This window comes from Eretmochelys imbricata, chromosome 20, assembly GCF_965152235.1.
Source record: "Eretmochelys imbricata isolate rEreImb1 chromosome 20, rEreImb1.hap1, whole genome shotgun sequence".
NCBI lineage: Eukaryota > Metazoa > Chordata > Testudines > Cheloniidae > Eretmochelys > Eretmochelys imbricata.
This window is the reverse complement of record NC_135591.1, coordinates 13781494-13852890: the sequence shown is the minus strand read 5'-3', so window position 1 is coordinate 13852890 and position 71397 is coordinate 13781494. Positions and strand designations below refer to the sequence as shown.

Genomic DNA, 71397 nt, shown 5'->3' with positions numbered 1-71397 from the left:
CGACCCCTGGGGCACACCATTTGATACCAGCTGCCAACTAGACATGGAGCCATTGATCACTACCCGTTGAGCCGGACGATCTAGCCAGCTTTCTATCCACCTTATAGTCCATTCATCCAGCCCATTCTTCTTTAACTTGCAGGCAAGCATACTGTGGGAGATCATATCAAAAGCTTTGCTAAAGTCAAGGAATGACACGTCCACTGCTTTCCCCTTTATCAAGGGTCATGGTAGATTCTCCATCACTGACAATTTTTATAGACTGGACGTTTTTTTCTAAAAGATCTGCTCCAGGAATTCTTTTGGCAAAGTTCTCTGGCTGGTATTAGACAGCAGGTCAGACTAGATGATCACGGTGATTCCTTCTTGCCTTGGAATCTCACCTTCTGTCTTTTATTTTTTAAAATCCACTTTTCTTTAATGGGGCTTCAATAACAGCAGTGGCTACAGCTGCTGGAAATGTTTGGAACAAAGGTTTTCTCATTGAAAAATGGCCTTTTTAAAAAGTGAGACAAAGTGGGTGAGATAATCTCTTTGATTGGACCCACTTCTGTTGGTGAGAGAGACAAGCTTTTGAGCTACACAGCACTTGTCTATCTTACCAACAGAAGTTTTTCCAGTAAAAGAGATCACCTCACCGACCTTATCTCACTAATATCCTGGGACCCTCAGGATACTTTTCTAAAAGGCGATATTTTTCACCCCAAAATTGTTGCTGTTGAATTGTTGTGTTTTTTTTATGAAAAATGGGCCTTTGGGATTTTTTTTTAACCATTGAAAAGGTCATCAGAATTTTTCACTGAATGAAAAATGGGAGTTTTGTTCAATGACAATTCCTCCCAACATTTCAGTAAGGGGTTTTTGATAAAAAAAAAAAAAAAAATTGGTGGTAGGGGGAAATTGTGAAATATTTTTACAAAGTGTCTCCTTTGAACACTTCAGAATGAAAGCAACCATACCATTTTTGGAAAGCTAGGTTTTCATTTTCCAGCCAGTTCTAGTGGGACCCCAGTTCTGAATTGTAATGTAGCAATCTGAGAGTAGAACCCAGCCCCACAGCTGTGCAAAATCCATGTGTGTATGTGCGCATGTGAGAAAGGTTGCTTTACAGTATCCAGACTTCACTCTGGGGACTGTGGCGTGACGGAAGCTTGCCTCACGTGTCTCCCTCTTGTATACTGATGTGCACCAGGACTCCTCCACTTTACCTGCTACTGTCTCTTCAGGAAACATGGAGAGGGCTCCATAGAGCCTCAGAGCAGCGCTTCAGGACAGAATGCATGCTGCCCGGTGGCTGTGCATCAAACACGTTAATGATGGGCCTGGGAAACTATGTTAGGAGTTAGATCAGAGCCCAGAGCACCAGCAGGTTTGGAGCAGGCTCCGATCCATCTGACAGCGATGGGCGTGAGCCACTGAGTTTGGTTCTGGATCCTCCCAGGGTGCTAGTATATGAAGGGCGCAGCATAGTTTAGTGGGTAGGTGTAGGGCTCAGGAGAGGTAAATTCTGATCCCAGCTCTATCACTGAAAAGTCATTTCCCCTCTCTGTGCTTCAGTTTCCATTCCTGCTCTCGCCTATTTAGAGCGTACGCTCTTCGGGGTACTCTCCTATTATGTGCTTGTACAATGCCTAACACAATGAGGCCCCCGTTTTGGCTGAGGGCTAGAGATGCCCAGGCACTCCACTGGTCCCCCTCTGAGCCACAGGGGATATGAGGATGTAACAGCCAGGGCCTGCAGAGCTTTGCTCCAGCTGCAGCAGCTCATGCATTCAGCCACGGACATCCGTGGGTCAGTCCCTGGGGTGCCAGCCAAGGGGCATGTTAACAAGAGCATGTAGCTTAGCTTTGCCTTGAGCGGAAACTTGGCCAAGAGTCTCTAAACTGAGCAACTAAATCAGTGGGTTAATTTTCAGAAATGCTGAGCGGGAACTGCTGGGGGCTCTGCCCTTCTGAAAGCCCAGCCACTCAGGTGCCCAACAGGGAACGAGTTGCCTAACTTTATGCAACCATTTCTGCAACCCCGATTCACACCTGAAGGCCAGAAGGGGCCCTTCAGTCACCTCTTGTGACCTACCGTGTGGCCAGAGCCCTAGGATTTCCCCCACTCCCCCCTGCATTAAAGATTGGGGAACTATGGCAGCAGCTGGCGCAGCAAGGGTGGGATTTGAACTCTGACTCTTCGACAACCTCCCCAGGGCGCTCAGTGCTAGAGCGGAAAGCTGCCCCAAGTGAGCGGCGGTACAGGGCTGCAGCTCAAGAGCAAAGATTTAAGGCTGGACTCCTCAAAGTCCCCACTGGGACACCTAAGACACCGCCATGCTTTCAGAAAGCCGGGGGTCTGAAGCTGCATTTCCTGGGGGCTTCCTGCCGAGGAGGGTGGGGTATAGCTCCCTCAGTGCGGGAGCCAATGTTCACCTGTGCGGCTACCATCACTGCTCACCTGTGCAGAAACCAGCACTCACCTGGGCTTTCCCTGTGCAGCCCCCATCACTGCTCATCTGCGCTTTGCCTCTGTGTGTGCCTGGCTCTCACCTGCCCTGCATCCTGGTTTTCATCTGGGCACCCATAAGCACTTTATCAGACACTTCGTCCTTTTCCAGGCAGTTCATAGATCAGCGGCTGTTGTTATTCATATGAGTTAAACAGAAATAACATGCTTGGCTCCTAACCACCCAGATCCAAGAGCTTACAATCTATGCACTGGGAGGTACTGATTTTATTCTCCTGCAAAGACCCCTGACCACCTTCCCACCCACCCCACCCCCCTGTCCCCAAATGGCCCGATTCTACCTTCACATCAAGATCTCTATTCTTTTCCTTCTGCAAATCCCACATACCCCTTTTCCTCTGAGGCCTTCCTGCCCCCACCACACTTTGAAACATCACTCGTCTCTAATGCACAGGGCTGTAATCCCCCTCCCGGGGAGAAAGCCCCCCATACACTAGCAAGGCTCTGGGTTCCCATCCCAGCCTGGTTCCCCATCTCTGCCTGGATCCAATGCTGCATGAGCCCTCAGCCCCCTGCAGCATCTTGAGCGGCACTCAGCTAAAGAGCATCCGGTGGTCCAGGCGCCATTATCTCGGGGATAACGATGCCAACAGCACGATCAGCGGCATTGCTGGCCCGGGGGCGGTGGGAGGAGGAAAGATCTTTACACCTCCAGGGTTAGATGCTGCACAGCAATTACACTGTGGAGCCTAGGCTGGGGGAGGGAGGGGCGTCTGGGCCGCAGCGCTGCCTCGAAACAGGTCTCAGGCAGCCCATCCATCACGGGGCGGGTGGCCGATGCTTAAAAAATAACGGGGCCGGGGGGGGGGGGAGGGAAAGAGAGCAGGGTGTCCAGATCACATGACCCTTCTGGGCCAACAGGAGGCGGGTAGGTATGGGGAAGAGCTGATAGGCTGCTGGCTGAGCGGTACTGGGAGGACGCTGGGATGACCTGGAGGTGACCTTGTTCTCCTTCCCCCCCCCAAACTAGATGCACAGCTGCAGGGCATTCTTCCCAGCTGCCCGTCTTTCCCCTTCCACCACTCACTCCATCAGCCTGCCCTGTTCTCTTCCACTCGCCATAGCTTCCTGTCCTGAGCTCATCCCAGGAACAGCTTAACTAGATCCTCTTCTCACACACTAAGGAGGCGTCCGCGCAGGCCAAGGGGTGTGCGGGGGGAGCGGGGTACGGTCCGGGCACTGATTCTGGCCAGTGGGCCCACTCCCTGCAAACTGTGGCTCCCCTGAGGTGGATCCATATTCAGCAGTCAGTGTAACTGGCAGACGGGCTGCACCGAGTTCCTGCTGGGTGGCGTGTCGAGGAGGGGAGGAATCCGGGAAGTCTGTCTGTCTGTCTGTCCATCCTCATACATCCCCTTTCTATCTCCGTACACACCCACCTATCAGTCTATCCATCCCCCCCAGACACACCTAGCTAGAGAAGTTTTTATCCCATTCGTATCCCCATCCAGGCATAGGGTCTATACATCTGTCACGGAGTGTGGGGGAGTCAGGGCCCTGCACCCCCCACGTCCTGTGATTCACCGTGACTCTCAGCCAGCCAGAAAAACAGAAGGTTTATTAGATGACAGGGAACACAGTCAAAACAGAGCTTATAGGTACAGAAAACAGGACCTCTCAGTCAGGTCCATCTTGGGGGGTAGGGAGCCCAGACCCCGGTTCTGGGCCTCCCTCCATTTCCCCAGCCAGCTCCAAACTGAAACTCCCTCCAGCCCCTCCTCTGGCCTTTGTCCCTTTCCCGGGCAAGGAGGCCACCTGATCTCTTTGTTCCCCAACACCTTCAATTGGCACCTTGCAGGGGTGGGGCCCAGGCCATCAGTTGCCAGGACACAGGGTGTCAGCCATTCTCTGTGCAGACAGCATCACACCTGCCCTCTAGGGCTCTGCAACAATCACACACCCTTACCCCACCACCTAGTTACTTAAGCAATGCCTAGGGGAAACTGAGGCACCCACACATTATTCAGAGGAAACATTAAGAACATTCCCACTTTGTCACAACATCCCTGGCGTAACTCCACTGAGGTCAAAGGATTTACATCAGAGATAAAACCAGCTCCGGTATTAGCAATGTCTGGATCCCGGAGCTCCATGCACGGGGAGCCCCGGAGCAAAGCAGGAGGCAGGGGGCTGACTCCGCCGCCATCCCTCTTTGCATGTGGATGGATTCAATGGTGCTGGCTTGGTTGCCTCCCTAACACCTGCCCCTTTTTTCTAAGGCAAGCACCGAGGAGCCGAGACGTGCAGCGTGGGGGAGATTCCGTATGCAAAGCGCTTCGGGAGCCTTTCCCCGGCGTAGTCATTTGCCACCTTCCAAAGGAACCACTTGATTTCTCTGCTTGCTCTTTACATGTGATTCTTGTAAAAAGAATGGTACAGAGGCAGGGCTTGTGTGCGTGCGCGTGTGTTTACGTGTGAGTGAGCCCGGGTGTGTGCACATGTGCCTGTGTGCACACTCGTCTGTGTGTGTGCGTGTGTGTGTGTTCATGTGAATCAAGGCGGTGACACCCCCTGAAAACACAGACCAGACCCAAACCTGGCCTGGACCTGTTCTGAGGCTGTGAAATACACAGGTGCTTTTTAATTTTAAATCTCCAGGGCTCAGTTCTGCTCCTTGCAGAACGCCCATTGACTGGCAAACGGCAAGCGTGGGCCCTCTCCTGTTCCCAGCTCAGGTCAGTAGCCACTGGAAAAAACTGGGTTTCAAAAGATTTCCAGATTGGCTCAGCGGACCGGAGAGGCTGGGACAAACGCAGCCAATTCCACCCCCTGCCCCACACCCTTTGTTCATGAGTCTCTGAGACTTTGTCTGGATCACCACTCAGTGGGTCTGAGGTCATCAGCCTCCTTATTCCCTGGAATCAAGATCCAGATTTCAGGGGAGAGGCGGTTAAGGTAGATATTGCGGTTTCTAAACAACTCAGGTGCTCCCCCGATTCTGTTTCAAGGAGAGCACCCTGTCAAGATGGCATAGAGACTGCAGACCCAATTCGCTTTGTCTCTGTCTATATACCTATCCCCTAGAAGCAGTCTGTTCACCTCTGGATAGAGCGGGAGGGGGGTATGAAGACAGCTTCATAACTCTTCATCATTCTTTCTCCCAAACCAGCATGCTGAGCTGCTGCAAGCAGGTATGCTCCACCCCAGAAGTAGCTGCAGCAGTGAGTGAAGTGGATCTGGTTCAGAGCCTCTGTTAAGTGCCTGGATAGGAAAGGTGCAATATCATATGTAGTCAGTTGTCTCCCATTTAGCGTATCATCCCTGAAGGACATTTTGGCTACTAACTGGTTTCACCACCTGTACAACTGTAATTCAACAGAGATGTCTGACAAAAATGTTGTTAATGTTCTCGGATGAGTAACTATATTTTATTTTTGTGACAGGTTTCGGGGGGTTTCTGTGATGGTGTTTATCACCTTCGCCTAGAGTTGGCTGAATTTTTTTTTCAAACGTTGATGACACCTTTCATCTCAAATTCATATCTTGATGCAAACACTACAATACATTTCCATTATTTTTTCCTCTGTGTTTTGACCCGCTTCAAAGCCAGCTTCAATTTCTTGAGTTCTGAAAAATGTCATGGAGATTTCCAAAAATTTTAAAACGTTCGCAAAATTTGTGACTCTTTTTGCCCCACCAACTCTACTTTTATCCAGAGGTCTACAAAAGTCTAATTAGGGCAAAACATTCAAGAGTAGCTTGTTGATTTGGGAAGGTGGGGGTGTCAGCTGTCAGGGACAAGTTGGGGCTGATTTTCATAAGTTCAGAGCACCCCACAATTCTGAAACTGTAAGGAAGCAAATTTAAAAGCAATAAAAAGAAATACGTTTTTTTCACACCGTGAAGTTTGTCCGTGGAATTCATCACCCTAGGTTAAGTATCAGAGGGGAAGCCGTGTTAGTCTGTATCCACAAAAACAACGAGGAGTCCGGTGGCACCTTAAAGACTAATAGATTTATTTGGGCCTAAGCTTTTGTGGGTAAAAAACCCAACTTCTTCAGATGATTACCCTAGGTAAGAGCAAGAGCTTAGCAGGATTCAAAAATAAAGACTGGACATTTATATGGCGATTGAAAATATCCAGAATTAAAATAATAAGGATTGTTTTTAAGTATAAATTCATTCGAGCAGGGCAAAATTTTGGGTTGAATAATTTATTAGCCAAAAAATGCAGTTTTGGGGTAACCAAAACGATTCACAAATTCGGGTCCAATTGGACAAATAGTTTTTTGACTGAATAAAAAATCAAAATGGTTCATTTCTACATTTTCAAAACTGTCGGTTTTCTTCCTGGGAAGAGGGAGGAAGGTTTGGAGCCGGTGCCCCCAGAGAAAGGAAGGGAACCAGGATGGTAGGAAGGAGCAGTGAGGGCGGAGAGAGTAAAGCCCAGAACTGCTGGATTGAGGGTCCCTGGAGTGGAACCAGGAGTAGAGGACAGGCCTGGGTTCCCCTACCAGCCACTGACGGGGCAGTGAATGGGAAGACGGCCTGGGTCACTGTGGGAGTGACAGAGAAGTGAAGGACTCTACCCTGGAAGGGGGAACGCTGAGTGACCTAGCCTGAGCACTGAGTCATGAAAAGGGCACTGCGGTTCCTGGAGAGAGTCGGAGTGACGGTGTGGAAACCGCAGAAGGGGGCGTCAGCCTTGAGAGCTAATCCCCAGAGTGACCAGGAGGAGGTGCCAGAGCAGCCATGAGTGTTGCACCCCATGACGCAATCCAAAACATTATTTTATTTTTTTTGCATTTCGGTTAGTAAAACTTATAAATTTCAGTTTCAGTTCAACCCAAAATGTTGGGGTTTTTTGTTTGTTTTTTTTCAGATTCTTTGGTTCAGCCACTGAATCAAAAACATCAATTATTCGCTCGGCTCTAAAATTAGCTAAAATTTCTAAACAAAGCATCATTTCGACCCACAAAAGGAAACTTTTCATTCTGAATATGTCAAAATGGGATGTTTCAACCATTTCAAAAGTTTGCCAAATCAGAAGATTCATCAAAACTGACCCTTTTCCACGAACCAGGGGCAGGTCAATAAATCACCCTCCCATAGGAACAGCAGGGGCAAACTACCTAGGTCATTTGAAAATCAATGGTGAGGGGTGCTATTCTGAGTAAGAAATGTAGTTCTACCCTTCCATGCAAGGCGTGACATTGCACATCCAGAGCATGCGAGTTCATGCTGTGTGGAGACTGCCATTTTGTTGAACAAAATGGCACCTTCCATACAGCATAACCTCACACATATGGTGCATGCGTACAAAGTGAGGCTGTGCAAAGGAAACCATTCTACAAAATGGCGTCCTCCCTGTGTGACCGGGGCAAGGTGAAATCGGCCCATGGGTACATCGGGTCAGGAAGTCATGTTCAGGGCTTTCAGGGGCATGCAAAGCCACTGTTGAAGATGTAGCGTCAAAAGTGTAGGAAGGGGATTGATTATATGATGGAGTGAGGGACTGGACTCAGTGACCCAGGAGCTCCTTTCCAGTCATACGTCCTGTGTTCCTATGGATTTGCATTTTCTGAGCAAAAAAGTTTAATCGGTTCATTCCTGACCAGCTCTGCTCAGCACCCAACAGCTCCCAAGAGGCCCCAATTTTAGGGTGCTGAGCTGCTTGAAAACCCAGCCTTGTGTTCCCCTGACTTGGATGGATACACAGCAGCACCCCTAAAAAACAAACCTCACACCCCAAAATTGAAGCCCCCAAAGGCAGAGGGTGCTTTGGGCTGCAAACTTCCAGATGCTTGGCTGGTGATTTTGCTGGGATAGTAAGAAAAATTGGGAACTGGATCTAAAAGGAGGATTTCTCCCTGAGTGTCTCCTTCCTCCAGAGGTTGGAACCTTTGGGATCTTTGAAATCCAGATGTGGCTGGGGATTCTGAAGCTCCAGTTGGCGCTCAGAGAGTATGAGGAAGATGGAGAGCAAGGAGCCAGCCTGGGACCCCTCCTTCTTCTCTTCTCCCCTCCCCCCCCCCAACCCTTTCCTCCTGGACATATACATCATCTGTATTGGCAGGTTTGACAAACGCACAGACACCATTGCCTACTGCCCTTTTAGCAGGGCTGGCTAGGGTTGTTGATGAGGTTAACATGTCAATAGGTGCAGCGTCCCCTGAATGCCACCTTGCAGAGCCGCAGCCAGCACGGTGACAACATAATTACTTTGAGACGCCGGCTTGCAAAATTTCTGAGGCTTTTCCACCACCCCTGCCCCATCTGGATGAGTGAGCCCTGACCAGGGTCCGTTCTGATATGGGGCTCGATTAACAAAGAACTAAAGAAGGTGTGACAAAGTTCCTGCTCTACCTTGGTGGGTCTTGCACTTATTGGCAGATTTGCTCGCCTTGGAGCTTCATGGCAACCCTCAGCTTGGCCCTTTTTCTGAAGTCACAGTCCAGGTCAACTCCTCCTGTGTCTGACCAGGAGTTGGGAGGATTTGAGGGGAACCCGGGCCCGCCCTGTACTCCGGGTTGCAGCCCAGGGCCCTGTGGCATGCAGCTGTCTAGAGTGCCTCCTGGAACAGCTCTGTGACAGCTACAACTCCCTGGACTACTTTCTCAACACCTTCTTTATCCTCACCATAGGACCTTTCTCCTGGTGTCTGATAATGCTTGTACACCTCAGTCCTCCAACAGCCCGCATTCTCACTCTCACCTCCTAGTGCCTCCTGCTCCCAGCTCCTCACACGCACACCACAAACTGAAGTGAGCTCCTTTTTAAAACCCAGGTGCCCTGATTAGCCTGTCCTAATTGATTCTAGCAGCTTCTTGATTGGCTGCAGGTGTTCTAATCAGCCTGTCTTAATTGTCTCCAAAAGGTTCCTGATTGTTCTGGAACCTTCCCTGTTACCTTACCCAGGGAAAAGGGATCTACTTAGCCTGGGGCTAATATATCTGCATTCTATTACTCTCCTATAGCCATCTAGCCCGACCCTGTCACAAAGGGTAACGTCATTAATGCCAATCAACATGGGCATTCAATCTATTTATGGAAAATAGTTCCTGTCAGACTACTTGATATACTTTTTATAAGATTGCAAGTTTGATTGACAAAGGTAATAGTGTTGACATCACTTACTTAGACCCCCTATAAGGGTTTGACTTGGTGCTGATTAAAAAACTAGAATGACATAAAATTAACATGGCACACCTTAAATGGATTAAAAACTGGCTAACTGATAGGTCTCCAGTAGGGAATCATCATCGAGCGGGTCTGTTTCCAGAGAGATCCTGGGACTGGTTCTTGGCCATACACTATTTAACATCTTTGTCAATGACCTGGAAGAAAATGTCAAATCATCACTGATAAAGTTTAAGGATGATACAAAATTTGGAGAAGTGCTAAATAATGAAGACAGGTCACTGATACAGAGTGATCTAGATTGCTTGGTAAACTGGTCACAAGCAAAGAATATGTGTTTTAATACGGCTAAATGTAAATGTATACATCTGGGAACAAAGAACATAGGCCATACTTACAGGATGGGGGACTCTATCCTGGGAAGCAGTGACTCCAAAAAAGATTTGGGGATCATGGTGGATATCACAGGTCCCGGTGCGACACTGTGGCCAAAAGACCTATTGCAATCCTGGGATACATAAAGAGGGGAATCTTGAGTAAGACTAGACCAAATACACCTCTGTATTTAGCACTGGTGCAACTGCTTCTGGAATATTCTGTTCAGTTCTGGTGCCCACGATTCAAGAAGGATGTTGGTAAATTGGAGAGGGTTCAGCGAAGAGCCACAAGAATGATTAACGGATTAGAAAACATGCCATATAGTGACAGACTCAGAGCTCAATCTGTGCATTTTAATAAAGAGAAGATTAAGGGGTGATTTGGTTACAGCCTATAAGTACCTACATGGGGAACAAATATTTAATAACAGGCTCTTTAGCCTAAGAGAAAAGTGGAAGCTCGACAAATTCAGACTGGAAATAAATTTTTAACGGTGAAAGTAATTAACCACTGGAACAACTTACCAATGGTCATGTTGGATTCTCCATCACTGACATTGTTAAAATCAAGATTGGATGTTTTTCTAAAAGATTTGCTCTAGGAATTCTTTGGGGGAAGTTCTATGGCCTGTGTCATACAGGAGATCAAACGAGGTGATCACAATGGTCCCTTGTGACCTTGGAATCTATGAATGAGACCTCCATCTGGGACTGAAGATATTTAAAACAGTCACTAGAGGTTGATTAGCCTGTTTACCAGCGGTCCACTTGCAGTCGTGCTGCCCATGGGGGGGTCTTGCATAGTCCCCAACTCTTTAGCTGAAGATGGAAGTAACATGTTTTTAAGGACTTCTTAAACTTAACGCAAATCCCCTGGGTTCCAGCCCAGTGCCTTAACTGCAAACCTGTCCTTCTTCCCTAACTAGCAAAGCTCCATTCCATGAACACAAGGCATCCGCTTTAGCTTGAGCAGCAAAAAAGCTACTTGCTGAATCAAGCAGAAATGACAGTGAAATAAACAAACATCTCAGCCCCCCCCAATTAATCAGAGGTGATGCATGGGGGTGGGGGGGAGCTTATGGGGTCATGTGCCCTCCCCCCATCCCAGATTTGCTGCTTGTCTTGTACTGAGCATGCTCTCCTGGACTGAGCATATTCAATAACAGTGCTGAAGCTGGCTGCCCTCACTCTGCCCCCTCCGCCCACTATTGGCAGGCACGGGCCGTCTCTCCCAACAATACAACCTGCTCCCTCAAAATGCCCATCCCAGCTGCACAGCTGCACTGCTGTGGGATTTGAGTCAGTGGGTCCCTGCGACCCATTACCATTTCAGGGATGCTGTTGACTTTGACACGGTGACTCACTCGACCTCAAGTGGTTCCTGAACATTTCAAGGGCCTGGGGAGCTTCCCACATCACAGTGATGGAGATGTTTGGGGGAGCAGGATGAGGGTCCTGGCAATATTAGTGCAGTCCCACTGACATCAGGGCATGTGCTATTTGACATCTGGGTGCCCCGTACCATGCTCTGTTCTAACAACCCCACAGAGCCTCTTCTAATGCTAGATTCAGAGATTCTAAGGCCTGAAGGTACCACTAGGGTCACCCAGTCTGACCTCATGCCTTTCATAGCCCAATGAACTTCCCTGAATTAATTCCTGTCAGAACTAAAGCAGATCTAGACCCCCTTCCCAGTGTAACCCACCGGTGAACGTGTGTGAGACGCAGCCCGCTGTTTGCCTACACTCCAGGAGACCTGAGTCTGTTATTGCTTTTAGCTAGCGAGCCCAGCTCTTTTGCTCCAGCTGGACCGGCTCATGCATTTAGCTCTGGTTCCAGCTTCTCCTTCAGCCAAAATGTGTTAGTTCCTGCTACAACGCCTCTGTGATGCTGGGAAATCAGGTGCCAGCTCATGCCAAGGTCCCCAGGGCTCAGTGGAACACTGACAAATACACAGCTGGAATCAGTGTGGCTCACCTGTGCATCGGTATTGTTATAACAGGTATCAGAATGATAAAAATATGCTCAGTGTTTAGACTGTATTGAATGCTTGTGAGGTGCTGCCTGCATTAATCTCACTTATAGCATCTGTAGCCCATATTGTAAGGTAATATTTAAGGGTTTGTGACTGTGTAAATCACCAGCCAGGGGAGAGACATTAATTAGAGCGAAGTGCTGAACTCCAACAGAAGGTGTTATGTCCTGGCCAACCAGAAAGGCCCATCAACACCAGACAAACAATTGTGGGTGATTAAAGAGGACAAAAGACCACGCCGAAAGATGAGTCATGCAAGTGAATTCCTCCCATCGTCTGAGTTTGCAGCTCAAAACGCAAGAGGGGAAGGGAATAAAAAGCCCTAACAAGAAGGAACTTTGGATCTCCTTGCTGCTTGAACTCTGGGAGGTGAGGTTTCTAGACATAAGCAAGGGATCCCCAGTGCTTAGTCTGGGTTATCCCTAAAGGACATATAAAGCTTTTTATAGAATATTATGCTAATTATAGATGCTTCTATTACCTTTTCAACCTTCAAATTGCAACTCATATGTTTACCTGCTTTAACCTTGTAAATAACTCTCTTGTTTCCTTCTCCTAATTAATACATCTTTAGATAGTTGATTATAGGATTGGCTTCAAGCGTTGTCTTTGGCGTGAGATCTAAAGTCCAGTTGACCTGAGGTAAGTGACTGGTTCTTTGGGTCTGGGAATAACCTGAATATTGCTCTGATACTTGGTGTAAGGGATCATCTTTCACAAAGGCAGGCTTGCCTGGGTGGCAAGATAGACCGGAGTGCTCCAGGTGACTGTGACTCCATGTGAAGGCAGCTATCAGTTTACACTTGATCTTGGTGAAATCTAAGTATAGAACTCACAGCCAATTTGGGGGGTTTGCCCTGCCTCCTAACTGTGGGCCCTGGGGTTGGCACTCATTCACAAATCACTCCAGACAGTTTGACAGTATCTGCTCAGCAACACAGGCTCCCATGAGCACATCAGACCCACCCTTGTCTCTCTCCACTGGCTCCTCAGACAGTAGCGTCAGGTTCAAAGTCTCGGGCCTTATCTTCAAGGCTCTCAATGGCCTGGGCCCAGCATATCGGCGAACGCTCCCAGATGGAGATCATGGTCTACAACTCTACTTCTCAGGTACCCTGGAACTTTCTAAAGGGAGCTTGTCTGTGCAGGAGACAGAATTTTCTCGAGGGCTGGTCCCCGACTGTGGTGTGAACTCCCCCCCGGGAACTAAGGACCAACCTCAGCTTCCATGCCACCTGCTTTCTCTGATATCAACACAGAGCGGTTATACCTAGAGAACAAAACCCTACCAAAACAAGCCTCTCCACCGCACACACAACGCTCCCCCTGGAGGAGAGAGAGATTGAATCACACGGGACAAACGACAGTCACATAGCTGAATGCATGACTGTAAGGGGCCCAGAGGCTATGGGGCTGGGAGCAGCACGAGACCCTGCCCTGAAGAGAAGAGACTAACATGGGCCTTCATTGCTGTGACCTTCACTAGTTTTTCTCTTATCGTGGGCACCTGGGCTCTGCCACTCGAGTGAACTTTGTGCCAGGTTGGCAGTTTTTGTGAGGACTTGGGCTGTCCCAGATTCAGGGGCTGCCCCCCGCAGGGGTCTTCTCTTTCAGTGGCAGGGAAGGGGCCACTGCTGAGGCAATGGGGAGAAAGGCCCCTATGCCAGCTTAGAGTCGCTCTGGAGGGGAGGCTAGATTCCCATTAAAGAGAGTGAAAGGAGCCAGGTTTTTGCTTTCAGGCAGGACCAGGGTCAGTGTCTGAACTAGCCCATTCCCACAGCTCCAGGCCTAGCAGGTGGGAGGGAGCGGCTGGGACGAGGGGGGTCTCACCTCAGCAAACTGCAGAAACCCAGCGGGCAGCTCCATGTCACTGGGCCTGCAGAGACAGACGGGTCTGAGTGAGGAGACACAGGGCGTGTGGCTGCCCCATAAACACCCACTGTGCGGTGAGGAGAAACTCAGGGGGTGCCATGACACAGAGAGAGCGAGAGAAACACACACGTACTGGCACACACTCAACCTAGCACCTTAACACACCCTCAGAAACTCAGACACTCCCTGTGACATAAACACACGCTCTGTCTCTCCCATCCCGTTCTCCCTCTCCCCAAGACTCCCTATCGTCTTCCCCCCCACAGCCGTCATCCCCCCCTCTGCTCCTGCAGGATTCCAAAAGTGGGACTGGATCATGCACAGCAAGCTCTTGAAGGGCCTTCCCCAGACCAAGGTGACCCCCATAGGCCTGGGCCAAGCATAGCAGCCAGGAGATCCAGATGGTAGCTTAAGACTGACCTCACCTTGCTAGGGATGCACTGAGCTAAACACCTCCCTCCTGGCCTCCTACCTGCTACTGGGCTTGATTGACAAAGTCCCTGCCCCTGCCCCAGCAGCTACAGTGCTCTCATCATGCGTTTCCTCTCTAGCCTGAGTGGGATCGACCCCTTAGGCCTCAAGGCTGATGCTTCCATTCTGGCCAACCCTAGGGAGTGCCAGGAGCTTGTGGAAATTGCAGCACAGTGAGCTGTCAGCACCTACGTATTTATCCAGACCTGATCGCTAGCCCTCCTGGGCATCAAGCTGAGTTCTAGAGCAGACTCTGGGGTGAGCTCTAAATAGTCTACCTTTGTAAGTGTTGTGTTAGTCTCACATGTGGGTTCTAGGCTATTCTACCATTTGGGTTCTAGATTTGTCTTTGGGGCAAGCTTTTTTATCAGTCTTGTGTTCTGGTTCTAGATCAGTGTAGTGTGTGGGCTCTGTCTCAGTGCCCTGTGTGGGTTCTAGATTAGCCTTGTGGGAGGTTCCAGGCTAGTTGCTGGTATGGATTCTATAATTTTTCCATGCAAGATCTAGCGTAATCTAGGCTTCTGGTTCTAGATCAGCCACAGTCACACAAACACACGTGTGTGTGTGTTCTAGAATGGCCCCTGGAGTGTGCCCTGGGTTAGTCTAGTGTGCACCCACACTCACACCCCTAATCTAGAACCCATGCAGTAAAACTAATCGAGAACCCTCACAAGATGATATAGGTCCCATGCACAGGAATGGCCTGGAATCTGCATGAGACTGTTCTAGGGTATGCACCAAGTAGTGATCCAGAACTCACATGTAAGACCTATCTAGAACTCATACATACACAGGACTAATCTGCCCAGCACACTGATGCAGAACATGACCAAGAGACTACTCTAGAACTTCTTAGAACATCAGCACTAGTTGCCTGTTCTGGGGGATTACTTGCTGGGAGGAGAATGTGGAGGGAGACTCGTTGGGAGAGAATCCTGATGAGAAAGAGTTGGAGCTCCCCACTTCTGTCCAGTCTCCTTCCCCCTCCCCCCAAATCCCCTCCCTTGTGGAGCATGCTGGTGTGTTATTTACAGAAGCAGGTGATAAATCCAGTGTGATTCTCTGAGCTTGCGGCTATAAATAACCACACACACCATTAAACCCAGCAATCACACTGAGCCATTTCTAAAGCAAGATGAAGTACAGCAGCCATGTGAAGAACAGAATTAGCTATCTCACCACCCCCCGTCCCCTGCATAGCCCCCCTGCATGGACCTGGTGAGCAGCAAGGAGACAGGGTTCTACCTCATCCATGTCCCCACTGCCACCTGGGCAGATGCACACGCAGCAGTGGGAGCACCTGGGAAGATGTGTCAACAAAGATGTAGACAAGGTTGATCCAGTGGATACAGTGTATTTGAACCTTCGGAAAGCCTTTGACAAGGTCCCTCACCAAAGGCTCTTAAGCAAAGTAGGCAGGCCTTGGATAAGGGGGAAAGTCCTCTCATGGATCAGTAACTGGTTAAAAGACAGGAAACAAAGGGTAGGAACAAATGGACAGTTTTCACAGTGGAGAGAGTTAAATAGCCAGGTCACCCCAGGCTCTGGGACCAGTGCTGTTCAACATTTTCATAAATGGTCTGGAAAATGGGGCAAACAGTGAGGTGGGGAAGTTTGCAGATGATGCAGAATGACTCCAGATAGTTAAGGCCAAAGCAGACTGCAAAGAGTTACAAAGGAATCTCACAGAACTGGGTGACAGGGCAACAAAATGGCCGACGAAATTCAATATGGATAAATGTAAAGTAAGGCACATGGGAAAACATAATCCCAACTATATATACACAATGATAGTGTCTATATCAGTTGTTACTACTCAAGAATGAGATCTTGGAGCGGATAATTCTCTGAAAACATCCACTCAATGTGCAGCAACAGTCAAAAAAGCAAACAGAATGCTAGGAACTCTGAGGAAAGGGCTAGATAATCAAACAGAAAATATCATAATGTCACTCTATAAATCTATGGTACGCCCTCACCTTGAATACTGCGTACAGTTCTGGTCACCCCATCCCAAAAGAGATATATTAGAATTGGAAAAAGTACAGAGAAATGCAACAAAAATGATGAGGGGTGTGGAACAGCTTCCATATGAGGAGAGATTAAAAAGACTGGAACTGTTCGTTTTAAATGAGGTGGGAAAAGTGACTAGGGACGTGTTATTTACCCTTTCACCTAACACAAGAACCAGGGGTCCCCCAGTGAAATTAATAGGCAGCAGGTTTAAAGCAAACAAAAGGAAGCGCTTCTTCACACAACACACCGTCAACGTGTAGAACTTGTTGCCAGAGGATGTTGTGAAGGCCAAAAGTATAATTGGGTTCTAAAAAGAACTAGATAAGTTCCTGGAGGACAGGTCCATCAATGGTTATTAGCTGAGATGGTCAGGGACGCAACCCTGTGCTCTGGGTGTCCCTAATCCTCTGACTGCCAGAAGCTGGGACAGGGCAACAGAGGATAGATCATTCGATAATTTACCTGTTCTGTTCATTCCCTTTGAAGCTCCTGGCATTAGCCACTGTTGGAAGGCAGCGTTCTGGGCTAGATGGACCATTGGTCTGAACCAGTATGACCATTCTTATGTTCTTATGTGTTCTGTGCTGAATGCTCCAGCGCCATTGGGACTGCTCAGAGCTCTGGTACGAAACTGCAGAAAAACCTGAGAGTCTCTGGATTAAGTTTAGAAGTGTGAGCAACAAGAGTGATGCAGTGGTGGGAGTCTGCTATAGACCACCGGACCAGGGGGATGAGGTGGATGAGGCTTTCTTCCGGCAACTAACGGAAGTTACTAGATCACAGGCCCTGGTTCTCATGGGAGACTTCAATCACCCTGATATCTGCTGGGAGAGCAATACAGCGGTGTACAGACAATCCAGGAAGTTTTTGGAAAATGTAGGGGACAATTTCCTGGTGCAAGTGCTGGAAGAACCAACTAGGGGCAGAGCTCTTCTTGACCTGCAGCTCACAAACCAGGAAGAATTAGTAGGGGAAGCAAAAGTGGATGGGAACCTGGGAGGCAGTGACCATGAGATGATCGAATTCAGGATCCTGACACAAGGAAGAAAGGTAAGCAGCAGAATACGGACCCTGGACCTCAGAAAAGCAGACTTTGACAACCTCAGGGAACTGATGGGCAGGATCCCATGGGAGAATAACATGAGGGTGAAAGGAGTCCAGGAGAGCTGGCTGTATTTTAAAGAATCCTTATTGAGGTTACAGAGACAAACCATCCCGATGTGTAGAAAGAATAGTAAATATGGCAGGCGACCAGCTTGGCTTAACAGTGAAATCCTTGCTGATCTTAAACACAAAAAAGAAACTTACAAGAAGTGGAAGCTTGGACAAATGACCAGAGAAGAGTATAAAAATATTGCTTGGGGATGCAGGAGTGAAATCAGGAAGGCCAAATCACACCTGGAGTTGCAGCTAGCAAGAGATGTTAAGAGTAACAAGAAGGGTTTCTTCGGGTATGTTAGCAACAAGAAGAAAGTCAAGGAAAGTGTGGGCCCCTTACTGAATGAGGGAGGCAACCTAGTGACAGAGGATGTGGAAAAATCTAATGTACTCAATGCTTTTTTTACCTCTGTCTTCATGAACAGGGTCAGCTCCCAGACTGCTGCACTGGGCAGCACAGCATGGGGAGGAGCTGACCAGCCCTCTGTGAAGAAAGAAGTGGTTCGGGACTATTTAGAAAAGCTGGACGAGCACAAGTCCATGGGCCCGGATGTGCTTCATCCGAGACTGCTAAAGGACTTGGCGGATGTGATTGCAGAGCCATTGGCCATTATCTTTGAAAACTCATGGTGATCTGGGGAGGTCCTGGATGACTGGAAAAAGGAGAATGTAGTGTCCATCTTTAAAAAAGGGAAGAAGGAGGATCCTGGGAACTACAGGCCAGTCAGCCTCACCTCAGTCCCTGGAAAAATCATGGAGCAGATCCTCAAGGAATCAATTCTGAAGCACTTAGAGGAGAGGAAAGTGATCAGGAACAGTCAGCATGGATTCACCAAGGGCAAGTCATGCCTGACTAATCTAATTGCCTTCTATGACGAGATAACTGGCTCTGTGGATGAGGGGTAAGCAGTGGACGTGTTGTTCCTTGACTTTAGCAAAGCTTTTGACACTGTCTCCCACAGTATTCTTGCCAGCAAGTTAAAGAAGTATGGGCTGGATGAATGGACTATAAGGTGGAGACTATATAAGACTATATAGTGTGGGGCCCAAAACTGGACACAGTACTCCAGATGAGGCCTCACCAATGTCGAATAGAGGGGGACGATCACGTCCCTCGATCTGCTCGCTATGCCCCTACTTATACATCCCAAAATGCCATTGGCCTTCTTGGCAACAAGGGCACACTGTTGACTCATATCCAGCTTCTCGTCCACTGTAACCCCTAGGTCCTTTTCTGCAGAACTGCTGCCGAGCCATTCGGTCCCTAGTCTGTGGCTGTGCATTGGATTCTTCCGTCCTAAGTGCAGGACTCTGCACTTGTCCTTGTTGAACCTCATCAGATTTCTTTTGGCCAAATCCTCCAATTTGTCTAGGTCCCTCTGTATCCTATCCCTGCCCTCCAGCGTATCTACCACTCCTCCCAGTTTAGTATCATCCGCAAATTTGCTGAGAGTGCAATCCACACCATCCTCCAGATCATTTATGAAGATATTGAACAAAACCGGTCCCAGGACCAACCCCTGGGGCACTCCACTTGACACCGGCTGCCAACTAGACATGGAGCCATTGATCACTACCCGTTGAGCCCGACAATCTAGCCAACTTTCTACCCACCTTATAGTGCATTCATCCAGCCCATACTTCTTTAACTTGCTGACAAGAATACTGTGGGAGACCGTGTCAAAAGCTTTGCTAAAGTCAAGAAACAATACATCCACTGCTTTCCCTTCATCCACAGAACCAGTAATCTCATCATAGAAGGCGATTAGAGATGCACTGTGCCCCTGCAACGTAAGGAAATGATTAAATGAGAGACACCCCAATAATCCCTGCCCAATGTGCCATTTCCAGCTGTGGCCATCCCTGAGGCTGCAGAGGAAGGAGATCTCCCCAGCAGTCAGGACTCCATGTTCCCTCTACTCTAACCACTAGATATCCCGTTCTCCTTCCCAAGCCGGGCATAGAAACAAGGAATCCAGAAACCCGGTTTCCTGCTCTAACCACTAGAGCCCATTCCCTCCCTGAGCTGGGAATAGAATCCAGGAGTCCTGACTCAGTCTGTTTCCATCCAGGCCAGGCGGCCCTGGTTCTGTCCTAGGACTGGTTGCACAGTGACTACTCCCCATAAGAGGGGTGAGCAGAGGGGTAGCAAAACAGCCAGAAGAGGTGCCGTGATTTAGGTGAGCCAAGTCCAAAGAAGGCTGCGAGGAACCTCAGGGGGACCTAAGCAAGTTAGGACTGGAAGGGACCTGCTGTGTCATCGAAACCAGTCAACCCCGTCTTAGAACCCCAATCAGAAATGTGGCAAGCTCCATCTCAGAATCAGTCTCCCCCCGCCCCAATGGCTAGAAACCTTCTCATTTCCAGCCTCAGTTTACTCCTGGTCTGTTTATCCCCATGTACCAACACTTTCCTTGGGCTGCAATAGCTCTTCTCCCTCCCCGGTGTTCATCCCCCCACCCCACCTGTATTAGAGAGAGCAGTGAGACCCCTCTCAGCCTGCCTTTGGCCAGGCGAAGCACGCCGAGCTCCGGAGCCAGGGGAATGGGGAAGATGCCAGCGGGTGGAGTTCAGAGCTGAGCCATGCAAAGAAGGAACCACGGAGCCCCTCACAGGGTTCTAAATTGGCTGCATGATCTCAGCAAGCGACTCAGGGGTCACCATGGGCAGCTCGGTGGATGCCTCTGCTCCATGCGCAGCTGAGATCTAGAAAGCAAAGGCAATGTTAGGAGGCACCAGGTCGGGGGTGGAGAATAACGGCAAAAGGCCGATAAAGCCTATGAATCAGTGCCGTGGCGTCATGGCCTCTTGTGGAAACTATGTGCAGCCCAGGTCACCCAGTCTCTAAAAAGGAGCTTGCAGAACTAGAGGGGTGGTCAGAGGAGGACGATGAGGATGATCAAAGGCCTCACGAAGCTCTCACGTGACAGGAGATTGACAAGCATGGGCTTGTGACCTTGGCAAGGACACAAGTAAGAGGGGCCAGGCCAACCGTCTGTAAAACCATGGGGCGTTCATGAAAAGAGAGATTAGGAGTTTGTGTTCTTCCCATCTCAGATTTAAAGGAGACATTCAGTGAAACTGAAAAGCGGCAACTTCAAAAAGCCATCTAAGGAAAATTATGTTTTCACGCCAGATGGAGTTAGCCTGTGGAACTCATAGCCACTTGAAGTTGCTGAGGCCAAGAGCTGAGCTGGGCATCAAAGAGGAATTGACTGTTTCTGTGGCTAACAAGAAGATCCCGAGTTGAAATTGTTAATGTTACAAAGAGCCTTGGAAGGGAGGTGCTTGGGGGAGATAAGCCAAATTCTAACTGCTAGAGCTCTGGGTGAGGCCTCATGAAGCCGATTATCCTCCTGTGAGGCCCTTACACTTTTCTCTGACACAGCTGGTACCAGTCACTGCCTGAGACAGGATACTAGATGGCTGGAGCAGAGGCAGAAGCAGACATTCAGAGAACTCACTACAGTTTTGACTGGATTTTGTCTGTCCTGTGCTGATGGGCTCCAATCCACTCCCTCACAGTCTCTTCACTTCAATTTCATCCCTCACCTGCCCGCCCCCTTCTCTTCCCCGGCCCCTGACACCCCCTTTCCCTTTCCTTTTCATTTAGCTGAGTCCCCACCCACCCCATCTAAACAAACCATGGAACTAACATGCCATTTGCTGCCATATTGTTCACCCTGCTGGTGTGTTCTATGCTTTCCCCCATCAAGGTGTGTCTGGTCTATTTCCATGGACCATGGACTGCTATGTTTGTGGAGCTCAGGTGTGATCCATTCTCTCTGTGAATCTGAGGCTATAATCCGGGCCTGAGTCTCAGGGGAAATTTCCAGCTCTCCTGGAGGGGTTGGCACCTGGAGAGTTAATGGGGAATGCGTAGCTAATGGGGGACCTGAGTTATGGTGATGAGTGATGGACAGGAGGCAGCGAGTGAACAGGCCTGAGATGGAAATCTCCTCTGATACCCCAGCTAATAGATGCAGTCGTAGCGCCGAGTGACTTAGCAGCACTAAAGAGGGCATCCTTCAAGCTACACGGCACGCTGGAGACATCACCTGCAGCGGCCCTGCCAGAGCCGTGCCTGGGACTTGCTCTCCCCCATGACTCACAGCCATCAATATCATCCCCGTGCTAATGGTGCGCTGCCATCCCCCCCCCGGCCAAGAGCCGCTGCAATGCGGCCACCTCTGGGCTGTGGGAGCAGCCGGCAAGGGGGCACAGAAGAACAGCCATGGGCAAGGGGAATCGAGCGGCTTTCTTTGAATCGTCAGTGATCCCAACACAGAGCAGAGGGCTCCACACACATGGCCCAGTGGTGTGGCAGGACAAAAGGTCCTTTGCTTTGGTTCAGTGGCCAGGACATTAGCTTTGGTCTTAAGAGACCTTGGTTCTATTTTCACTTCTGCTGGTGACCTTGGGCAAGTCACTGGCTCCATAGCCTCAGATTCCCCTCCCACCTTTGGCCTGCTCAGATTGCAGGCTCTCATAGGGCAGGGAGCGTGTTGCCAGTTCTAGAGCTAGACACCTCAGCCCCAAAAACTGTTCCTGCATTTCTTGCCTCTGTGTTCACCGGGGCCCATTGCTGTGACATTTGCATCGACTCCACAGGCTATTTCAGGGCCATCCTGGATGCTGGGGTGGCCCCACAAAAATCCTGATAGCAGAACTCTAATTATCTAGACAGCAGCACCCAAGGGCATCCAGCCCTATTGTCCAGAAGTGGCAGGGGGCTGTATTCACCCCATCCTCTGTTGGCTGGAATTGCTCATGTTATAGACTCCACACTGCCAGCACTGAAGAGGGATTCTCCTTTGGCTCAGGGACCTGGGCTTTTGTAGCAGGATGACCTGGGTTGGAGCCCACCATGAAGGCCCCAAATTCAGGAGGGTCGGAAGCTCCCTACATATAGGATGGGGAGTGAAGGGAGGTACAGAGAATCGGCAGGGGACAGCTGGCTCCAGGTGAGGAAGGAAGGTCCTGGAGTTCCTACCCTCTCCTGGACCCATTCCAGGCCCTCCAGGCCCCACTCTCACCTCTCCATCCCCCATCATGCAGGAGTTTACACAAAGGCAGAGCCCTCCAGGAGCACCAGATCGCCCTGTGCCCCTGGTTCCACTACCCCTGCCCAGGTTTGCTTCAATATACGAAGAGGAGACTGGGTCAGCCCTGCCCGTCCCAGAAGCCCTGGGCATCACTCCCCGCTATGCAAGGTCAACCAAGGAGCACCTGCTTATCCTGTTATCTGTAACCTCATCCCAGATCCGGGCCACTGTTGCGCCAGGTGCTGCAGAGCCAGAGCAAGAGACAGCCCCTGTCCCAAGGCACTCACAGTCTGAACAGACAAAGGAAGAGGGGAAACTGAGGCACAGAGTGGGAATGTGACTTTCCCAAGGTCACCCAGTGGCAGAGATGGGAAAAGGGCAGAGGTGTTTGATTCCCCAGTCCACTGGTCTATCTGCTAGACCTGCCTAGAACCGGTTTTGCCACAGACTTTGCACTAGCCAAGGCCTTGCCGCATGCGGGTCCCACAGTCCCAGCTCTCTGCACCCCTGATTTCTGGATCAGTGTTTATTTAATGCTTGGGACCCTCTGCAGGCCTTGGCTAGCAGGGGGGCTGGGTGTCCCTAGTCAGCATGCCTGGAAGGGAGGGGGACCCTGGAGCAGGCCCATCAATACCCCAGCCTGCTACCACGACGATTACTGTGCCATGGCAGCTCATTCCGTCGCCTGTCTGCGGCTGTGATGCAGGGCCGGCCACTTGAGAGGGGATTTATGGCAGCAAAGGGAGCAGGGAGTAAATCCCCGACCCGTCGAGGTAAATCACTGCGGGTGACGCACCGGAATGAGGCGGCTGACGGGGGATGGGAGGGGCTGGCGTGTTGGGACCAGGCCACTGAAGTGTTTTACATGCTCATCCATCAATCCACGAGGCGGTGGGGGGGGAGCACAAATCCACGGAGACGGGGGGAGCACTGGGAGTTGTGGGAAGAGGAATTGGGGGCACATAAAGGGGTCTCCTTGTCTGGCTGTTGGTGGGGATGCATGGGGTGGGGATCTGGATTGGTCCAAACGAGGAATGTCCATTTCACTGGAAAGTTCAACTTTCCACCATATGATTTCTGTCCGAAACAGAAAATATTTCGCAAATTTCCCGTGAAACAGACACTCCGGGAAAACCCCAGGGGGGGAATATTTCGAAATCCTGCTGACACTATTTTTTCCCCCCTCACTTCGAAGTTTCATACCCCAGCGGGAATGTGGGTCAAAACTGATACGATTTCGTGAGAAATTGTGGTTTTGTCAAAACAACCTTTGCTGGCGGAAAGTTGTTCCCCCGAAAATTTCCCAACCAGGTCTGGCGGGGGTAACATTAGGCCCGATCCTGCAGTCCAGCCCCGCCTGCACCCAATACTGCTCTGCATTGGGCCACCCTGGGAACTGAAGATTGCACAATCCCCTCCAACTCTGCTGAGGATTGGGCCGTGCGGGGAGAGCTATTATTATTCATTATTAATATATCCTAATAAAGGAATAATCAAGCAATTAAAGGCTGTGGAGTCATAAATAACAGCGATGGTAGAGAATAAATCACAATAAGGGAACAAACTTATACAATAATATCACCAAACATGCCTGAAAGAATCAAATCTAATTGCCCTCCCCCGAAAAACGACTGTTGTTATTACATTACTGTAGGAACTTGAGGATGCAACGGAGATCAGGGCCCCCATTCATAGATTCATAGACATTAAGGTCAGAAGGGACCATTATGATCATCTAGTCCGACCTCCTGCACAATGCAGGCCACAGAATCTCACCCACCCACTCCTGCAAAAAACCTCACTTGTGCCAGGCACTGCACAGATACAGAGCAAGAGGCAGTCCCTACTCTGCAGAGCTCAGAGTCTGAAGAGACACAGGGGGTGTGAGGGGAAACTGAGGCACCGAGAGCCGAAGCCATTTGAGCCGGAAAAAGAACTCAGGTTTCCTAGCCAGAGGGCCAGGCATTCTGCCTCACTAGGCTGCTTGCACTGCAATAAAAATATCCCCTGAATGTGTTTCTGCTCCTCGGAAAAAAACCCTTTAATTTAGTCTCTGACCAGCTGTAAATGTTGCTCCTGACCTGCCAGCGCTCCTCGCCCCCACAGCCCACTCCCCTAAATAGCTGGGCGGGCAGCACTTGTTCCTATGTCTCCACTACTGAGTCAATCCCATGTGGGACTCAGTGGAAGAAAACAGAGCCCTGTGCTGAACAGCCTGAGTCCCAGGGACCCCAGTGCTCTGTGCTGTGGCCAGAGTGAAACTGATCTGGCTGCACAGAGAAAGACAGGCCCCTTGCAAAGGAAAAGCTAGTCTAGTCCTGGGGCTTCTCTGCCCCAAAGGGTGATGGGAGGCAGGGGAAATAAATCAGCCCAGGGGGAAACTGAGATCTTGCCCTGTTCCCCCCACCCCAGCCAGTGCCTTTGGAGCAGAACCACGCTCACTGCCCCAGTGGAGTTTGTGCTAGCAGAGACTTAATTCAAGTGGTGTAAATCTGCCAACTGGGGCGTAAAATAACACAGCCCTGCAAGATGAGAGGCTACCGTTGGCGCTGCAGGGGGCTGAGCCATCCTCTCCCGCAGTGCCTGGTGGGGGTCTGAGTGGGACATTCCCCCTCTCCTATCTGCTCCCCAGCTCAAAGCTTCCAATAATGACCCTCCTCATCCTGGATTACCCAGTGGCTTGTTCCGTAAGGAACTGAGTAGTGTGGGTGCACTGCTGCTCTCTGCTGGATGGAATCGGCTCTGTTCAGCTATGTGCCCTAGGCCCTGTAGTGCAATGCGCTGATGGGGATTCACCCTTACCTTTGGGAGCAGGAGGATCTAGCTTCTCTCCTTACTGCTGAGAAGTTCTGAGTGGCTGCAAGTTTGTTATATTGTCACTAGGGCTCCAGGGCAATAGCTGGTCTAGTGTACTCTTCGGGGTGGAGTGTGGGGGGGTGGAGATGAGAGGAGCCGGGTCCTTTCAGAATCGGAGATAGGCAGGGAGATCATGGGAAAGCTGATGCCATCCCCACTCACACACACAGTCAAGAGCCACCCTTGCTGGGCTCAGCCTCATTGGCAACCTGTGCCTCGGTGTTAGGTGCAGTTTGGCTCCTGCCCATCCTCCAGCCTTGTAACTTTAGCCAGAGATCTTCTTTCAAAGCCCAGGCCCCTGAGCCAAGGGAGAATTTGTCCGGAGACCGGGTCATAGACGGTCATGCCTAATGGTTGGAGTCCAAATGCCAGAGCCCAAATGCCTGGTTCCAAGGCAGAGACTAGAACATGGCTGGCTGCAGGGCAGGGTCTAGGCTGGGGCAAGGCAGGAGCAGGGCTTGGAGCAGGGTGAGCCGAGAGAGAGAATCCCCAGGCATGTGCACTGAGCGGCCCCCGATCCCCTGCAGCTGCTGGGCGTCAGAGCAATCCCCCTGGCCTTAGCCTGTCAGGCGGTTGTGCTGCGGCCCAGGCACACCCACTGGCTGCCTGACGACTGGGCAGGTGCAGCTGCAGGCCCTTGTTCCTCACAGAACTCCCATCAGCACGCGGGCACTGCAGGGCCTATGGCACACAGCTGAGCAGCGCCACTTCCAGCCAGCAGAGGGCAGCGGCCCACCCGCCTTGGGGGATGTCTACACTGCAGCTGGGAGCGATGGCCCAGATAGGTAGACTTGTGCTAGCTCACGCGAGTGCACTAACAATAGCAGGGTGGTGCTGCAGCATGGGCGGTGGCCCAGGCTGGCCACCTGAGCTTGGCCCCGGGGGGTCCAGTGGGCTTGGAGTCGGGTGGCCAGTCCCAGCCGCAGTATCCACATCGATATACCTGCCCATGGCTGTGCAGAGGGACTCTAACACCAGGGGGGGAGCTGAACCTTTTGCATATGGCAAAGTCCAGTTCCATGATATTTACACTCCGAAGCATATCTCCATAAACACATGGAGTGCAACATCACAGCAGTGGTCTACCCCATGGCCAGAGCTGGGGCTGCCTCCTTCGTATACTTCAGATATAGGACATCCCAGTTTAATTCCCCCCTCTGCCTGCTGTAGAGGAGAGATTTGCACTTGGGTCTCCCACATTGCAGGAGACTTCCTGAACTATGGGATGCTCCACAGTAGAAATCTCTCTTCTTGCAGCTGTTCTGCTTTTTATAACTAATTGAAGAGCCAAGGAACCACAGACTTGAACTTGGGCCTCCCATAGCCCTAGCAAGTACCCAGACTACCAGGCTATAAAGGCTTTAATGACAAACCGTTGTCATCATGAACGACTAGCTATGAATGACAATGGACCATCCCATATAACCCCAGTAGCTAGGGCATGCTCCTGAGGAGTGTGTGGGGAGTGAAGTGGGTGTGGAAGGGGGTAAGTGGATGTGTTTTGAAGCCGCAATGGGGTGCTTAGAGTTTGCAATACAAGATTCAGCATATCAGATCTGGGTCCAATTTATCCAAATCCCACAATGTTGGATGGGATCATTTCTGGTCATCTGTCAAGTTTGGTGTATGACGTGTGTGCACAGACCGATAGATAGATTGGTGAGTATAGGGATAGAAAGCAGAAAGAACAAATGGACAATTTTAGAAAAGAATCCAGTATGCCAGCTTTTCCAAAGTAATTAGCAAAGCACCAGATGATCTTCAAAGTTACGTGCCCCTGCCACCCCCACCCCCCCAAAATAAAAACCAACAACAACGCTGGACTATAAAAGCTGTCACGTTCCCTCGCTGAGAAATTGCTGCCGGAATCGCTGAGGTGCACAAAACCCAGGGCTGGCAGAGGATTACACTTTGCTAGCTCACAATTTTCATCATCATTGGATGTTCACTGGATTGTTATGCATTTAAATGTTATTTAATTGGATTGCAGAGTAGCTGCAGGCCAGTGCGCGAGCCGTAAAGTTGATAGCCACTAACTGGTAATCGAAATTCCCAAATAGCAACGCATCCTGTCTGACTGGGGACATTTTTCTTCCCAGCAAGTGAATTTTTCTTTTCTTTAAGTCACAAGTTCTTTTTTTCCTTTTAATGCTGCCTCCCTTGGTCTTAAACTCACACCACACACTCAGACACGCAACACACATTCACACAGAGAAAAATACACAACTCTCAGATAGAATACACAACTTGCTGTCAGAGATGCACAACAGACATGCACTCAGAAAAATACACAACACACACAGAATACACAACATACGCTCAGAGATCCACACAACATTGCACAAGCACAGAAACACACAACACTCTCACAAACACACACACACACACACACACACACACAAAGGCACTCCCACCTGCAGTGTAACTCACACAGCTGCATACACAGACCCAGCAAACCATCCTCCCACTCCCCACTGTGTCTCACTGGACAGGGAGGCTGTTTGGACAGATGAAGCCATGGCCTACCAGGTGCTGGGATCCAGCCCCGAGCGACCCTTTCAAAACCTCAGACAGCTGCCCTCTTGCTCTGTCCCCGGGGCTTCCAGATAGGCTCACAGACACCAGCCAGACAACAGTGGGCAGGAGGGCTTTACAAACCCAGAGCCAGGGCAGAGCCTGTTCCCCACCCCAGGAGTTAGGGGGAGCATGAAGTGAGCCCCCAGGGGCTGGCAGGGTCACTGCAACAGGGGGGGATACAGCTGATCCCCGAAGATGCCCGGCATGTTTCAGGGGCTTGGTCTCCCAGGCCTGCCAGATGGGGTCACCCAGCTACCCTGTTCTGACACCAACCCAGGGGTAGAAGTCAACTTACACGCCCATCTACTGATCGACTCATGCCCACCAATTGCTTCTCCTTGGGCTGCCCCTGGAGGGACTCCCTCCTCTGGCTTTAGCAGAGTGTCAGAGTGTTCTCTGCTTCAGAACCCTGTTCTGGGCCGAAACAGCCCAGGTCTGTCCAACTTTCAAGTATGCTGCATGGAGCGTCCCTTTGCTCAGCAGAGTGGGCACTGATGGGATCAGACCTGCCTGGGGTGGGAGGTCTGCCTGCCACAGGGGGAGCAAGTTTGGTAGGTGTGGGGCTAGCTGCAAATGGAACTTGTCCCTCATGCCTGTGTGAGACGCAGAGAGGGACACACCCCAAGAGATGATCTGAAGTGCTTTGAAATCTGCCCAGATCTATAGGAGGAAGATGGATGGACCCTGGTAAGCCTCGACCTCCACCTGAGCTATTTACTGTTTCCAGGATCTGGTTTCTCTGTAATGCTTTTGTTCTGATTACAATCGTACTTTGATTTAGGAAGGCTGGTCGCTGGTTAACCCTGTCATTGCCCCTGAGAGAACAGGATGGCAGGTGCTTAAATGAAGTCAGACCCACTGAGAGGATCACAGCCTAAATTGCAGCCTAAATTCCTGGTTTAGAGAGAGAGTCAATGGACTCTGCCCTGAGAAAGGTGGTCACTAGAGACCTGACACCTAAGTGTGTGCCCTCAACGAGAGCATGAGGGGCTCAGAGGAGCAGTTACTCAGGATCTAGTGGGCATCTAGGCCAGCGGGTTGACATTTTCCCATTAAAACAAAATTTCAATGAAAAATAGCTTTTTTGGAAGAAGAAGAAAAAAAAAAAAGAAAAGAAAAAAGGGGGGGACAGTTTTATGGGAACATTTCATATTTGATGAAATTTTCTAAAAAACAGAAATAAAAAAACAGATTTTTTTTTACTGAGAACACTAATTTTTATCAAAAACCAAAATTTTACCAAAAATCAACACATTTTGACTGAAATCTGAAATGGTCTTACTGAAAATAGTGCACAAGAACCAAATATAGTTACCAAAAGCTGATTATTATTTTTTTAACCTAAAACAGTTCAGAATCCAAAAAATGTTTCAGGTTTCATTTTTTCGATGAAAAACTGAAAACTTTTCATGGGAATTTTCAACTCAAACAAAAATGTTTTGAAACCCCTCCATGACAATTAACGCTTTTTGCAACAGCTCTGGAGTCTAGGACGTCAGATCAGCAGCTTGTGATACAGTTACATAAATTCAAATATTAAAACTGATGGCACCAATCATTTGACTCAGACACCGTAATGTAGTGTATCTTCTAAACGGAATCCAAAAGGTTGGATTTGACTTGACCTATAAAGCCCGACATGATTTGGGCTTTAGTCTCTGAGAACTCCCCTCTCTCCCTAAGCCATACCGCTGCAAGTAAGATCAGCACAAATCCTTCAAGTTTCTCCTTCGATATAACAAGAGGGGGATACTGGGATGGACTTTGGAACTCTCCTCCACTTGATCCTGGATTTTTTAACCACACAGGCATTCTGTGTAGCCTGTCGTCTTCCTCTAGCTGGTGAGGAGAGGGGGCTGAGGCAGTATTTTTGGCCAGCCCTTTATATTTATCTATTTTAAGGAGCCCACAGCACAGGATAAATTTGAATCCATAAATAAATATAGATTTGGTGGCTTCAGTGGCTGGGAATTTCCTACCCTGAAAGGGGATTCTCATTGAATGACTCTGAATCCCTGTTTAAAAAAAGACACCTACAACAAGAGGGGGGCTAGATGAATTTTAAAAGACAATTCACCTAACCTAGTCAATTTCAATGGGCACTGATGCTGAGCGGTCCCAATTAGTTTGTGCTGAGAACTCCCATCAAAGGGTCAGCCCAGCTTCCCCCAACCTGGCCTCCCCTGCCTGTGCAGGGCTGGGAGTGTAGATCCTCACAGACAGTCCCAATTGTGAGCATTAATCACTTTACAACTCACAGTGCATGGAGCAAAATTACCTTCTGCAAGAAAACAATTTCCCCTGATAAACTGTAGCTTGCAATAAACAGGCCCTGCTATTACATTTCAGCGACCTGATGCAGGGATCTAATTATTCTCCAAAATTGGGAGGTGATGCTTAAAAACAATAATTTGTCTAGTCCATAAATTTGGAGGCTAAAATATTTCCACTCAGAGACAGGGAACGAGCACCCACTCCTCCACTCCAATAACAAGCCCAGCAGATGTGTGAACTAGTTGTAGGAGTGGTGGAACGGTGGCAAAGGGGACTGGCTGGTTCGCGGGGAGACTGGGAAGGCTGGGCTAGGGAGCTGTTCACCCCAGGAGCATCAGACCGGATCCAGCAAAGGTAATTGGTGGTGCAAAGGCATCGTACGGCTCTCGAGTGGCCTGAGTGAAATAAGTTGGGTGGGTCTCAGCCCAGTTCCTAGGGGCATCGGGGTCCCGCCACACAATCCACCCCCCGATCTCCCAGCAGTGAGGTGAGGAGTGGTGCCCTACGAGGTCTACATGTTGTGGGCAATTTGTACATGCGGCAGATATTAGTCATGTTACAGAAGCTCAGGGCCCATTGTGCTAGGGGCTGTACAAACTTAATGAGGCACAGTGCCTGCCCCAAATGATGATTTACACAGACACAGGGTGGGAGGGGAAAAAGATCCAGAGAGTGGATCAGAGTAACAGCCGTGTTAGTCTGTATTCACAAAAAGAAAAGGAGTACTTGTAGCACCTTAGAGACTAACCAATTTATTTGAGCATAAGCTTTCATGAGCTACAGCTCACTTCATCGGATGCATACTGTGGAAAGTACAGAAGATCTTTTTATATACACACAAAGCATGAAAAAATACCTCCTCCCACCACACTCTCCTGCTGCTAATAGCTTATCTAAAGTGATCGCTCTCCTTACTTCAGATGCAGTGATGCATCTGATGAAGTGAGCTGTAGCTCACGAAAGCTCATGCTCAAATAAATTGGTTAGTCTCTAAGGTGCCACAAGTCCTCCTTTTCTTTCTCCTTACAATGTGTATGATAATCAAGTTGGGCCATTTCCAGCACAAATCCAGGTTTTCTCACACCCCCCCCCCCCATACACACACACACAAACCCACTCTCCTGCTGGTAATAGCTTATCTAAAGTGACCACTCTCCTTACAATGTGTATGATAATCAAGGTGGGCCATTTCCAGCACAAATCCAGGGTTTAACAAGAACGCCTGAAGGGGTTGGGGGGTGGGGTAGGAAAAAACAAGGGGAAATAGGTTACCTTGCATAATGACTTAGCCACTCCCAGTCTCTATTCAAGCCTAAATTAATTGTATCAAATTTGCAAATGAATTCCAATTCAACAGTTTCTCACTGGAGTCTGGATTTGAAGTTTTTTTGTTGTAATATTACAACTTTCATGTCTGTAATCGCGTGACCAGAGAGATTGAAGTGTTCTCCGACTGGTTTATGAATATTATAATTCTTGACATCTGATCTGTGTCCATTTATTCTTTTACGTAGAGACTGTCCAGTTTGACCAATGTACATGGCAGAGGGGCATTGCTGGCACATGATGGCATATATCACATTGGTGGATGTGCAGGTGAACGAGCCTCTGATAGTGTGGCTGATGTTATTAGGCCCTGTGATGGTGTCCCCTGAATAGATATGTGGGCACAGTTGGCAACGGGCTTTGTTGCAAGGATAGGTTCCTGGGTTAGTGGTTCTGTTGTGTGGTATGTGGTTGCTGGTGAGTATTTGCTTCAGGTTGTGGGGCTGTCTGTAGGCAAGGACTGGCCTGTCTGCCAAGGTTTGTGAGAGTGTTGGGTCATCCTTCAGGATAGGTTGTAGATCCTTAATAATGCGTTGGAGGGGTTTTAGTTGGGGGCTGAAGGTGATGGCTAGTGGCGTTCTGTTATTTTCTTTGTTAGGCCTGTCCTGTAGTAGGAGACTTCTGGGAACTCTTCTGGCTCTATCAATCTGTTTCTTCACTTCCACAGGTAGGTATTGTAATTGTAAGAATGCTTGATAGAGATCTTGTAGGTGTTTGTCTCTGTCTGAGGGGTTGGAGCAAATGCGGTTGTATCGCAGAGCTTGGCTGTAGACGATGGATCGTGTAGTGTGGTCATGGTGAAAGCTGGAGGCATGTAGGTAGGAATAGCGGTCAGTAGGTTTCCGGTATAGGGTGGTGTTTATGTGACCATAGAGACTGGGAGTGGCTAAGTCATTATGCAAGGTAACCTATTTCCCCTTGTTTTTTCCTACACCACCCCCCCCCCCCCCCAGACGTTCTTGTTAAACCCTGGATTTGTGCTGGAAATGGCCCACCTTGATTATCATACACATTGTAAGGAGAGTGGTCACTTTAGATAAGCTATTACCAGCAGGAGAGTGGGGTTGGGGGGGGGGGGAGGTGAGAAAACCTGGATTTGTGCTGGAAATGGCCCAACTTGATTATCATATACATTGTAAGGAGAGTGATCACTTTAGATAAGCTATTAGCAGCAGAAGAGTGGGGTGGGAGGAGGTATTTTTTCATGCTTTGTGTATATAAAAAGATCTTCTACACTTTCCACAGCATTCATCCGATGAAGTGAGCTGTAGCTCACGAAAGCTTATGCTCAAATAAATTGCTTAGTCTCTAAAGTGCCACAAGTCCTCCTTTTCTTCCAGAGAGGGGAAGGAACTTGCCCTAGGTCACTCAACAGCCCAGGGGCAGGAATATCACCCAAGTTTCCTGAACACCAGTCTAGGGCCCCAGTCATTGGACCACACTGCTGAGGGAAAAGGAGCAAGAGATGGGCTAAGGAACTCCTCCAAACTCCTCTCATCTCCTTAAAGAGAGTCCCTGAGTCCGGATCAGGGTCCCAGCAGGCAGGGGATGCTCTGTATGCATATGGGAGGGAAGCAAGCATACACCATCACTGCCTGGACTGGTTTTACTGTGTGGCTAAAGGGACGGTGTCTCCAGGGCCGTCCCATGGGCCTCTTTCGCTGCCTTCTAATCACAGGAGAACTGCCGCCAGCTAACACAGGCCAGAAAGCGCTTCTCAGAGCTGCAGCAGCTCCCGGCTTTGGGAGGGGCGGGTTAGGAAGAGCCTCAGAGGCAGAGAAACAGGATGGTGAGTGAGTTTCCCTCCAGGACCCGAAGCGAGGGCACTGCTCAGGAAGCACCGCACCCGCTCCAATCGGCAGACAGACGCGCCGGCACTAACAATCCAATCCAAGCTGCTCCCATTAATGAGGATGTAAATTTCATGCGGCGGAGAGAGACGTTTTGTTCCTCCGGCTCTGGGGAAAGCATCGCGCCTTGGTGGCATAACCATTAATGTGAAGTCTGTCGCCTTGAGATGAACAGAAGGACGTGGAAGGGGGAAACAGCGTAGGCAATTCGTGGTGGCGAGAGCTAGAGAAATGGCAGCCAAGCCCCGAAGAAGCTGGCCTCCAGCCGCGATCTCTGCAAACAGAGTCACCATCTGGACAGGGGCAATCCCAGCTGAAATGATCCATGGAGCAGAGTTTGCAAAACTGACATAGCAAGGGTGCTGTAGGTCAAATTTTAGGGTGCCGGGCTTACCCCTGTTATTATTCACATGACAGCAGCCAACCAACCCTGCTCTCAGCCCTGTTGTGCCAGGCTGCAGTCAGAACATCAGACAAGGCCTGCTCTGAAGAGCTTACAGTCTCCATAGACAAGGCAGAAAGCAACTTGCCCAGGGTCACTCCCCAGATTAGCAAGAGAACCAAGATACGTTGATTCCCTTGTCCCAGGCTGGGCAGTTGGAATGGGAGGAAATGCTTTTCTCCTTTAGCAGACGACGCCCAGAGTCTCAAATGTCTTTAGGCACCTAACTACCGTTGATTTCAGTGGGAATTAGGCCCCTTAATACCTTTGATGATCTAGGCCTTAAAGCACTTACTAAACAATGCACCCCTTTTAGCTGCAAAAAAAAAAATTGCCCTTTGGGCCCCATTCCTTCATCTGGGACTCGGAACCTGCCTCCATTGGTCTGTTGTGCTCCTTGAACAGGCTTCTGCTGGATTTTAATTTCCAAGGCCCAAACCAAAACCTTATGTCAGACTGAGCCCAACCTTTGAGCAGCTGGTTCAAAATTCTGAATTTTGCAAAAGTTTGCCTGGCATTTGCAACCGGCTGAAGCAACCCCTGGAGCCGGGTGTCACCTCTGGAATGAGGGACACCTGAAAAGAATTTGTGTGTTTCTGCTGCAGGGTGCTAATGGCGGCCATCAAGTGGGTCTTTGTTCTCTAGACAGTCCCAGATCTGGTTAATGCCCATGAGTGTGCTAAACGCCCTTCATTCTGGCTAACTAGCAGAAGGGGCCATTTTTGCTGTTGCTTTGCTGACTAGGAGGCCTTTCCGGGACATTCGGGTGCCAATTTGATGGCATCTGTTGTGCTTATGCATGTAACAGGGGAGAGCGTGAGCAGGGAGGGAATTGCCGAACTGTGACAGTGGCACGGTGCAAACTGTTGGACATATCACGGATGATTGTCCAATCTGTGCTCATCCTGGAGGTGTCGCAGCCATTCACATGGCTACGCCCTCTGCTCTGGACTGGATAAGAGACTGAAAGATCCACCTGTAATTGCAACATTGCTTTTACTGTTTCACTATTGCCATAGGACAGAAGAAGACTGGCAAAAGCAGTTAAGCCCCATGTACACAGTGATAGCTAGAAACAATAGAAGCCACTGCCCTAGGCAAAGGGCTGCCTGGCGAGGCCTGATCAGAAGCTAAATGGTGTGGGCTGAGAGAGGTTTCCTGGTTGCAAATGCAGGGGCTGAGGGACAGTGTGGCCAGCTGTGTGGGAGAGAGGCAGGAAGCGGAGAAAGCCAACAGAAATGGAGAGACACCGTCATGAGCCTGGCCCTGACAGACAGCGGAAGGACAGAGCTCCTTGGAGCATAGGACCACCTGGAGATGCAGGCTTGGGGATTTCTGAGCAAGCCAACTGCCTGCTGCTGTTTGTTCCTGCTGCGTTTCAGGCCCAGGACTCTCTGCACATTCTTTGTAAATAGACAAAATTGCACCAGGAATAGACCTAACTCGTATAATCCATTTCTCCCCTTAATGGGAACAACTGGCAAGGCCCCGAATATTGGCTAAAGCACTCAGGCCCAGGGGGCAATGTGCACCTCCAAATGCAGAAAGCAAGAGACACTCTTGCTGCACCTGATCTTTGATCTAGGGATCTGCGAAGCCATTTGCCCCTCTCGAGTCTCCCCATCAGCACTCTGATGGCTTCCACCCCCTCTCCCCACCCGTCTAGTCCTTTCAGAGTCGCGTCTCAAGTTTCCGGTTAATGTCACATGAGATGAGAGGCTGAGATGGGGCAGGGGAGGAGGTAATGACTTCAAACAGTGGAGAGAGAAATCCGTGCAGACAAGAAGGGGAAGGGGAGTGCAGGGGCAGGGGGAATAGGACAGGACAGAGGCTGAGGCTTAAGCCTCTCTCCCTCTATCAGGAGCCGGCTCTGTTTTCTAGGGGCTTTTTGATCAACACTGACAATCCCCCCCACCCCCAACAGAGGCATTCCTCCCTAACCTCCTCCCCGATGCAGGGACCGTTACCACCAATCTCAGCGCTGGCAACAGACAAAATGCAAAGGAAGCAGCCAAGCTTAAGGAGTCATAATGTACCCGCTGGGTGATCCATCATCTGGCGTCACGACTAGCCTATTAAATGCCTCCTGTGAGGGTTGGGTGCTTCTGCCAGAGGGTGGGGGCGGGGGGGTCCTCTGGCTGCGTGTGTGTGTATGGATCATGCGTGCACATCTGCAGGACACAGTGTCAAGCATGAAAGCACCACAAGAATAATCCTCTGCATTTCATCTCAGTAATTCTCTGCATCCACCTCCAAGGGCTTTACAGCCACCCACCCCTCGAGGCCAGAGGTAGGGACTGGAGGAATAACCCCATTGTGCAGATGGGGCAGCTGTGGCAGAGACAGGGAAAGGCTCAGGACTGGCATTTAGAATATCAGGGTTGGAAGGGACCTCAGGAGGTCATCTAGTCCAACCCCCTGCTCCAAGCAGGACCAATCCCCAATTTTTGCCCCAGATCCCTAAATGGCCCTCTCAAGGAGAGAACTCACAACCCTGGGTTTCGCAGGCCAATGCTCAAACCACTGAGCTATCCCTCAAATAGTTGAGGCAGCTGACTGGCCCAGAAAGGCAGGATGGTCCAATGGTTAGGGCCCCACGTAGCGGAAAGACCTGGGTTCAAGTCTCTCCTACGATGCAAATTTGCCATAGAACTTTGAGTACGACTACACAGCAAAAAAAAAAAATCTCCAGTAGCGAGTCTCTGACTCAGGCTCCATTGATTGGAGCTCTATGGTGCCAAAAACAGCAGTGTAGATGCTCAGGCTCTGAGACCATCACCAGGATACAGAGCCTGCAGTCCAGCCCAAGCAGGATTGTCTCCATAGCTTTTTTTAGCACTGTAGCATGAGCCTGAGTCAGCTGACCCAGGCTCTAAGTCTCGCTGCCGAAGGGGCTGTTTTGCTGTGTAGACATATCCTTTGGGTATCCCTACACTGCACGCTAAGCCTGGCCTCTGATTGGCTGGAAATCAAGCCCCCTGCCCAGCCACACCCAAATCGGTCTGATTCAGCTCAGCAAGCACCTAGTAGTTAGGACCCTGCTGGGGAGGGGGTGGGAGTCAGAGTCACAAGCCTGGATCCCACAGATCCAGCTTTACAGTGTAGACATACCCTTAGGCCCAGAGCCTCATGGGTATTTAGCCATCTAACTTCACTGAAATGATTGAATCAATGGGCATTAGGCAGTTCACTATCTTTGAGATTCTAGGCCTCAGGTCCTCTCTGTAACTGGGGAAAGGGGCTGTGCTATGAGGCCGGAAAGATTGAGTTGCCCAGATGCTATGGTGATGGGGGACCATATAAGCACCATAGATAGGCTGAGTTTCAATGGGATCAGGGCTCCTAACGCCCACAGGCTCCTTTGGGAAATCTCTCCCCATGTGGCCTATTATTTGGGGGACCCCCGATTTCAGATACCCCAGGCCTGAGTCTCAGAGTGACCAAGCCCCCGCACCCGTTGTAGGTCCCAGTGATTTTGTTTGGGGCTGTGGGAGTCTCAACACCTCTGGAAATCAGGGTCCTTTGTGCAGTGGGCAGGACACCCCCAAAGTCAAAGAGACAAAGCTTCAGAGGCCAAATGTTGCCGTACATGGCTTTCAGAGATTTTTAAGGCTACATGGGCCCATTCTGCTCATGTAGGCTAGGGGTTCTCAGCCTGGGGGTTGGGGGCAGGTGTTAGGGGGTCCAAGTCCCTGTCATTATGGCTAGGTGTCTAGTGGTCCCAGAACTATTTTATGCTGGAAGATGATGGGGTCACACTCTGGAAAAAGCTGAGAAGCCCTGATCTAGCCTGAACTCCCACCGAACAGGCCAGAGACCTGATAGATTCGTAGTGTGTAAAGCCAGAAGGGACTGCTAGCTCATTCAGCCTGACCTGTATAACAGAGGACATTAAACCACCCCCTTACCCAATAGCTTGTGTCTGGCTAAAGCAGCTTTTCCAATATAGATCTGAACCCATCAAGAGACAGAGAAGCCACCACTTCCCTTTGTGCCCATGGCTGAGCTGTCTCACTGATAAACGTGTCTCATTTGACTTGGTCTGGCTTCAACTTCCAGCCGTTGGCGTTTGTTCGGCCGTTCGCTGCTAGTTCAAAGAACCCTTCAGTATCGGGTGGCTTCTCCCCGTGAAGGTCCTTCACGCTGTGATCAAGTGACTTTGCAATCTTCTTTTGACAAACCAACCAGATTGCGCTCCTGAAATCTCACCCAGCTGCAGGCCACCCGGCAAGTCAGTGGCTGAGCCTGGAACAGACCCCAGCCCTGCACTCTGACCGCTAGCCAATATTCCCCCGTGACTGTCTGCATATTTGAGCATGGGTATATGGGGGTGCTGTGCACATGCTACCTGTGTGTCGGGGTGTACGGCCCCGTACCACGTGTGTGATTAGACCACGGATCTGGTTACATGGGTTGTCATGAACTTGGAAGAGCACTGTGTGTACCCCCTCCACACAACCCAGGACCCCCTCCTCACCCCCATCCCCACCCCCAATCCTTGCCCCCTGCCACTTCCTGCACATGCCCCTATACTGTGCTACCCCATATGCACCGAGGGAGAGGGCAGCTCCGCGCTTCTGCACTGGAGCAGAGAGAATGAGTGGGAGGAGGGAGCCATCCTCTGCCACGGCCCAGACGGGGAACTGTTCGGCTCAGAGCGAGCAGCCAGGCCAGGGGATCCATCCTCAGGGCAATGGATCCGTGGTGCCAACCGCCCAACCCTGGGATCAATGGAGAGGACAGGCAAACAAGCTCGGCCTGCAGGATGGACCAGCTGCAATTGGTACCGGGGACAGAGGGGACTGGCTGGGTCATGAATGAGGAGGGATCAGGGAAAAGAGCACAGGACCTTTCTGTTCTAGGAAGCACTGGTTCTGATCTGGCCCCAGGGGGACAGGCTGGCTCATAGGGTGTTGGGGAAAGAAATTTGAAGCCACTGGTTTTGATCCGGCTCCAGGGGGAACTGGCTGGCTCAGGAGCCACAGAGTGAGGTATGGCTGTGGCCTTTCCCCTCTAGGGAGAGCGAGGGCTCACTACATGCCCCTTGGTGGGCAGAGCCTAGCCTGCCCTCCCTCCCCCACCCCCCCAGCCAGAAGCACCGGGGGCGGAAGTATAAGACAAAGGCCCTGCAGCTCAGCTGGGGTGGAATCCACGGAGGAGAAGGATGCTCCTGCTGTACTACCAGGCCCGGGAGGGGAGCCCTGCCCGGCGGTCCCCTAGCCACAGAAGTGGGAGACCTCGATGAGGAGTGGCCCGGACTGCCGGCCACAGTGCCCTGGAAGTGAGCGGCACCAAACCCCGGGGAGGCAGGAAGTGGCCCAGGGGCAACCACGAAGCAGCTGGCTCAGCAGTGTGGCTCAGTCGGCATGTTGCAGCTGGATCCGACACAGGGGCAACCAATCCTGCCTCTGCAAGGGCCCTGGGCTGAGATGTGGTGGAGTAGGGTGGGCCCACGTCCCCCGGCCACCCCAACCCGGGGCCGCCGACTCCCTACAAGTCACAGGGAAGCTCCCGCTCTGGAGAAGGAGCCTCCTGTACCAGCTCCCTCCTAGACTGTCGCTTTGCTGGTGGCCAGAGCCCCACGCCGGCTAAAGCCAGCCCCTGAGATTTGGGTTTAATTGCAGGTAGCCTGAGCCTCCATAAGCCCAGGCCCACACCAGCTCCATAGACTAGAATTGCCTTGCTGGCGGCCTGAGCCCCACCCAGCCCCGGTAGGTGTTTGATTGCTGGCAGTTTGAGCCTCCCCAAGCCCAGGCTAGAGCCTGACCATGACGGTCGGCGCTCAGCCCTATCGTGGGGCTGGGAACTAGAGGACCTGCAGGGCCTTGCTCCACCTCGGGGTGGAGATGGGGGCCCTAGACTGTTCTGCAGCTTCGTGCCTTGGCCGGACAAGCCCGACCGAGAGATGGCCTATGCCTTGGGACCTCCCGGCCTTCCCCCTCTAGGGACGCTTGCTCCAATCCAGTCCGGGGGGGACTGGCTGGCTGAGAGGGGGTTAGGAGAATGGGATATGGGGCCTTTATTCTACAGGTGGCACCAGTTCCAATCCAGGCCCAAGTCAGGGAATGGGATACTGGGCTTCTGTCTCGAGGGTGCTGCCGGCTCTGAGCTGGGCTCAGGTCACTGGGCTTAGACGACTGGAGGGAGCTGGGTATAGGAAATGGAGCCTTTTCCTTCTAGAGCCCGGCTTAAAAGCTAGCCCTAGTTCGAGGGACTTCTGGCTCAGGGGCATTAGGGAATAGGATACAAGGCCTTTCAGCTCCAGGGCAGCAGTACATGCCTGGCCTCAATTGGTGGGTCTCATGCAATGAGTTTGCTGGGTCTCAGTCCCCACACAGACAGATGACCACGTCCCACAACTCCCCAGCACAATGGGCTCATGGGGGAGGCTAGGAGGGACTGACCCCAGAGGCGCACTCCCCTTACACCTAGAGGAGTCTGAGGCTCAATGATGGATGAGGTGGGCGGGTGGTATCATGGTACTGCCCATGCTCTGCCTGCTGTGTGGGTGCCGGATCCACCGTCCACCAGTACCCCCATGCTCTGAAAGAGCCATGCATGTGGCCCCACTGCTGACCCACAAAAACTTTGGGCCTGCAGGGGGAGGGACTCTGGCAAACATGGGGTTAAATGAGCTTCTTTAGGGTTTTCTCCCCTTCAAACTATCCATACTATGCCCACAAATGCAAGGCACTGGCAGCGCGAGCTTGTGTCAGGCAGAGCCCCAGGTATCGCTGCATGGGCTTCCCTGGCACAGCCTCTGCCAGACAATTGTGCCCTATTACATGTTGCATTGGGAGCAAACATCTGCAGCGTGGAAGGACTGAGAGCCCAACGCAGAGAGGGGCAGTTACCCTGGCTCTCAGTGCCACTTCAGAGGCTGGCACTGGCTTCTGGGAGAGCCACACCTCTGCTCTTCAAGGGTAGCTTTGGACCCTTACTCCCCTAGTTGCCAAGGGATGAACTAGACCTGTCCACGTAACCCTGCTTCCCAGCCTGGATGATCGTACCCAACATATCCTGATCTTCCAGCGATGAGCTGCTGTCTCACTGGTTGATCTGGAAGTGTTAATGCCACAAACTACCCTCAACCTCCTCCACTTCAGGGAGAGTTTCCAGACTGCCAGAGCCCATCCAGCTCATCACACTGGTAGCCTGCCTCGGGCAGGCAGGGAAGATTTGCACCAAAGGTGACTCATGCTCCTGCTGTCAGGCAGGTTCATTTGTTTCCAGCCATCTCAATTCTGGCTGTATTTGTTTAGCTGATGAATAGGGTTGTTAGCGTTAAACAGACTCCCAGCTCCGCAGTTAAGTGGGTGGCATTGTAATAAAATATTGAGAACATTTGCTCTCGGCAGCTGCGTTCCTGCCTGGCTCCCATTTCAGAGAAGGCAGCCCCTCGACGGCAGATTATATGCAAACAACAAATGTGTGCATGTGCCTTTGAACCCAGCACCTGGAATGCCCGGACATAGCTGCCCCATCCAGGGAGCGGAGACAGAGGTGAGACAGCACAAAGAAAGGGGGATTGGGTCATCCTGCACAAATACCTCAGCATGTAATGCTCAGGTATTTCCATGCTTCCAGGTGCAAAGTTGTTCAAGGGCAGGGCTCTACACAAACTGGCACCAGTGTAGTTAAACCAGGGCAAAAGGTGAAGAGTACCATTTTGGTTTAAGACTGAGGTACTGTGGTTTAGTTTACAGCTATTAAGGCTGGCACCGAATTAAGGCTGGCATTGTCCCTGAGCCGGGTGATACAGCAGATGTGGGGAGCCTGCCGGTCAGTTTTCTGTTGGGGAAGAAATCAGTGACACGGAGACTGGGTATTTTCTCAGTGTAATTTGCTTAGCAATACGATGTGCACCAGTCTGGGAGCAGAGGTGGCCCTGAATGGCAGGCAGCCAATCCCCTCTGCACAGTTCCCAGGGAAAAGCTCCGCCCCAGCAATTGCATCTAGCTAGGGAGGGTTAGCCAATGTGCCTGCAACTTGCAACAGCAGCCCCTAAAGAACTGTGCATCACAGAACAACAAGGTGGCACGTCTTCCAAGACTGAACACAGCTCCCATATGAAGAAAAAAGAACTGGCAAGACTGCGCAACAGCGCCACCTGGTGACTCCTGCCATAACACTGGGTTAAACCAAAATAAGAATGTGTACACCACCTTCGGGGCGAGTTTCACATCACACCTTAAGTTAAACACATGTAACTCTGCCTGAAGAGAAATGCATGCCCCCGAGGCTCTAACTCAACCCACTTAGCAGATGCTCCAGTACAATTTGTCTTGTCTTGACTTGAGTTTTAGGTCTTAATTAGATGGAGTTAGCTCACAGGCTTGCCGCTCTCCCATCCCAACTTTACATCCTAGGCAAGGCCAGGCCGCAGCATATGCAAGTGCAGCGTAGGCGGGTGCCTGCATGAGTTTAACCTTCTAATGACAGCAAGGTCCAAATTGCTGCTCGGACATCAACAACCTCGCAGCACCAGTTCTACACCCACATCCCACATGTCCAACCTCCATGCACCCCCCTCATGTATTTCAATTACGATACAGTCTCTAATTACATGATCACATCGCTATTTTTTCCACAGGACCCCAGCCTCACCCCATGCACAGGTTGGATCACCCAAGGGGCCTGCAATCCACTTTCTGTCCGATCCCACATGCATAATCAGCCTGTGTTTGCAACATCACAGCCTGCTGGCAAGGGGCAGGGACAGAGATGGAGTGAGTGAGATTTGCCCCATTTTAGCAGGGGTGGTGGCTCACATAATTCCACGTATTCCTCATCTCTGGGTCATCGGGTCACCCCTCCAACAGTGCTTTGTCACTAGATTACACTGTAAGGATATAAAGCTAGCATAAGGCGAGCAGCCTCATTAGATGTGTAAAAGCAGCTGGCCAGTTTGGGGTCAGTTCCCAGCAGTGCAGGTATCCTTATCACAAACTCCCAGGCACTAAAAGGCCACACACTGAACTGAGCTATTCTTTATTAGTATGAAAGTCCCACCTACCGTCGCACCAGGCACGGCACAGACACAGAACGAGAGGTGGTCCCTGCTCCAAAGAACTCACAGCCTGAACAGACAAATGGCTGCAAGGGAAACTGAGGCACCGAACGGGGGAGGAACTTACCCAAGGTCACAACCAGGAATAGAACCAATGTGCCCTGAGGTCCAATCTGGTGCCCTACCCACAAGCCACATACAGAGGAAGGTAGCTTAACAGAGGAAGCTTCCTCTACCACTGCGGGGGGCTAGCGAGGGGGTGTCAGACTCCCAGAATGGGGCTTGGCTCTGTTCAGCAAGCCATGCCTGTCCCAAGTCCCCCACTCCCCTTTGAGCAAAAGCCCCAAGTTTGATTTGACACCCCAGGCAGCGTGGAGAAGCATCCGGCATCCCACAAGTTATGTGAATCCTTAAGCGGCTGCGCCAGCAGATCCCCGGCTGCGAATTAAGTTAGCAGGATAGTGCAGATTGCTTTTGTCCACTCCGCTTCGGGCCATCCATCACCGGGCCTTGACAGCACTTAAAGGTCCAGAGACAGAGGCGCAGCGGCACTTAGCACTGAGTTATTTGCAACATTACAGCTTGGAAAATGTTATTAAGTGGAGAGATGTTTACACTCCTGGATTGGAATAAACCTCCGATCTGCACCGCAGCCGGCTCATGTGCAGCTCGCAGCTAATCCTTCAAAGGCAACGGGTGGGGGAAGGCGTGGAGGGCACCTTTCTCCAGAAAATTATACTTTCCCTCTCCCCCCGGCATACACACAGGTCAAGGAAGTAGATGATACAAATTTCCCCAGTGGAGATCTTTCATGTATTGCACGCTGACTTGGGAGAAATGAGGGCGGGGAACCTGAGTGCAAGGAACCGTCTCTGCTTCCTTTAAAAGGAGACTTGGAATGGGAAATAAAACAGGCCTTTGCCCCTATAAAGGACTGAATGTGTTTCCCCCATACACACAGACACCCACCTCTGCTGGCTATCTCCAGATGTCCAGTGTGATCATTCCTTTTGATTTAGTTGGGGATTGGTCTTGCCTTGAGCAGGGGGGTGAACTAGATGACCTCCTGAGGTCCCTTCCAACCCTGATATTCTATGATTTTATGACTTGGAGAGGTGAATTGGGAGCTTTCTGAATAGCATCTTTAACATCTCATCTTAATTAATTAGCCTCTTACAGTTTGTATGGCAACTTCCACCTTCTTTGTATGTATATATATCTTCTTACTATATGTTCCATTCTATGCATTTGATGAAGTGGGCTGTAGCCCACGAAAGCTTATGCTTTAATAAATTTGTTAGTCTCTAAGGTGCCACAAGTCCTCCTGTTCTTTGTGCGGATACAGACTAACACGGCTGCTCCTCTGAAACCTGTCTTTAACAGACACATCTTTTCTCCCAAACACTCCTTGGGCATTTGAGCTAAATAAGTCTGGACAAAAGCAAACCAAAAAAATTAGAGGTGCATTAAAAAAAGCAAAACTGCTTCCCCTCCCAATCAATCAAGGTTTCACATGTGTGGCATGTCTGGAGTCACACAGCTCCCCAGCCTGCCACAGAGACTTCCGGGAGGAACAGGAGTACAGGCAAGAACTGACTTGTTAATGCACTAACAAGCAGGGAATAAGACTTATTTTAAAATAAAAGCCTGCGTCATCTACCAAAACAAGGGGGGAGGGGCACCACCCTATTTTCCCCCGCTTTCAGACCACTTCTAAGGGCGTCAAATCCACCTTTGCTGTTAGCACCCCAGCAAAGTCTACAAAAAGGGCCCCAGGACCGACCCCAAGTGGAGTGCCCCAGGGGTCGGTCCTGGGGCCGGTTTTGTTCAACATCTTCATTAATGATCTGGAGGATGGGGTGGATTGCATCCTCAGCAAGTTCGCAGATGACACTAAACTGAGGGGAGACGTAGATATGCTGGAGGGTAGGGAAGGGTCCAGAGTGACCTAGACAAACTGGAGGATTTGGCCAAAAGAAATCTGATGAGGTTCAACAAGGACAAGTGCAGAGTCCCGCACTTAGGACGGAAGAATCCCACGCTACAGACTAGGGACCGAGTGGCTAGGCAGCAGTTCTGCAGAAAAGGACCTGGGGGTTACAGTGGATGAGAAGCTGGATATGAGTCAGCAGTGTGCCCTTGTTGCCACGAAGGTTAATGGCATATTGGGCTGCATTAGTAGCAGCATTGCCAGCAGATCGAGGGGAGTGATTATTCCCCTCTATTCAGCACTGGTGAGGCCACATCTGGAGTCTTGCATCCAGTTTTTGGCCCCCCACTTTAGAAAGGATGTGGACAAATTGGAGGGAGTCTAGTGTAGGGCAACAAAAATGATTAGGGGGCTGGGGCACATGACTTACGAGGAGAGGCTGAGGGTGCTGGGGTTATTTAGTCTGCAGAAGAGAAGAATGAGGGGGGATTTGATAGCAGCCTTCAGCTACCTGAAGGGGGGTTCCAAAGAGGATGGAGCTCAGCTGTTCTCAGCGGTGGTAGGTGACAGAACAAGGAGCAATGGTCTTAAGTGGCAGTGGGGGAGGTCTAGGTTGGATATTAGGAAACACTATTTCACTAGGAGGGTGGTGAAGCACTGGAATAGGTTACCTAGGGAAGTGGTGGAATCTCCATCATAAGAGGTCGTCAGGGTACAGATGTGGGGATCCGTATGAAAGACCCCCTAAGCTTATTCTTACCAGCTTAGGTTAAAAACTTCCCCAAGATACAAACTTTGCCTTGTCCTTGAACCGTATGCTGCCACCACCAAGCATTTTAAACAAAGAACAGGGAAAGAGCCCACTTGGAGAAGTCTTCCCCCAAAATATCCCACAAGCCCTACACACCCCCTTTCCTGGGGAGGCTTGAGAATTATATCCTAACCAATTGGTTACAAAATCATCAAAGACCCAAAACCCTGGATCTTGGAACAATGGAAAAATCAAGATTCTTAAAAGAAGGGTTTTATTAAAAAAAAGAAAGGTAAAAATCAACTCTGTAAAATCAGGATGGAAAATACTTTACAGGATATTCAGATTCAAAACACAGAGGATCCCCCTCTGGGCAAAACATTAAAGTTACAGAAAACAGGAATAAACCTCCCTCTTAACACAGGGAAAATTCGCATAAAACAAAAGATAAACTAATCCGCCTTGCCTGGTTTAACTATACTGGTTGCAATATTGGAGACTTGGATTAGGATGGCTTGGAGAAGATGGATTTCTGTCTGGCCTCTCAGTACCAAGAGAGAACAACCAGGTAAACAAAGAGCACAAAACAAAAGCCTTCCCCCCCACAAGATTTGAAAGTATCTTGTCCCCTTATTGGTCCTTTGGGTCAGGTGCCAGCCAGGTTAGCTGAGCTTCTTAACCCTTTACAGGTAACAGGATGTTGCCTCTGGCCAGGAGGGATTTTATAGCACTGTATACAGAAAGGTGGTTACCCTTCCCTTTATATTTATGACAGAAGTTTTTAAGGCCCGGCTTGACAAACCCCTGCTGGGATGATTTAGTTGGAGTTGGTCCTGCTTTGAGAAGGGGGTTGGACTATATGACCTCCTGAGGGCTCTTCCAGCCCTAACCTTCTATGATGCTATGAAGTCAAGGGAAATTTTGCCACAGAAAAGGTTGAAAAAAGAACTTTTTAGGCTGCGTTTGGAATCTCCAATTCCTATTAAATTTGGGAAATTCAGCTCCATCTACAGTACTTATGTGGCCCCTCATTACCATAACATCTGAGCACCTCACAATCTTCAATGCATTTATCCTCACACACACCCCTTTAAAGCATAGCAGTGCTATTACTCCTATTGCACAGATGGGGAAACTGAGGCACAAAGAGGCTAAGTGACTAACTGAATGTCACACAGGGAGTCTGTGGCAGAGCACTGAACCTAGCTCTTCCATGTACCAGGCTAGCACCATAATCATTGAGATATCCTTCCATGAAAGAGTTTTTCTATCCTTTGTTTTGCCCATTTCTGCCTGAAGGATTAGCCCTGGAGGGAGTTGGCTGTTTTTGTTTTTTGCCAATTTCGCATTTTAGTGCGCTTCGCTTTTACCCTGATTTTTTTCTTTTTATTAATTTTATTGCCTCTCTAAAAATCCAACAAAAACAGAAGCAGCCCAGAACCCAAACCCTGCATCTCAAAAATCTTTGATGTACAGACTCCAAAAGATTAGAGTGCATTTAGTCTCACTCTCACTCAGACTTCAAACCCAGCAACACAGGGCTGCATCTGGGAATGCTAAGATGATAGCCACCCTCTTGACCAATGCATGAGGGATTGAATCAGGGACCCCCAGAGCTAACAGTGTAAACCACTACAGCTTGAGCCAAGTCTCTACAGGGGAACGGGCTGTAACAACTCACATCCATTGTGCATCAGCACAGAGAAGACCCTGTAACACACACTCATCAGTGGGTTACGATGACACCCAAGACCTAGGATTGGCAGACAAGTGCCAAACTGGATTCGGCATCCAGTCAAGGATCAGCACATGTCTGGTGCTGGACGTCAGGCCATGACACATTCTGGGCTGGGCTGGCAAGGTCAAAAGAGGGTGCTGGACAGGTGTGACACTCTGTAGCACCCTGGAACACCCATATTCACCACTGTGATATGATTATATGTTTGGTACAAAGTCTGTCTTGTGAGGTATCACTTAAAGAGTCTTAAGCCACTGAACATTACTACCATGCTGAACTGTATGTACGATCAATGTATAGGAAGTTGTGAAGTATTGCTCTATGATCAATACTGATGTGACGGGTTGGATCACAGAACACCCCTTGGGAACTGCCAACTGATGTGCCTAGACTACCTCTGAGCCCATTTTCCCTGCCAGCTTGGAACTTCAGTGCCCTGCCTCATTCAAGCCAGACACGCTAGCCTGCTACAAACACAGACCCAGGTCTGAACAACGTCCCCCAAAAGCTGCAGGCTTAACTGAAAACAGCTTAAGAAGTGTTCCTGTTTCCAACACCCAAATGCCCAGCTCCCAATGGGGTCCAAACCCCCAATAAATCCGTTTTACCCTGTATAAAGCTTATACAGGGTAAACTCAGAAATTGTTCACCTTCTATAACACTGATAGAGAGATATGTACAGCTGTTTGCACCCCCCTCCCCCCGCCAGGTATTAATACATACTCTGGGTTAATAAATAAGTAAAAAGTGATTTTATTAAATATAAAAAGTAGGATTTAAGTGGTTCCATGTAATAACAGACAGAAGAAAGTGAATTACCACGCAAAATAAAATAAAACATGCAAGTCTAAGCCTAATACAGTAGGAAAGTGATTGCAGATGAAATCTCACCTTCAGAGATGTTCCAGTAAGCTTCTTTTACAGACTAGTCTCCTTCTAGTCTGGGTCCAGCAATCACTCACACCCCCTGTAGTTACTGTCCTTTGTTCCAGTTTCGTTCAGGTATCCTTGGGGGTGAAGACACTCTCTCTTGAGCCAGCTGAAGACAAAATGGAGGGGTCTCCCAGGGGCTTAAATAGACTCTCTCTTGTGGGTGGAGACCCACTCCTCTCTCCTATGCAGAATCCAGCTGCAAGCTGGAGTTTTGGAGTCACATAGGCAAGTCACATATCTATGCATGACTCAGAACTTTACAGGTGGCAGCCATTGTTCACATGCTACTTTGAACATCCCCAGGTAGACTTCTTATGTAGATTGCGGTCTTCCAAGGTTCCATTGTCCGTTAAGTGTTTCTTGATTGGGCACTTAACTTGCAAATTCCTTTCTTAAGAAGCTGACCAAATGCCTTACTAAGGCTACTTAAAATCAAACAAGTACACAACCAATATGCATAACTTCGAATATAAAAGTGATACATGCATACAAATAGGATGAATATATTCAGTAGATCATAACCTTTGCAGAGATACGTTACATGGAATATGTAGCATAAAACATATTCCTGTTATGTCACAAATACATTCATAAGCATATTTCCATAAAGCATTACGGGGGGCAACATCACAACTGAGATACGTGGTAAGTGAGAAACGCCCACAGCTGGCCTTTCAGCGGCAACAAAGGAACAACTGACAAGACAGATTTACATCAGGACCAGCCAGACATGTGTTGATGGAGCCATCAAGAAGAATTCACTCTCTGAGACTCCTCAGAGAGGCCACATACCCAATGGGAGCTGCCTAACCCCCATGTCACAGCAAGGATCTTTCTAGCACCTGGAAGAAAGTATTAAAAAAGGGACAGTGACATCATCATTTGTCCTCTCTCCTCCCCTACCTACACTGAAAGAAATAAGAATGCTGGGAAGACAAAGGCTTTGAACTGAGGAGACTTGTCCCAGGCTGACAGAGAGATCCAGCCTGTGTATTAAGAACTGTAACCTACCTGCAACATCCAGGGGGGTAAGAAAAACTGTTTGATGTAAATCTTTCTTTGTCTGTTTAAGTTAGAATTTAGACTGCAAGTCTATTTTTATTTCTTATGTAACCCACTTTGACCTCTGGGCCTAAACACTGATAATCACGCAAGTTTATTAACTATAGGAAGATAGGTTTTATTTTAATATTTTATCCTTAGCAATGAGTTTGTCTAAAGTGCTTGGGGAATCTGCTCAGATTACAAAGGCTGGTGAATGTCCCCTATCCTTTGACGAAGGGGTAAACTAATTAATGAGCTTGCACGGTTCAAGAATAGGTCTTGAGCAGTGTAAGACAGTATATTTCTGGGGTGCAAGGCTGAGGGCTTGGGAGATGTGCTGGTGTTTCACTCTGCATAGTTCAGGAGTGGCTTGGAGACCATTCATGCAACTTAGCTGAGTGTGTCCCTGCATGCTGGTGCTGAATGATAACAGCCCCTAGAGGGGTTTGGCAAAACATGGTTAAGGGGGCACAGCAGTCCCACAGTTTCAGGTCATACCCCAGGGATCCCATCACAACAGGACACCAGAGGGTGGATCTGGGCTGGTGTAAATTGGTCAGAACTCCAAGCTGCCTCCTGATGTCAAACACCAGCTCATCTCAGTGTTAAGGGGGCCGAGCGGCATGGGAACCAAACTGGTTTCTAACAAGGCAGGGGTGGAAGGATCTGACTTGCCCTTCCAACCAGGACTGGTCCCGGCCACAGCAGGTGGCAGAACTGAAGACAGGCCTGAACCAAACCCCCACCTCGTGAGGATCTGAAGGCTGCAGTCCCTGTCTCCATCAGACACCAGTTGAGAGCAGAACCCAAGGCCACCCCTCTGCAGTTCCCTATGGGGGATGTAGATGTGGGGTAACAAGATCCCAGGTGGTGGTATGGGGAGGTAGTGTTGGTGCAGGAAGCCCCAGCCTTCAGGACAGGACTCCTGTTATCCGTTAGTCAGCGGCAACGGCAATAGAACTGTATGTCCTAGGTGGCCAGGGACATCAGCCATGAATGAGACCCAGTGAGTGTCTTCAGCAGGGGGTGCCCTCCCTGCCCCAGGCTCAGCCCATCAGCAGGGGCAGGACACACAGCTCCTCTAGCCTGGCCTTGGCAATGGCCTCCCAGCCCCTGTTGGCCAGGGGGTTGCGGGGCGAGGGGTGCATCAGGCCTTCCACCCGGACCTGGAGGCCAGCCGAGGCCAGGGCCTTGCGGGCCCGCTGCTCGGCGAAGCGGCCCACGCCGATCACCATGGCAACACTGAGCAGGCGCACGGCCTGGGCCAGCCCGTCGTCGCAGACCTGCAGCAGGCGCTCACGCTGGGCGGCCGGCAGGTCGGCTGGCGTCAGGTTCTTGCCGCTCTGGCTCATGAAGAGCAGCGGGCAGTGGTTGTGGACGAAGCAGCGGCGGAAGAAGGCCTCAGGCTCAGGGCACAGTGAGCGGAAGAGGCCCCAGAAGCGGGCACCGCTCACCTCTGTCTGGGGGCACTCCAGCCCCAGGACAGGTCTCTTGGGGTGCTCCTGGGCTGGCTTAGACACCTGCCCGCGGATCTGCAGCCACTCCCGGACATGGCGCACCTCCCCAAAGGGCACCTGTGGGGGAACAAGAGCAGGGTCAGAGAGGAGCCTGACCAGCAAGACCCCACCTCCTCCATCAGGGGGAGCCATGGAGCCGGAGCCACAGCCATTGATGGGCTAAAGCCAAGAGCCCCAGGGAAGCCAAAGGAGGTAGACACCACGGGAGGCAGTGTGGCCTAGTGGCTAAAGCATCACGTTAGGAGAGTTGTGTGCTGGTCCTGTCTCTGCCATCGGCCTGCTGGATAACCTAGGGCAAATCATTCCCCCTGCTCTGTGCCTCAGTTTCCCCTCCCACCCTTTGTCTATTCAGAGTGCAAGCTCTTTGGGGAGGGCTATCTCTCAGTCTGTGCAGTGGCCAGCATGCTGGGATGGTTGAGTCCCCATTCTGGATCTGGGCCTCTGGCCACTGCTGCTATACAAACATTGTCTAAAAACAACACTTATTTTATTCTAGTCCTTGGAATGGAGCCCAGGATTCCTGGCTCAAAATTCCCCACCCCTGCTCTAACCACTGGACCCCAGTCTCCTCTGAGAACTGGGAACTGAACACAGGAGCCCTGACTCCCAGCCCCCTTTATCTAACCCCTCTCCCCTTTACCCACTTGGTCAGAAAAAGCAGAGACAACCAAGCCCCCACCTGCAAACCCTCTGCCCCAGCAAACAGCCCCCCATGGAAGATCTGCATGGCCCCATCCCCAGAGCCATCCCTGCCAGGCCTGAGCAAGCAGCCAGGGCTCTTCTCTGCACCTCCTCCACCCCTCTCCCCCACCACCACCACCAGTTATGCAGCCAGGCAGAGGAAGGAAGCACTCCCTGGTAGGAAGTGGCCCCATCTCTAACAGGCTGGCATTAGGATCCCGCTGTACAACAGCCACAGAGAATTGATGCCACTGCAGAAGGGGCAGGGAGGAGACATTGCTTCACCCTTCTCCGTCCTAACACAGACACAGGCCAATGCCTGGGACTGACTGGGTGCCCCACTTGCCCGAGAGCCCCCCATGCAGGCCCCCAGAGCAGGACTGGGGAGGGGAGACTTGGTACAATTACCCCACTCCCAATAAGGAGGTAACAGGAGTCAATCCCACAGGGCAGGATTTATCTCTCCCCACTGAACCTCAATCTGCTGGTAGCCCCCCACCCCCTCACCACCAGGGGCACCCTCCCCCAGGACCACCCCCCAAAATAATAATGCAGGCTGTTTACTGATGGGCCAGATGGGGAGAGAGTGAGAATCACACTCAGCTCTACCGATGCCCCTAAATCCTGACCCGCAGCCCCCTGCTACCCCAGCTCTGGGCTTCCCCACCTCTCCCCCTGCTCTGCCAGTGCCCCTCAATCCCAATCTGCAGCCTCCTGCTACCCCAGCTCTGGGCTTCCTCCCTCCCCCACTCTTCTGGTGCCCCACAATCCCAATCCACAGCCTCATGCTATTCCAGCCTTGGGCTCCCCCCAGTTCTGCCGATGCCACTCAATCCTGACCTGCAGCCCCCTGCCTCCCTCTGTGCCAGTCCTCAAGAGCTCCTAAGTGGAGACTCCCAGGCAGCTGCCAGCAAACTTACGTCACCTGGGGCCAACAACAACCTGGACCCTTTGCAGCTAGCTGAAAGGCTAATGAAGTGGGGCATGGAGGGGCTGTGCCGGCCCCTGGGGAGTGCCATTGGGATGCAGAGCATTCCACCACTGGGACCCGACCGGGTTCGGATTCAGTCCAGGGTCCCAGGAGGAGGCAGCTCGGGACCCGGGAGCCGCACTCCAGATCCTGGCGGGTTCATTTGCAGCTGCTCAGGCCGATGGGAGTTGTGGGGACGGGCAGCGGATCTGTAGCCACTGGACCTCTAAAAATCCACTGCCAGGGGCCTCCATCCCAGCCGGTCCCCCTTGCCAGCAGCCTCAGCAGAGATGCCACCCCCCGCCTCCCATCATATCCCCCACCCCATACACTCGCCCAAAAGGAACCCAAATGCTCTCTGCTGGATGGGACCTGACATGGAGAAGCTGCCTTAGGACCGTTGGGACTGAGCACCCGGATCCCTGCAGGGAGCAGCCCATCAGCGTCAGGCCAATGGGGCAGGAAAGAGCCTGTAGAGGCTGCATCTGGCTGGAGATGAGTACGGGGAAGAGAGAGATTTGCAGGCAGAGATCAGAGGGGAAACGGGGGGAACTGTTACCATATTGGAGCCGTAGAGCTTCCCCCCTCATGCCGCCTGCATTGAGGGGTGACACGCTAGGCCATGAAGGATGGGGGTCAGCGGGGACCCAGCTGCAGAGAAGAGAGACTGGGCTATGTTAGCAGAGCAGCGGAGCGTGGGGGGGTGTGAGAGGAGACACAAGAGGCCACGATTTCCCCATACAAGGCACTCGCTGGTCTCTGCTGGTGCAGGGTTCTGTAGAGGATCCTGGTTATTTTCTCCTTAATGAGAATTTAGTGGCCGCCAGGCAGCCAGCTCTGGGGGCTGGAGTGCACAGCTCAGACAGCAGCGGAGCAAGGTACGCACACAGACTCACCATTCGTGGGCTGCGGCTGCCGTCCACCTGTGGCCAGAGGGCAGTTAAAGCCCAGTCCAACCTTTGCCTCTGCTGAGATGGGCAAGGAGGCGGCCAGTCAGCGCCCACTAGCATGGTGCATTAAATGGTGCAGCCACCTCGGCCCTCAGTTCATTTCACACGGGCCACCAGGCCAGACCTGCACCCTGGAGGTCAGAGGCTGCACTCAGCCCACTGCCATCTGGTCACCCGCGAGGGGCATGGTGGCTCTGCTCCCTGACACACACACACACAGCCCATGGGATGGAGGTTATTTGGAAAGGGAGCAGAGAAGGAGCACAAAGGCTGGAAGCATCTACGTTGGGTGGAGGAAGGGGAAGGAGGAGACTGGGGTGGACAGTACGGGATCTGACCCCGAGTTGGCCCCCGGGGGAGGCCCAGAGCTAACAAGTGCGAGATCTTCAAGCACGCGGCATGTCAGGAGCTGAGCTCTTTGGAGGATCTGGGTAGGAGCATCACACTGGGAGCTGTGGATCTGGCCCTGGCGTGGTAGGAAAAACAAAACCTTCCTGACTCCTACAACCAGCCTTCTCCCTGGACCATGAGAGTTGCTATCTATCTCAGGCCTCCATCACTACAGCCTCTGAGCGCCTCAAAATTTCAGATGTATTTACACACACAGCCCCCTGGCAGGACTATTATCCGCATCTGGGCAACTGAAGCTAAGGGACTTGCCCAAGCTCACACAGGGAAGTCTGTAGCAGAAGAAGGATTTGACCCCACATCTCCTGCATCCTAGGCTGGTGCCCTAACCATTGTGCCATGCTTCCTCACCCCCGAAGTGCACACAGACTCCTTGTTAAAAGGAGGCTGCCCCGAGAGCCGGACAGGGGAAGCCACACCGGGGAGGGGCTAGCATGGCAGGGGATCGGAAGGGAGGAAGATGGAGTCGAGGGAAGATGCCCAGATGTGGTTTCTGGAGGCAGAAGGGGGATTGGGAAAGCTGGGAACAAGGGCTGAGTGCAATAGACGGGGGCAATGGCATCACAAGGGGGTGGAAGGATCCTAACCCACACCCCCCAGCACTCACCCTGGCTACAGATCTGCTGCCACCACCCACAGACTCCCAACCCTGCTGGCCCCCAGAAAGGAACCATGGACAAAGACACCACGGCCAAATGAAGCCGGCTGCTGCATTATTCGTCAACCCCCCCGCCCCCAAGTTTAATTGATACAAAATACCATGGGGTCCCACCCTCTCCCAGTGCTGGGGTCCTGCCGCAGCGGCCCTCGCGGTCCTGGCCCTGCGCTGCCCTGATCTGTAACCGTATTTCAGGAGAAGCCAATCTCGCCCTCTGCAGCCCCCAGCCCCCACAAAACACCCCCCCCCCCGCCCTCCCCAGTCTATCGATTGCCCCTGGGTCTAATGTCAAGATAATGCCTCCCCTCACCCCTGCTTGCCAGATCTGCCAATTAGCAGCTGGACAAATGCAGCTTGGCGGGAGACATCCCCCTCCCCAACCCCCCAATATAAATTAAAGCGCATTATTGAATGATTTGTTTAGCTGATCCTTTGACCTCTGACCCCAGGACCAGGGGCTGTCAGAGGGGATCAGTGATGGAGCAGCTGTCAGGCACCGGGAGGGGAGAAGAGGCTTTGGGGAGGGGGTCTCCATCTTGCTCTCCCGTCCCCTCACATCATCCAGTGAGCGAGACATGGGCTCCTCTCCCATTTTCTGGCCCTCTGCAAATGGATTCAACTATGGGTAAGTGGGTGGGGGGGAGGAAGTAGTCACAGGGTGCTGCCTCTCCCCCTCTGCCAGTCACTTGGATAAACTGGCCACCCTTCTATTTAAATACCCACTGAGATCCTGAGTGTCGTACAGGCCGGATCAGGCCCTAGAGCTGGGACTGGGAGGGAGCTGGTTGGACAGACCCCTGGGTGACAGCAGGGCTAAGGTGTTACCCATGATCCTCCTGTGACATGGTTTTCCTGGTCAAACTCCATTATTCTTGTTACTTTAAAATCCCTCCCTGCAGCTTCGTATGGACAAAGGGTCCTTCTTCACTTCCTTTCCTAAAGTGCTGCTGTTAAACAGCTGCTGCATCCCGCCCCAGAGGTGGCTGCATTTAGATTGGGAGCTCTTTAGACCAGAAACTGCATGCACTCGCGCTTTGCAATATCTTCGCAAGCCCTGGACTCTGACAGCAGCTTTCCGCTCTGCTCTGAAATGTGGCCTCCGCTTCCTGGCATGGCATCAAAGCAGGAGTGGATCTGCATGGCCCCCGACCAGTCAAACATTAGGGGAGGCGGCAGGGAACACTGGTCCCGCCTGGGCACAGGGAACCAGGATGTTAGAGCCTGCTATACAAGCAACACTTGAGGGAGCTGCAGCTCTTTGGGCAGATGAGCATTAACGAGCGGGAGATCCTGCTGCAGTGCAGGCGCCTAATTACTCCCCGAATTAATGCCATTAATATTAACCAGCTGCATCGTATCAATCAAGCAGCTCACGGCTCCCAGCTGCAGCCACTGAACAAAGCAAGCTTTTGGGCTACTGCTGCGGGCTATCCCAGTGTGGGGCTAGAGGTATATCGTCAAAATGTGTCATGGTCCAAAGGGTACAGCACTGGACCAGGACACCTGGGTTCTATTTCCAGCTCTGCCATGTGACCTTGGGCAAGTCCCCCTCCATGCCTCAGTTTCCCCTCCCACTCTTTATAGATGTAGATCGTGAGCTCCATGGAGCAGGGACGGCCTCCCGTTATGCGTACGTGCAGCACCGGGCGTACATCCAGATCTTGGTTGGGGCTTCTAGGCTCTGCTGTAATGCACATACTAACGTTATTTGACTCCATGGAGCTACGGCTGATTGACACTCGTGGGGGTCTGGCCCCATTGATTTCCATGGAGCTATGGCCGATTGATACCCACTGGGGATCTGGCCCATTGGTGCAAATGTGCGAGGTCTCATCCCCCACCCCGAGCAATCACCCAACACTGGCTGTGGTCAGTAGGTACAGGAGCATCTCATGGGCACTTCCAATGCACCCACCATGCAACTCAAGACACGTCCCAATTCTCCCCCTGCCCACAAGATTCCAGTTTGAATGTGGAGAGACTGGTCTTGCCTAAAGCCTTAAGGGGCTCTAGGGCCCATAACAACCCGGGGCGAGATCCTGGCCCCACTGAAATCAAGGGGCAAATGCCCAATGGGGCTGGGACGTTGCCCACAGTCGTTGCTCCCAATCCTCACCTTCCCGTTCGCCCCCCTTGCCCAGGTGCACCCTGTGGGGCAGGCTGCCTTACCCCGGTCTGTGCCATCCCGAAGGGGCCAGGGTTCATGCCGAGGAAAAGCACCTCTTTGGGGGAACGGCAATATCTCCTCACGTAGTCCTCGTGGGGCTCCCAGGCGTATTCGAGAGGGTTGTAGATGTAGCGGACGGGGTCGAGGAAGGAGAGCTCCCTGAGACGCACATTCTGCTCCAGCTCGGCCTCCAGGAACTGGGTGGCCAGGACATCCCCCTGGGGGAAGGCCGGACCCACAGCGGTGGCACCGAGGGGCACATGCAGCTGCTCCATCATGCTGCCATCTCCTGCCAAACAAACACTAGCTAGTAAGAACCACCCGGCAGGAGAGGTGGGGGAGACGTGTGACGTTTGGGGGCCATTTTCAAGATCCCTTGTGGGGGAACAGATTCCCTCCCCAACCCCTTGCTTATCCACAGGGCTTGTGCAGCTCCAAGCGCCTGCTGCCAGGGTGAAGAGGGGAGCTGGGTCATTGCTGGGGTTGCCAACAGAGGACCAGCTATAGTGGCAGCTTTGGGCACACGCACAGCTTGGTCCCACTCCGAGTCAGCGCAAGACCAAGCAAACTCGCCTGACAGAGGCCGCTGTGGATGGGTCATCCCCGCTGACCCAGGCAGATGGGAGCTGGCGCCCTCAGGGTCAAAGACTCCAGCCCAAGCTACCCAGTCCTCCTGGCCAGGAACCTGATTCAAACCTACAACCTCAAGGTGAAAGGCAGCACCGTCCCCTTGAGCCAGCCGGGTCCTGACCTGGGCCAGATTTTAACATGTGCTCTATACTGAGCACCCTCGAGCATCTGATGCCAATGACCTGGATTGGAACTGGGGACCCTACAGGTGAAAGGCCCCATATCCCATTCCCCAGTCTCCCCTAAACCAACCAGTCCCTTGACCCTGAGGCAGATAGGAGCCAGTATTCCCAACAGGAAAGGCCCCATATCCCATTACCCACCCCCTTGAGCTAGTCAATCCCCCAACCCTGCATCTGGAACACAACCAGTCCATCCTCTTCCCCCGTGTCCCGAGGAAAAAAGCCCCATATTCCATTCCCTGATCTCCCAAGCCATCCCTCCGCGCCCCCACCAGCAGCCTGGGGCCAGATTGGAACTGGTGCCCCCTAGAGGAAATGGGGTAATGGGATATGGAGCCTATCTCCTCTGAACCAGCCAGTCCCCCCACTCTGGGGCCAGATCGGAGCCGTCGCCCCCTAGAGGAGAAAGGCCTCGTATCCCAATCCTACATCCCCAGGCAGCCTATTTTGTACCAGAATTCTTTCTGTGCTGTAACTCAGATGAGTGATTTCATTGTAGCCCTGGTTACAAGTGAACCAAGAAAGACCTCCACATAGATCCCTCCACGGGGAATGTGCTTTTTATAGCCTTTTTTATTACTGTAATTAGTAAAGCATTCGCTCAGATACAAACCATTACTGTAAATAATCTATAAATGCTTTGTGCTGTGATTAAACACACACACACACAACCTACAAAACCCAGATTCGCACTTCCGCACGTGAGGGAGGAGAAAATTAACCTTCCAAGAGCCCAACCATCAGGCGCTTGCAAGGAGCATTATCACTCAATTACGGTAGCACACAACAAAGATCAGGACCCCATTATTATTATTATTATTATGTGTATTACAGCCGCGCCTGGGAGCCTCAGTCATGGGCCAGGACCCCTGTGCTCTAGGCACTGTACAATATTTATTAGGTGTATTACAGTAGCATCTCAGAGCCCCAGTTATGAGCCAAGACCCCATTATGTTAGGTACTGTACAATATATTTAGGTGCATTATGATAGCATCTAGGCCAGGACCACACTGTGCTAGGCGCTGTACGTTTATTAGGTGTATTACAATAGCACCTAGGAGCCCATCAGATGAATGTGCTGGGAGCTGTCCAAACAGAGAACAAAAAGACAATCCCCAACCAGAGAGCTTTCAGTTTAAACAGACAAGGGACAGCAGGAGAAACTGAGCACAGACAGGGGAAGTGAATTGCCCACAATCAGCAAGCAGGCCAAGCTTAGGGTTGCCAACTTTCTGATTGCAGAAAACTGAACATCCTTGGCCTGCCCCTTCTCTAAGGCCCCGCCCTTGCCCTCTCCCTCCATCGCTCGCTCTCTCCCACTCTCGCTCATTCACTCATTTTCACCAGGCTGGGGCAGGGGTGCAGGAGGGTCTGAGAGCTCCGGCTAGGGCTATGGGGTGGGACTGAGGGGCTTGGGGTGCAGGAGGTAGTTCCAGGTTGGGGCTGAGGGGTTTGGAGTGTGGGAGGGGGCTCTGGGCTGAGGGTGCAGGCTCTGGGGTGGGGCCAGGGATGAAGGGTTTGGGTTCCGGGCTGGAGCCGAGGGGTTCGGAGTGCAGGAGGGGGCCCAGGGCTGGGGGTTGAGCCCTGAGGGAGGGGGTGCAGGCTCTGGGAGGGAGTTTGGGTGTCGGAGAGGTCTCAGGGCTAAGGCACGGAGGGCATTCGGGGTGTGGGCTCTGGGCAGCACCTACGTAAGGCAGCTCCCAGGAAGCAGTGACATGTCCCTCTAGCTCCTAGGCGCAGAGGTGACCAGGGGGCCCCCCATGCACTGCCCCCATTCGCAGGGGCCTCCCCCACAGTTCCCATTGGCCATGGTTCCCAGCCAATGGGAGCTGCGGAGCCAGTGCTCAGGGTGGTGCCTGGACTGCAGGCAGGAGCACCACATGGCGCCCCCCTGGCTGCCCCTCCATCTAGGAGCTGGAGGGACACGCCAGCCGCTTCTGGGAGCCGCACAGAGCCGGCCGCTGTGGCCAGCCAGACTTTTAGCGGCCCGGCCAGCTGTGCTGACTGGAGCCTCCAGGGTCCCTTTTCGAAAACCATATGCCTGGCAACCCCAGAGCACGCAGGTCTGCTGATCCCTAATTCACTGTCCCAGCCACTAGGCCAGCGTTTCTCAGCCTTTGCAGTGCAGCAGCCCCTTAACGGAATCAAAAATGAGCACGTTTACTTTCAGAGTAAAAAATGGATCAATGCAAACAATGCTAGGCCTGTATAACTGATGCTTTGTGTGCGTTTCGAGCCATGGAGAGACAATACTTGATCTTGAACCGTCAGGAAGTGTGGGGGGCGGAATGAGATTTTCTTTGCTTAGATTGTAATAACATTTTCAACCCCTTTCGTCAAACTGGTGGAAACGGGGCGGCTTTGTTCCCAGATCCAGAGATTCTAAGGCCAGAAGGGACCACTGTGATCACCTCATCTGACCTCCTGTATAGTACAGGCCAGAGAACTAACCATCAAAGGAGGGCAGTTCAGGACCAGTCTCCTTAGGACAGTGGGGGGCAAAGGACCTAACTAGTGTGAAGAGGGAGCTTGCTAAATTTCTGAATGGGCTTATCTGATGGGGTTGCTGAGACAGCAGGGACCGGATGCTGTGTCCCAGGAGATCTCAGCTGGTCCTCCATCCTACCTGAAGCAGGGCCAACAGGTGATGCTTCCAAAGAGACTGACACAACACCCCCACAATAGTAGGTTGTTTTCCACCCCCTCTTCCACTTGAGGATTTCTAAGCAGTCTGCAAACAAGAGTTAGTCAGGGTTTAAGCTCTGATTCAGGAATATTTTTCATAGAACCCAAGACCGGGAGGCCCAATGATCCTCTAGCCTGACCTCTGCATAACAGAGGCCACTGAACTTCCCCACAATCATTCCTGTTAGAACTAGAGCGGATCTTTTAGAACAACGTCCAACCTTGATTTAGAAATTGCCAGTGATGGAGAACCCACCACGCCCCTTGGTAAATCGCTTTGATGGTTAATTACCCTCACTGGTAATAACATGCACCTTAGTTCCAGTCTCAATGTATCCAGCTTCAACTTCCATCACTGGGTCTTGTTAGACCAGAGATGGGCAAACTACAGCCCACGGGACCGTCCTGCCAGGCCTTTGAGCACCTACCTAAGGCAGGGAGGCTAGCCCCCAGCCCCTCCCCCGCAGCCATGCCGCCGAGCAGGCAGCATGGCTGGCTCCGGCCAGGCGGCCCGGCTGCTAGTACTGCCGCTCCGAGCAGCAGGTTGGATAAGGGGCAGGAGGTCCTGGGGGGCAGTCAGGGGACAGGGAGCAGGGGGGGTGAGATAGGCATTGGAGTTCCAGAGGGCCTGTCAGGGGGCGGGGGTGTGGATAGGGGTCGTGACTTTCAGGGGACAGGGAGCAGTGGGGTGGGGGTTGGATAGGCATGGGAGTCCCGAGGGGCTTGTCAGGGAGCGGGGGTTGGATAGGGGTCAGGGCAGTCAGGGGACAGGGAGCAGTGGGGTTGGATGGGGAGGTTCCGGGGGGAGCAGTTGGGGGGGTCCCGGGAGGGGGCGGTCAGGGGACAAGGAGCAGGGGGGTTGGATAGGTCGGGGGTTCTGAGGGGGGTGGTCAGTGGGAGGGGGCAGATAGGGGGCAGGGGGCCAGGCTGTTTGGGGAGGCACAGCCTTCCCTACCCAGCCCTCCATAGAGTTTCACAACTCCGATGTGGCCCTGCTAAACCGAAAAGTTTGCCCACCCCTGTGTTAGACCTTTGCCTGCTAGACCTGGATCCCCTGTCGACTGGGATCAAGTCACCCCTGAAGAGTGCCAAATTCAGCTGACCAGGGCTTAGACCACTCCAGCCCTAGGGCAGACAGGTGAAGGCACTCAGCCTGATGCAGCTGACCCCGAAGCAGGCATGAGCTCTCCCAGAGCAAACTGCACTGGTGCAGCTATGCCGGTTGTTGGAGTGGGAGCCAGACCCCAGCCTAGAGAGCGCCTAGACTGTGGAGTACATGTTCCTCACCAGCATCTGGCCAAGCACCGGGCATGTGGCAAAATAGGAAGGCCAAAAGCATCACTGATTTTACCCCCCGATGATGACCTGTTCCAGAGAGCAGGGTGTTTGCGAATGGGACATTCGCGACTCTCCTGTTCAAAACATTTGTGTTGTCCACTGGGAGGAGAAACAATTTGCTGGAAAAGTGTGATCCAGCAGAACTCCTGGGTTCGATCCCTGGCTCCGTGAGGGCAGTGGTGTCTAGTGGGTAAAGCAGGGGGGCTGAGTGTTAGGGCTTCTAGGTTCTATGCCCAGCTCACAGAGGGGAGGTGGTGTCTGCCAGTAAGAGCAGGAGACTGGGCACTATTCTGACCCCAACACTGATTCTCTGTGCAATTGTGAGTAAGTCACTTCCTCAATCTGCGCCTCAGTTTCCCCACCAGTAAAATAGGGATAATGACCATGGACCTTCCTTTGTAACACACTTTGAGGTCAAGGGATGAAAATGTGCTGTCCTATAAGTGCACAGAATTCGTTGCTGTTATTAATAAGTGATCGAGCAGCAATGTGGTGCAGTGGTTGCACTGGCCTGGGTCTTAGGACAGCTGGGTTCTGTTCCCGGCTCTGCTACTGACCTGCTGTGTTACTGTGGTAAAGTCACCTCCTCGAGCTGGGCCTCGGTTTCTCCTCACATCTCTGGTCTATTTAGACTGTGAGGTCTTTGGGACAGAAACTGTCTCTGTATCTGTCCAGCACCCAAGCACAGCAGGGCCCTGATCTCAGTCTGGGTAATATCATTAATCATGAGCTCAAAAAACAGAGCAAAGAATTGATTCTGCCCTCATGGGGGTATCCTGCCACCCGACCTCCTCCTAATCCGGAGAACCTCAAACCCTCAGTGCAGGGGGGAAGGGGTTGTCCCATCATCAAACGCTCTGCTTGCACCGAAATGTAATATCCTTGCCAGTTGCGCAGGGTATAAAGCCATCTGCCCCAGATGAAAACCACCTAGGAATGCCATGCTCCCAGACGATGCATTAGCACCATCCCACCTGCTGGAAAAGGGGATGCCTTCAACTTCTAACACAGGAAGGGGATGGGACACAAGGTTAGCGGAACAGGTTCCCCACAGAGCATCAGTCACAAGCCATTTCCCCAGCAGGGGATGGGGATGGTCTAGATTTGACGGGCTTTGGAGACTCTCGAGACAGCCAGTCCCAGCTTCCTCCAAAGACTAGATTTTCCTTAGTCCCTCCCAGTTCCCTGCAAGCCCCTGTCCCACAATATTCCAGTTGGGCTGACTTTGTTACCACTGGTCAGCTAAGTCACGTGGTTTGGGTACAGGACATTATTTCTGCTGTCCAGTGGCGGAGGAAGCTCCCACCCATTTGGGTCATAGATTTGAAGGCCAGAAGGGACCATTATTGATGGGGTGTCAAGAAGGAATTCCCACACACCCCCGCTCAGATTGGTTGGGACCTTGGGGGGGGGTTCGCCTTGCTTTGCGGCATGGGGCATGGCTCACCTGTTGGGATCACCTGGGCATATCCCACCAAATCAGCTCCCTGCCACTACAGGGGCCTCGGGCATCAGTGGCATTTCAGTCTCTCCCGTTCTCTGCCTGTGGTGCACAAGGATTTAGGATCTGTCTAATTGGGTGAGTTACTGCACGGCCAGCCAGGGTGTGAATCTCCAGCGCCCCAGCTTGCCGCACAGGAACGTCCCAGGTGGACACTGCCACAGGGCAGCGAACGTCACAGCTTGGCCAAGTGCCCCGCACTTTCATGGCCACACATCCCCTGAGGGCAAAAATGGTTTCATCTACCTATTGCCATTGGGCTCAAAACAGGAGTCACTGGTGACATTGAATGGCCTGTGACAGAGAGGCTCTAATGGACCCTTCTGGCCTGAAACTCTACCCTCCTCTGTAGCATCAGCCAATCTCACCCACTAATTCCTGCATGCAGCTTTCGGATCCTACCACAGGATGAGCAGCACATGAGAGTCTCGATATTTCCTTCTGTGGGATCCCCGTCCGTCTGCACTTGGTGACTCTTGCCTACTACTCAGATGGGCAGCTCCTTGGGGCAGAGAACATTTTATTGTTCTGTTCGCACAGCGCCTAGTGCAGGGGGTCCTGGCCCGTGACTGGGGCTCCCGGCCCGTGACTGGTGTTCCCAGGTGCTACAGCAAAAAATAAATCAGAAAACCATCAAATCAGCAGAAAGCTCAGGCCACCTCTCCCAAATCGGTGGCTCCCAGGTCCTGGCTCGCACCTGAGCTACATCATTGTGGAAAATCCATTAACTGGATCTTTACCTGACTCCCAGCCAGCCCGCCCACCCACTAGACCTCATTCCCCTGCCGCAGCCAGGGTTAGAACCCAGGAGTCCTGACTCCCAGTCCCCTGCTTTCGTCACTAAATTGCATGCTCACTTCCCCAACTGAGTGAATTTAGGGGCCCGATGGACACAGCAGGAGAATGAAGTTGCCCAGATATTCACAAAGCAGGTACAGCTGGGTCAGCCCCCCTTCCCCATCCTCAGATTGCAGCTGAGCAAATAGGTTGCAATGAATAACTCTGCCTCGTTCCCTCCAGCTGCCAGCCAATCAAAGCTTCCTCCAAATAACTGGATTTTCCTTAGTGCCACCTGGTCCCCTGCAAGCCCATCCCTCAATATTCTAGCTGGACTAGTTTGACTACGATTGATCAGCCAAATCACATGGTGTGGTTCGGCTTCCCTGATTGGTTGAGCCGGCAAAGCACTCCTGGGTTGGATGCTCATGTTACAGAGTGCAAAATAGGGTGTCAGCAAATAACCCCTGGAATCTGCTTCCCCCAAACACCCAGGCCAAGGCAACAAGTGCAGAATCCCCTCCCACATCTCAGCTGGGATGGGGGCTGAGTCTCCATGGCCCATCCAGCCAAGGCCGCTCTGCTGGGACTGCCCAACTGGGGACAAGTTTCATGATGGGTTTTATGCCTTGTACATCTGTCTAGTGAAGCTAGGCTGAGGTAGCATGGCCCAAGAGCAGGGCACTGCCCAGGGATCCAGGACACCTGGGTTCTATTCCCAGCTATGCCACCAACTTAGGTCCAGTCCCTTCCTTTCTCTGTGCCCATAGGCTAGGAGCTCTTTGGGGCAGTGACATCTCACCATGGATCCGTGCAGCCTCCAGCATAATGGGGAACATAGATGGGTGGTCTACATGCTACTATAATACAAATAATGTTGAGACCTACCAAACTCACCATCATTCAGTGCTAACAGCTCTTCATCTCAACAGGACTGATCTGAACTGTTGACCTAGCTGCCAAAGGCCCCAACCCCTGAGGCAGCTGGCCTCTGCCCTGCTTAGTCTTTGCAAAACTAGTTTGTCCAAGGCCTAAGGGCTGTTGACATCGGCTGCAATGCAGCTCCTCTGACCTGGCCTAGATTGCAAAACAGGCCCAGAGGGGTCACTACCAGCAGATCAGATTACTTGATGGGCCAGCCTTAAACATCTGACAGGGGCACCACTCAAACCAACAAAGTGCACTGGGAATGGGTCCCTGAACCTTTCATCTCCAGGTCACTGGTGCAAACCCAGGCAGGGCCCACAATGACACAACCATGGGAGTGCTGCTCAGTGGGGAGCGACGGGGCAGCTGCTGGTTCAGTTCCTTGGGGGGACAGGAAGCCACATCGCAAACCCCATCAGCACAAGGAGCACTAAAGGGCTCCTTCCTTGGGTCCTTGACCCCCTGCTAATGGGCTATGAAGATGAAGTTCCCCTCTGTCAGGGGCCTGGGGAGCATAGATGAAAAGAAGATTCCCTAGGCATAGGGGCAAGCAGAGAGGAGTGTAAAAACTGCCCCCCAACCGAACTCCTGGCTAAAGCCAGACTGTTGCCTACCATTGGGAGCTCCAATATCACAAAAGGCATCAGACAGCACCACCACCCCTAAGTCAATGGCATCGCACCCCATTTTGCCTGGGTCCTTGGCATCATCCTACAGCCCCCTATATAGGTGGAATGGGATGCTCTGCTCACTACACCAGGTCTTCACCAGTAAAATGGGGGCAGGGTAGGGGCGGGGGGCACGCACAGAGCCTTCAGGGCCTACATTATGTGTGTCCTCATCCTGGGGCAAGGCCGACACCGAAGTGTGGAATGTCTGAGGGCCTGTCATGGGGACCTGTAACGGCAGCTGGATCAGCAGGCCTAAGGCTGAGAGGGAACCTGGTTTGGCGTGTGTCTGCACTCTCGCTGCTGGGATGGAGAGGAGTGGGAGCTGCCTGGATCCGCAGCAGGCCTCCTCTGGATCCCTTTTCCAGCCCTGGGTTCAAATCCACCCTTAATTCTCTGCTAGTCCCTACCGCAACACACTAGAGATTCTAATTCAATACCCAGCCCTGACCTCTTACTCCCTGTCCCAAGCGCTGCAGGGGAAGAACCCCGAGTTGCTCTAGGGCACCACCTCTAGCCAATCTAGACACTGCACGGATGAATCCCAACCAGCACGGGTCGTTTTGTACAAAGGGAACAGAGATGGAAAGATCTTGTAAACTCCATCTGTAGCAGAGCTAAAATTGGGGAAACATTTGGGACTCATGAACATTTTCATCCATGCAAATCACATCCTATCACAGAGAACCAAATGCGGCACTTTCTATCTGTGAAAATACTCACCCGTCAAACTATATCCGTTGGCCCAGCTATGGTGCAGTCTTTGCTTCCCTTTCACAGATGGCCAACATTTTAAACAAAGACCCTTGATTTCAGGTGCCCAATTTTACACCACAAGGGGCTAAGCAGCCAAAGGCTCAGCTGAAATCCACAGGAGCTGTGGGCTCTCCACTCTTCTCAAAGAGCAGGCCCAAGGTGTCACAATCTGGGCATCCAAAATCAGCAGCCAATTTCAAAAACACAGACCTAACCGTCTTGCCGAAGGTGACACAGCCAGCCAGAGGCACAACCGGTGGAAGCCAGGTTGTCTGGTGCCAAATCCCCCGCTCTAACCCCAGCACAATCTTGATTTTTTGCTGCCTGGAAATAGCCCAAGGCCTTGTCAACTTAGCAATGTGTCCACCGGAACAATCAGAGATGGTACCACTGGCTCGGCCCCACTGAATTGGGCTGAGCATAGTAGGGCAATTCTCAAATTTTTCCATGCCAGGGATCCCTCCTCAAGACTCTTGGAGAGGCTTTCTGGTTCTGATCCCACGCTGTCCGTGCAGCGATTGAGACTTGGTTATGTATATAAAACTACTAGGGCAGGGCCAAGCAGCCAAAAGGAAGAGAAACTCATCTTAATGGAGCAGTGTGGCTGTCGGGGCTCATGAAACCCCCATTCCTTTGTATCTGTGGTGTGTCTGCCCGCTCCACAGGGGCAGGGCTCAAGGCTGAATTTGCCCCCTATTATCTGCAGGTCACTTTGCGCGTTGGTCTCCTGCCCATTTGCTGCCCCCAGATTTCTGTGCTGCTGATAAAGCCGAGCATGCTGGGTTCACGCCATGAGAAACGGAATGATGCAGACAGGGATGACTTGCGGGAGGGGAGCAGGGTGAGTCACATCAAGGAGCCTGGCCCAGGCCGCAAGCTAGGCCAGGGCATCACACTCAGGGAGGGGCAGCTCCGGAGAGCTGTGCCAGAGAGGGTGCTCCACCTCCCCACTGAAGGGGAGGGTGGGGGGGAAACAAACTCCCTCTCTTCTCTCCCCTTCTTAATTCCCCCTCCCAGCTTCTGCCTCCCAACTCCCCACTCCGCTTCCTCCTTCTTCGCTCCCCCTCCCAGCACCCCCTTCTCTACCCCATCTTCACTCCCCCTCCCAGCACCCCCACGGCTTCCTCCTTCATTCCCCCTCCCAGCCCCCTCCCTCCTCCCCAGCTCCCCCCTCCACTTCCTCCTTCTTCGCTCCCCCTCCCAGCCCCCTTCTCTCCCCCTTCTTCACTCCCCCCAGGTCCCCCCGTCTTTGCTCCCCCCCTCCCTGCTTCAATCCCCCTGCCAGCCCCCCCATGGCAGGGGGGGAGGAGGCAGACAAAGGGGGAGCTGCATTCTCTTTCCCCCACCTCCCTTTCTTCACACCCCCCCCCCGGGGCAGCATCCAGCTCTTCCCTCCTGCCTCACCCTACAGGCCCCAGGGCTCAGCGCCGCCCCCCCTCGCCCGCCCCTTACCTGCCTCCTCCAAGCTCAGGGATCTCCCCCTTAGTGACCAGCTTCCCATGTGCCCTCGCCATGGTCTCTGGGAGTTCTAGTCCTTCCGCCTTCCAAGCCCCCTTGACACTCAGCTGCAGCCCTTCCACCCTCGCACTACAGCTCCCAGCAGGCTCCTGAGAGCCACGGGGGATGCTGGGAGATGTAGTTCCGAGGGGCAAAAGCATGTGGATCCCTTGTTCACTACTACAGCAGCGTCACTTGACGTGTGTGTGTTTGTGAGTGTTGAGGGGACACACTGCTGGGGGTGTGTGGGTGTGTTATAAGGACACAGGTGTTGTGTGTGTGTTGTAGGGACATGCGGGGGGGTATAGGGACACAGGGGTGTGAGTGTGACAGGGATACACAGGCGTGTGTGTTTTATAAGGACACGGTTGTGTGTGTGTTATGAGGACACGGGGGGGTTATATGCACATACAGGTGTGTGTGTGCTTGTTTTAAGGACACAGGACTGTATGTGTGTGTTGTAGGGACACACAGGGTTGTGGCTAGGTTAGTGTTATAGGGACATAGGCAGTTAGTTGAACAATAGAACCAGATACTTTTTTCTTAAAGAAAACCCAGTTTTGCCCATTCTCACAATTTTATCACAAGTCTCACAATGTTTGATGTAGATTGCTTTTTTAAAAGACCCAACTTCTGAAGTCATAGAATTACATGAGAAAGAAGAGCAAGTTTCTATGCCACATAATGCAGTTGCAGTGGGGGAGGTCTAGGCTGGATATTAGGAAACACTATTTCACTAGGAGGGTGGTGAAGCATTGGGATGGGTTACCTAGGGAGGTGGTAGCCCTGGCTGGGATGATTTAGTTCGTGTTGGTTCTGCTTTGAGGAGGGGGTTGGACTAGATAACCTCCTGAGGTCTCTTCCAATCCTAATCTTCTATGATTGTATGATTCTATGCTGAGAAAAGCTCAAAAACATGACCCTGGTGTGAGCCTAAAGGCTCAGCAACAAGAAGGCAAAAAAAAAGAACCCCAAATCAATCGTTTTTGATAAAAATCTTGTGCTTTTTTAAGCTAGTCTTGTGATTTTGCAAGACCTGATTAATTCATGATTAATTTTAACAGTTGGGGTCAGTCACACTGAAAATGTCCTTCCATTTGTTACTCTATAATCTCATAAAGACTAAAAAGGGGGACATCTTAGACATCCTAGGTGAGATTTTTCCAAGCCACCTACAGGATATATTATTGCTATCATTTGTATTGCAGCAGCACAGGACCCCCTTGTTCCAGACACTGTACAACCCCACACACACACATACACACACACAGAGAAACACAAAAGATGTGTACTGTATACAGTTAGATGTGTATGCTAGGATTTATAGAGAGGGCTCAGAATATGGTTCCCACAACTAAGAAGATGTGTTGGTGTTTGAGTTCCTGTTTAAATTATAACTTTAATGCTGCTGGTGTTTTATTGTACAATCAAGGATGTGTTAGGGAGGCTTAAGCATTGGCTTTTTATTATTTTAAATCTAAATAAACAATAATACATCATGGCCAGCCCCAGCAAATCATGAGACTGATTTAAAAATTATGAGGTGTTACAATGCAATAATTCATCTGTGGTGGTGGTGGTGGTTGGGTTGTTTTGTTTCTTTTTGTTTTTTCCTCTGGGTTATGAGTCTTTATTACAAACTTGAAAACATGACCAGTAATCTGGCTCCATGATCTGAAGCCTGAAGAAAAACAGCAAATGTTTTGAGATTCATGCTAAAATCACAAGAGTTATCTGTCCTGGATTGTGGCTGATCATAGGGTTGTTCTGTGTTTGTATGGCACAAAGGGGTCTGGTGCATGACTGAGGCTCCTAGGTGCTACCATAGTACAGTAATAAATAATAGAAAGAGGTACTAAAGGCTTGGAAATTTGGCCTGGAGATTTTTTGAAAATCTGGCCCTAATTCCCTGGTATGAAGTTTCTTGCTCCTTTTTCTGAAGCCTCAGATATATCTGAATCCCTGAATCACACTTGACCCTCACCCAGCAGAATCCAGAGTTGCTATGCACGATCTATGCTTCCCTTTCGGTCAATGAGACCGGGAAAAGCAGGCAGTCTCACCAGGGGCTGGGAGATTCACTGTGGTTCAAAGAACCAAGTCCAGGCAGAATGATCCTTATTCAATTATCCCATGAAAATGACCCAGTCTAATTATTCCTTAGTTGAAAACCAATTTAAAACAGGAGTTAAAAATTCACAAATCACCCTAATGGATGAATGATCCCAACCGCTAGGTCTGCTTTAAACCGGCCTGATCTCCCCACAGACAAATACTGCATTTCCACGTGCTTTGAGAAGGGAGTGGGCAGGGGGTAAGAAAGGGGGGAGCTATTTGAGGACCCCAAGATCTTGTTGTGCAGAGGACAGATGGAAGCAGATTTACATCTCACACTTAGACCAGCAAGCAGGTTAATGGGGGCAAAATGCGGCCCTGCCACTTTGTAGATTCAGAGTTTCCAAGGCCAGAAGGGGCCATTGTGACCATCTAGTCTGACTTGGGGTATAACACAGGCCAGAGAACTGCCCCAAATTAATTCCTTTTGAGCTAGAGCAGATCTGTTGAAAATAAAAAAAAATCCAACCTTGATTTAAAAATGTTTCATTTCACTTGAAACAAAAAAAATCGACTTTTTCATTTCACTGGAAAATTTGACATGTTTTTGTTTCTAGGCAGCCTGAAACAAATGAATTCCCCCCCCCCCCCCATTTGAGTGCGGTTTGGTCACCAAACCATTGGTTCATAGCACACCTCTAATCTCAGTGTAGATTGTAAATTCTTCTGGGCAGGGACCATCTTTTTGTTCTGTGTTTGTAGAGCACCTACACAATGGGGCCCTGCTCCATGATTGGGGCTCCTAGGTGCTACCATAATACCCCTAATAAATAATATACAGTGCCTAAAGCCACGGGGTTGTGGTCTATGACTGGGGCTACTAGGCGCTATCGTAATACCCCTAATAAATAATGTACAACGCCTAGCACAATGGGGTCCTGCTCCATGACTGTGATGGGGGCTCTTAGGAACTACCAAAATACACCTAATAAATAATAATAATAAGTCAGACCCCTATATGCAGAGGCATCACAAATAGCTAGTCACTTTTGAAAATTCCATCCAGATTAAAAAAAAAGACAGAACAAGCCCCCACCTCCCCCTCACCCCATAACTCCAAAATGCCTGAAGGGATTTTGCTCCAACATTCACCAATGGATAAAGACCAACTGTGAGGAAGTTGCTCCCAAAAGCTGAACGCGTGGGAAATTTAGGAGCATGTTGAAAAACAGAAAAGTGTTTTGTAGCTTTGCTTTGCACTGGCTGATGGTGCGACTACTTTGATACATAACTGGATTCCCACAAGTTGGGGTGGGTAGAGCTCTGGGCTGCCATTTGATCACCTTTCTAATGGAAGACAAGAATCCGGGGACTTTCACTCACTGCTGGCTCTTTCCATTCCATGTTCTGCTCTGATTAGAAAAAAAGAAAGAAAAAAAAAAGTTCTGGCATAAATACACCAGACCTGACGATGAGCAGAAATGACTGGATCTAATTATTGCTTCTGTCAACACTTAGGACTTATCAGCTGGATTGGAGCAGTGGCCTTGTCCCCTTCCCCACAGCCGCCCCTCTGTGCGTGTGTGTGTGTTGTTAGCAGTGAGATGATGTTTAAAGGCCCAGGCCGAGGGCTCACCAAAGATCCAAACATTTCAAAGCATCAGACACCCGCAGCTTGCTCTGGACTTTCTCCAGACAGGGGCTGTGCAAAGCAGTGAAATGCAAGACTCAA

The 71397-nt window shown here is 51.2% G+C and overlaps 1 protein-coding gene across 1 annotated transcript; it reads right to left on the bottom strand.

The window, feature by feature from the left end:
- Positions 1-48049: 48049 nt before the first annotated feature.
- On the bottom strand, positions 48050-67691 carry SMUG1 (single-strand-selective monofunctional uracil-DNA glycosylase 1). The gene is made up of 3 exons (XM_077838768.1): positions 67566-67691; positions 56651-56937; positions 48050-50871 (listed from the first exon to the last, which is right to left on the bottom strand). The coding sequence occupies exons 1-3, from the start codon at positions 67612-67614 to the stop codon at positions 50344-50346; spliced, it is 864 nt and encodes a 287-aa protein (XP_077694894.1). The 5' UTR covers positions 67615-67691; the 3' UTR covers positions 48050-50343.
- Between the last annotated feature and the right edge of the window lie 3706 nt (positions 67692-71397).

What these genes read in the sequence shown, in the direction of transcription:
- SMUG1 (XM_077838768.1), bottom strand. Translation starts at nt 67,614, where the DNA reads ATGGGAAGCTGGTCACTAAGGGGGAGATCCCTGAGCTTGGAGGAGGCA. An exon ending in CCTGAGCTTGGAGGAGGCAG is followed by an intron (nt 56,938 to 67,565) that starts GTAAGGGGCGGG and finishes TTTGTTTGGCAG; the next exon opens with GAGATGGCAGCATGATGGAG. An exon ending in TCGGGATGGCACAGACCGGG is followed by an intron (nt 50,872 to 56,650) that starts GTAAGGCAGCCT and finishes GTTCCCCCACAG; the next exon opens with GTGCCCTTTGGGGAGGTGCG.